Here is a 71860-nt window from a genome sequence, read left to right on the forward strand (position 1 = left end):
CTCAAAGGTAACAGAATTAAAGCTGGAAAGAGCTATTGGGTCTTGCAAGTGAGCAACAAGATGACAGACTAAAAATTTTCTCCAATCTCCACAACCTCTCAAACCTCAGCTTTTTCCATGGTCTATGACATCATGAATTCAAAAGAAGGTAAAGAAAAAAACCCTAATCCCCAGGAACTGATGCTCACTGACCCTGAGGCCATTCTTTCCTGCCTCCTATGCTACCAGTAGCAAAATCATCCTAGCAAAGCTAAGGATATGACACAGACTTGCAACAAAATCCACCATTACAGTTCATTCTCCCCACCCCCTTTCCAGTGCCATAGAGTCCTCAGTTCCAGACTATGGAAGGTTGCTCAGACCTTTACAGCCAAATTTACCTTCAGATGCAAAAAAGTCTGCTCTAGCTGGTGCTGGCTAGAGAATGAAGGCACAGAAGGAATGGGACAGGTCATTAGGACAGGACACCATGCAAGTGCAGGGCTATGCAGCTCCCCACCAAGCCCAAGGGAAAGAGTACAGCATCCAGCTGGGGCCAGTTGTGACCACCCAAAAGTTTTTTGGGGCAAAGACCTGAGCTGGTGAACTATGAAGCATCCAGTGTGGGAGAAAGGTTGAGATGCTTTGAGATGCAGCTCCCAAGGAAACCATAATCAGGGAGGAGGGAGTACAGAAAATGAGTGATAAGGAAGATTGGGGTTAGGGGTGCGGGAAAGACTGAAAACTCCAAAGATTTCAAGAAGAAGAAAACTCAGACCTTGAACATAAACAGATGAATCAATAGGAAAAATGGTGACAGCAGAAGGAAATATGGCCTTCAGATCTGGTAAATGAGTTCAGACATTTATAAATATATATTGCAAATTAAAGGAAAATGATCTAACACTTAACGAGACAGAGGACCCTGTCTATTCCTCAGTGGTTTAAAAGAGAAATAAGAATTATGAGAGAATTTATATTCTTCACAGCAAAAATAATGAACAGAATAGAAAAATTTGAATCTGCAGTGACAAGCCTCATCAAAGAAACAAAAGAGAGAACATAGATTGGGACTGCAAATACATAAAAGTGAAGGGCAACTATGAAGAAAAGAAACAAAAAACAGTAACAGTAAAAGAAAACATGCTCACTGTGCAAGCAAAACATAGTGAACTCAAAGGCAGGCCACACAGACACAACCTAAGGATTATAGGTCTGCCATAAGAACATCTTGGAAATAATAGAAAAGAACCACGCAACTTCTAAACACAGAAAATGAAATTCCAATTGAAAGAATTCACAGACGGCTTCCAGAAAAACAAACAAAAAACTCAAGGTTGCAAACTCTAAGACAACATAGTGGTTAAATTTAACAATTCAACTCAGAAACAACAGAATCTGCAAATCATCAGGAGAAAGTCCTTCAAATACAAAGGAAAGGAAATTAGAATAATGCAACACTTGTTCTGTATTCACTAGAAAAAGGAGGAGGGAATGGATGTGTTCTGAAGAGCCACGGAGCTCCGAATGTGCCCTGAGTGACCTATACTGCAAATCTGAACATAACCATAGAGGTCAAAAGACCTGGGCATTTGATAATAAAGAAGAATTAGAAATATTTTTAGAAAGAAAATCAGAACTGAAGAGATTTGCCTCTCAAACACTCCAAACAACAGAAATGCAGGAATGAATGAATGTTCTACCAAATGTACACAAGGAGACAGGGGTGAAGGCAGAAATTTGATAGAGGTAACAGTGAAGAGGCACTGGGGGTATTATGGATAGACCTTAGCAACACTCTGTGTACAGGTGAATGCTTCTTTTATGAAACTACATTACAACATGGGAAGGTACATGAAAAGGTAGGAGAGGAGCAGGAAGACAGAGAGAAGTAAGTGATGCACTAGGGTCAAATAAAGGACTAGCAATGAGGGGAAATGTGACCTCTGGGGTCTCAGAAAGAGAAGAGCCTACAGGGGAGTGGGTGAGAAGGAGGGGGGAAAGGTTGAAGGGGGGGGGGAAGGAAGGAGGCCTTACTTTGGAAATGAAAAGGGTTTTCACTGATGAATGCTTCTATGGGTTAAGAGAGATGGTTGGGGAAGAGAGATGACCTTACACTGGATGCTATTTGGGGGATTTGGTACTTAAAAGTCTACTTGTCTCGGCAGGGAGGAAGGTAGAACGCCTGGGGAAAAGTGGCACTTGGAGGAAGTGGTCAAATTAGAAAAAAATCTTTGTATCAAATTTCTCTGATAAGAATTTGGTATCCTAAATATGTAAATAATTAATAAATATATGTAAGACTAGAGGATTATGAACATTTCCCAAAAAGAACTTCAAAGTATTCACAACCACATGAAAGAATGCTCTAAATTACTAATAATTTCAAAAAATGCAAACCAAAACAACCCTGAAGTTTCATGTCACATTTTGCAAACTGGCAAAAATGACAAAAAAACAGCAACTGTCAAAGTTGGAGGGGTTGTTGGCTGATTGGCATATTGTTGGTGGAACTGTGAAACAGTACAATCATTTCAGAAAGCAACTGAGAATTTTACAAACAAAGTGACCAAAAAGTTCATACCTTTTAAGCTAGAGACTCCATAACTGAATTTATACCTCAAGGAAGCCACTGATAGGAAAAAAGTCTCCATATACTCCATAATCCTTATAGCACCACTTTTTGTGATATCTAAGAATTGGAAACAAAGTAGATGCCCATCAACTGGGAAATGGCTAAACAATTTGTAATGGAATATCATTATGCTATAAGAAATGATGTATGTGATGAAAAGGAGAAGCATGGAAAGATCTGTATGAACTGATATAGAGTGAACTAAGCAGAGGCAAGAAAACAACATACACAGTAACTACAGCAATGTAAATGGAAAGTATAATGACCAAAAAAGTAAATGCAACGAAATCATAAAGATTAAGGACTCAAATGAAGAGATGACAACCCAAACCTATCCTTTCATGGAGGTGGGAAGTCCACAGGCGTTACACATTGCACATGGTTTCAGACCTTTTGAATGTATTTATCAGTTCTATCACCTTTTTTTTCCTATCTAAAAAAATATTATTTGTCATATGGGATGGCTCTCCAGGAGCAGGAGAAGTCAGGGGAGGAATACATGGGAAATTGTGGTGATATAAGAAATAGAAAATGTCAATAAAAATTTATTTAAAAAGAAGAATTAAAGCTGGAAGGGACTTTTGGAAACCATCTACACTAACCTCTTCATTTTATAGATGAGTAAACTAAGACCTTTTGCCCCTTGTTACAAATTTAGTTAATTGTAGTGTCAGATTTCAAACCCAAATCCTCTGACTCCAAATCTAGTTCTGCTTCTGATACACTAAGCTGCTAAATAAATGTTTTCATTTTATTTCTTATCACATCTCTTGGAAGTATGAGGACCAGACTCTAGGTCTCCTAGTTTGGTGCTACCCCATATAAGATAAAAATATGTGAGGGAAGGAATAAGGCAGAATCTGAGTTTAGCCTGAACTAAGCTAAAGATTCTAAGAAGTGGAAATAAGGAAAAAGTTCATTTCAGGCCAGGGGGAATGGCTTGTGTCAGTGAAGAAAGGCAAGAAATAGATACTGAGTTCTTTCAAAAAAAGGAATTCTAAGCAATGCATCTTAATGTTGGCTTGTTTTTGCCTTTATAATCTCAGTGCTTAGCACTGGTACATAATAGGTGCTTAATTATGCTTGTTGATTTGATGTTGGCTGAAATTCTGAATAGAAAATGCATTTACAGTCACTGACTTACATGACTGCTAAAAATCCTACAGGGTATTTTAGTGGGATCAGTATACCACAGGGTGGCAGTGCTTCTCTAGGGATGAAAGAAAAAAAAAACCTCCACAACTTAGCTTTGCAAGGTTTCTGAGCAGAAAATCATAAAGTTTGCTGTTGTCATAAAAGCATAAAAGCACTGAGGTTGTCTGCAGCTTCCACACTTCAAAGAGCCTTGGCAAAGTAGGGGCAGCTTCTACGTTTCATATTAACCCTGAATAAAATCAAAGGATTTAGAACTGGAAGGTCATCTAGTCCAACCCTCACCTTTTAATTAATCATTTTAAAAAATATTTCATTAGTGAATTTTATCTTTACATTACAGTCATCTCTGGAAAAACAATAACCATGAAACCCTCCCCTGCTCCAGATCGTACTCTCTGACAAAAATTAACGATTAAAAATGTCTAAAACAATGATTGCACTTCATAAGAATTACAATACTATGCCCTTATAGATTTCCTCTCCCTTTCCCTATCTCAGTTATGCTGAGGAAGAAACTAAGTCCAAGAGAGGAGACTTTCCTAAGGTCACACAGGAAACAAAGTAGCAGAGCTGGGATCTAAACCCTGCTTCTCTGATTCTAAATCTAAAAAGTAAGAGGCTTTCACATTTTTCCCATGTGATAAGTAAGGTGGGCCACACTTACCACATAAAAGGCATAGCTTTGGGCAATAGTATTGTGGATGCAAGATAAAAAGAGGTGATTTGACCAGATCCTTTCCATCTTTTGGGGCAACTAGAATGTGGGACTTGGAGTCAGGAAGACTCACCTTTCTGAATTCATATCTGGCTTGAGACACTGGACAAGTCGCTTTACCCTGTTTGCCTCAGCTTCCTCAACTGTAAAGTGAGCTGGAGAAGGAAATGCAAACCACTCCAGTATCTTTGGCAAGAAAACTCCAAATGGGGTCACAAAGAGTCAGACATCACTGAAAAAACGACAACTTCTGTCCTCTGAAGACCAAAAGTTAAAAGACTTATGGGTCCAACAGCTATACAGGGGCCCTGGATCCAGGGAGATCAGCAAGAACTGGCTTCTAGATGGAAGAAGTCTTCACAAATCAGGATTAGACTCAGAGGGCTTCCAGAGAGAGCCCTACGCTGTAGGAAGAGCCTTACACCCAGGAAAACTGACAGTCCCCAAGCAGAGGGCCTTTTACCTAGGGAGCCTTCTCACAGAGAGGACCCTATACTCAGAAAGACTCCACAGAGAACTGTGACTGAGACTCCACAAAGCAGGCCTCACACAGACCCAGGAAAACCCATAAAATGAGTCTTAAACCTGGGGATCCAGAGATTCCCAGGATTTGGGCCCTAGACTCAGGAAGCCCCCGCAGAGAGGGGCCCTAGACCCAGGGAGCCCCAGAAAGTTGGCCCCAACCTAAGGAGCTCCAGAAGGTCGGCCCTAGACCCATGGAGCCCCAGAATGTCGGCCCTAACCCAGGGAGCCCCAGAAAGTCGGCCCTAACCCAGGAAGCCCCAGAAGGTGGGCCCCAACCTAAGGAGTTCCAGAAGGTCAGCCCTAGACCCAGGGAGCCCCAGAAGGTCGGCCCTAGACCCATGGAACCCCAGAATGTCAGCCCTAACCCAGGGAGCCCCAGAAAGTCAGCCCTAGAGCAATGGAGCCCCAGAAAGTCAGTCCTAGACCCATGGAACCCCAGAATGTCAGCCCTAACCCAGGAAGCCCCAGAAGGTAGGCCCTAACCCAGGGAGCCCCAGAAGGTCGGCCCTAACCCAGGGAGCCCCAGAAAGTCAGCCCTAGACCCATGGAGCCCTAGAAAGTCGGCCCTAACCCAGGGAGCCCCCGAAGGTCGGCCCTGACCCAGGGAGCCCCAGAAGAACCCTCACAGACAGGCCCTTGTACCCTGGAGAGGCCTCAGGGAAGCCCGGGGCAGGGCAGAAACTACCCCAGTGCCCGTGGCTGGGCGGGAGGTGCCGGTAGTACCACACCCACCGCCTCATGGACTCTAGCCACCCAGTCGAATTTAGGCACGCGCAGTCTCAAGCCTGGGAAAAGTCAAAGGTCACCACGTCTGACAACAGGCACCCGGAGACCAGAGGACCCTAGGGCTGCTTGGGGAGAGCGCCCCCCAGCTACTCCCCTGCATAAGGCGTGGAGACCAGTGCGCGCCAAGCGCCTACCGCTAAACGCGAGTAAGCCCTCGGCCGCGCCAAGTGGGCGGGGGGATCTCCGTGACGTCATCACAAGGACTGCGGGGATTGGTCGGAAGCGGTAGAGGTGGGGCCTCAGCCCTGACTGAGCGCGAAAGCTCGAACGGCGGTGGCGGGAGCTGAGGCTGCAGAGGCTGAGGAGGTAGGGGCCGGTGTGTGGCCCAGGCTCTGAGGGAACGGCGCTAGCGGCGGCGGCGGCAGCGCTTCTAGTTCTTCCAGAGAGAAGCTCTCGTGTGTCGAAGGCCATGGCAGGCGACGTGGCGGCTGAGGTGAGTGGGGGCACTGGGATACCTCTCTCAGTCGGGGGAGGGGATGGTCGTAATGGCAGAAGATGGGGAACTACAAATCCCAGCATACCCCGCGGCTTCGGAGGACTACGGCTCCTGGCAGGAATTGATGGATGCCGGTGGCGGGTGACAGGGGTTAGTTTCCACCTTGGTCCCTTAGGAAAACAGGGATTAAGAGGTGCTGCGGCTTTGGGGTGCGGGAGGAGGTAAAAGGGGTTAAGTAGATCGTGGATTCGGAGTCAGAGAACGTAGGTTGGAAATCCAGTTTTGACACTTCTTAGTTGTGTGTGACCTTTGTGCAAGACTAAGGTGTCCTTTGCAAAAAGAGAGGAGATGCTCTCTAAAATCCATTCGAATTATCAATCTTATGATAACATTTTGTTTTGTTGAAAGTAGCAAGGCTATATAGGAACACATGGTTCATAGATTTAAAGCTGGATGGACTCTTAGAGGTCATCTAGTCCAACCCTCTCGTGAGAAAATGAGGCCTAAAGAGATTAAGTGATTAGTTCACTTTGCCACTGTGTGGCAAGAAGTGGAATATCGGAGCTGGAAGGACTTGCAGATAGACAATATCTAGGTCAAACCTTACCTGAACTAGAATCCTCTCTATAACCTACCTGAAAAGTGGCCCTCCAGCTTCTATTTGAGCAGCCCAAGGGAGTCCATTCTAGTTTTGGACAGCTTTAATTAAGAAGTTTGGGATTTTTTCCCCCTTTTACAGAGATTGAATCTGCCTCTTTCCAAATTCTACTCATTTCTTCTAGTTCTGTATGCCCACTAAGCAAGACAAACCTAATCCTTCTTCTGTATGACAGCCTTCAAATATCCCTGTTGAATTATCTTTTCTCTGAGCCAAAGCTTGTTAAAAATATTATTTCAGTTGATTCTCACAGCTGGAAGATAAGATGCTATTATTATCCATGTTTTACAGTTGAGGAAACTGAGGCAGACAGGTTAAAGTGACTTGCCCAGGGTCACATAGCTCTTAAGTGTCTGAGCCTGGATTTGGACTTAGATCTTCCTGTGGACCTAGCCCTCTATCCATTTGGCCAGCTAGCTATCTCAGTAGCAGTTTTTCATTTTATTCTGTCTGCCTTCTTTTCAGTTCTTTGCTATCACAAAAAAGTATGGCTATGTCAAAGATTCTGTAGGGTTGAGAAATTAGGCATGTAGTTTAGTAGTTGCTAGTGTCTTCTTGGTTAGTTCTTTTGAATCATTATACCATCTACAATCCTTTCCAGTTTTTTTAAAAGAATCTTTTATTTGAGATATCCTGAATATCTTCTGCAGATTATCTTCAAAATTGTGTAGCTTTCATTATTTATTTTATCATGCAGGTACAACTTTTTTTTAAGAGCTTCATTTTCCTGAATGTCATTTACATCTCAGTACCAGCACATCTGGTACTGGGTTAGAGTTTATATATGGTAGTTACATTGTAATAGATTATGAGACTATATTTCTGAAAAAATGCTGGCAGATATGTTCCATTCTATTTATATTTGTTTCCCTTCCAGTTTCGTAAAATGCTTTTGGAATGATCTTTTTTATTTGAGTCTCACATCAAGATTTCTGTAGGCTCCTTTTCTCTAAGGCTTTCACAGTGTTTTCTGACCTAATCTTCAGTTCTTCCTAAGAATTTTCAAATGCTCTTGTATTACTTGACTGCCATGTCTCTGCTTGGCAAGGAGATTGAGTATTTCCTGGCTTTGTTTGTAAGCTTTCTGGCTTTGCTGTTTTGTTGATTGTTTTATATCAATTAAATTTCTCTAAGAATGGTGATAATCAGTTGATGTCTTTATTTTTATCTACAATAAAAGTACTTCTACGGTTTGCAAACCACTTTACATATTAACACATTTGATCCTCCCAAGAACCCTGTGAGGTAGGTGCTATCACTGCCCCCACTTTACAGATGTGGGAACTTCAGGCACAAAGTGATTTTCCCAGGATCACACAGCTAATAAGTGTCTAAGGCAGGTATTGAACATGGGTTTTCATAACTCTATGTGCAACAATTTATCTACCACCAACTCTGTTTTCATTTTTTTCTTTCAGAGCTAACAGCTTATTTAAATGTTAGGTTGGAAATGTTGTAAATCCATGTAGTATTTACTCATCTTTATCCTTTTTCTAATTACTTTGACCTTTGCTGTAATTATTCCAGGATCTGACTGAATTCATACAGCTGATTCAGTTTTGTTAAGGGCCTACTATGTGACAGCACTGTGCTAGGTGCTACAGAAGCAACGACAAAGAGAAAATAGCTCCTGGCTTTAGAGACATTACATTCTGTTGGGGAAAACATGTACATAAGCATATGCAAAATATATTAAAATATAAATACAAAATTATGCTTAGAAACTAGTTGCTTCCAGAAAGTAGGGGGTGAGCTGTGTCTAACCAGCATTCTGAAAGGATTATATGTTGGTTACCAAATAGGCTCAGAATATCAGACTTCCAAGATCACCTACCAGGAGCAGGGAAATCTGTGGCCTCAGCGTCACATACTGCCCTCTAGGTCCTCAAGTGTAGCCCTTGAAGTTTGGATTCAGTCAAAGGGCCACACTTGAGGACCTAGAGGGCCACATGTGGCTTGGAGGCTGCAGGTTCTCCACCCCTGAGTCTAGTCTAATGTTTTTCCTTTTTAGAAAAATGCCTATTGTCAATCTTTGATCTTTATGTTAGTCACTTTGCCCCACCTTGTAAAAGGTAAAAATATGCAAAAACATCTGATAAAGTGATACCTTCTGGGAACATTTACAATATTCTGTCTTAGTCGTTCCTTACCCTTCTGCCACGAGCTGAAGGGATATTTTAGTAGTAGCTCTGTCAGACTGTCTTTGATTTTTCAGTGACTTTTTGTGATCTTTTAGTTTACATTGTTGTAAATGTATGTATATTATGTGTGTATTTTTCTTTTCATAAAGATTTTTCCATGCTTCTAATTTAACTGTTTTGTCTTGAACAATAATATGTCGTTACTTTCATATATCTTAGGTTTCTCAACCATTTCTAATAGATAGGTACCTATTTTGTTTCTAATTCCTTGCTACAACAAAGTGCTGCTGTGAATACTCAGTTCTTTCTTTCCTTTGGGGTATGTGCCAAGTAGTTGGATATAGCTGGTTCAAAGGGAGAGACATTTCAGTCCCTTTTCTCATACAACTCCAAATAGGCAGCCAGGTGGCACAGTGGATGCAGTGCATGGCTTGAGAATCAGGAAAAAATTAGTTCAGATCTGGCCTCAGACACTAAAGTGACCCTGGGTAAGTCACTTCACTTCTGCTCTGCCTACCCCAGTTTTCTCAGTTGGAAAATTGGAATAATAATAGTACCTACCTCCCAGGGTTGTTGGGAGGATCCAATGAGACGATGTTTGCAAAACATTTAGCACTGTGCCTGGCACATGGTAAGCATTATATGAATGCTAGCAATAATGAGGAGGAGGAGGAAGATTATGATGGTATCCAGAGTGGTTGGACCATTTCCCAGGTCTCCATCAATGTGCCTGTCTTCACACAGCCCCTCTTTTCTCATCTTTGCCATTTTTGCCTTGTAAGAGCTAAAACCTCAGGGTTGTTTTAATTGTATTTTTTCTTTATTAGTGAGAGGCTGTTTTCATGTGGTCAAAGTCTGAGATTTGTCATTTGAAAATTGTTCATATTGTTTGATCTATTAGGAAGTTTGATGATAATCAGATGTTTGTGTCATTTACTTCTATATATTGGATTTCAGACCTTTTTTTAAGTGACATTTGTTGCAAATACTTTCCCCACCTATAGTTTCTTTTCTCATTCTATCTTCATTGATTTTATTTGTGCAGAAAACTTTTAAGTAGTGAAAGTTGTCCATTTTGTCTTTCATGATCTCCTTTATCCCTTATTTAGTTGAGTTCTTCCTCTAGTCATAGTATGAAGGGTACCTGATTTCATTTTTTAATTTTATTTTCTATGGTGTGACCTTTCACATTTAGATTGAATATTCATTTTGGGCTTTTGCAGTATTTGGTCCAAGACACTAGTCTAAACCTAATTTTTGTCAAACTATTTTCCCCGAGAATTCTTTTAAGAAAGGGAATTCTTTTCATAGAAATTAATTTTCTTGGGTTTATCAAAGACCGAGCTACTGTTTTCAGTTGCTGCTGTTACTTGATTGTCTAGTATGTTCTATTGAGGTACTTTTCCGAGTGTTGTTTTTTTTTTAACCAGTACCAAATAGTTTTAATGGCTACTGGTTTATAATATAGTCTGGAATCTGGTAATTGCCCTCTTTATTCATACTTTTTCTCATGATTTCCATTTTTATGCCAGACTTTTTGGTATTTCAAATGGATTGTATTATTATTTTGCCTAGTTCTATAAGCTATTCCCTTAGAGAAAAAAAAATTCTTCATTTTTTTAAATTTAATACTTGTTCTTGATCATAGGCAAGACTCTTCCCCACACCCCCATGCTTTTTTAGAGTTTTTAACATAAAAGAATACTGTATTTTGTCAAAGACATTTTCTTCAACTATTAAAATAATCATGGTTTTTATTTGTTTATATGATCGATTATGCTAAATATTTTCCTAATGCTGAATTATCCTTGCTACGCTGATACAAGTCCAGTTGGTCATAGTGAATTATTTTCTGCATACGTTGCCACTGGCATCTTGTGAAAATTTCATTTGCAATCTGCATCCATATCCATTACTGAGATTGCTATTTAGTTCACTTTCTTTGCTTTTTTTCTGCCTGCTTGGGGTGGCAGGACCATATTTGTCTCATAAAAGGAATTTGGTACAGTTTCTTCTGTCTATTTTGAGAATATTTTCTGTAGCATAGGTACTAATTGCTTTTTAAATGTTTGATAGAGTTCGTTTGTAAATCCATCTGGACTCAGGTTTTTTTCTTTAGCAGTTCGTTTATGGCTTGATTTCTTTTTTCTAAGATTGGATGATTTAATATTTCTATTTTTTGTTTTGTGTGGGTATTTCATATTTTTGGACACATGATTTCCTTTGACTTCTTAGTTTTTCTGGCACATAATTACATAGAACAATTTCTGATGATTTTTTTTATTATCTCTCTGTTGTAAATTCACCTTGTTTGCTTTTTATTTTCAGTAAGTTGATTTACTCTTTCTTGGTCAGGTTTGCTAATTATTTATCAATTTTATTAGCCTTTTCAAAAAATCAACTCTTAAACAAAACTCTCAGTACTTCAATTTTTTTATTCTCCGCTTTCTCTATTCTCTAATTTTCCAAAACTGCTTCTTTTGTACTTGTTTTAGCTTTCCCAGTTTTTTATTTTCTAATCTCTTTAACTGTATGGTCAATTCGTTAATTCCATGTTAATGTGAATTATCATAGACACAAAATTTCTTCTGAAAGACACCTTACTTGTGTTTAGTACCCTTATTTAATAGAAGAGAAAATTGATATTGATTGGTAAAGTCAGGTAGATTGAGTTATAAGCTTATTTGTGGCAGATAAGGGCCCTGAAATTCTGACTCTTAGTCCAGTAACCTTTTAGGTCTTAGTCAACAGCCTCCCTAAATAGTAAAAGTTGTGGATACTATCATCAGTTTAGGTAGTGTCCACTGAATGCCAGTCAGACAGAATGCTTTGCACACTACTTCATACATAGTAGGCACTCAATAAATGTTTGCTGGTTTAAGTAACAATATCTAACACTTATATAGCACTTTAAACTTTGCAAAGAGCTGTAAATATGGTCTCTCATTTGATCCTCCCAACATCCCTGGGATGGTACATCAGGTTGTTATTCCAATCTTACAGATGAGGAAATGGAGGCCAGAAAGGATGTGATTTGTCCCAGGTCACATATTAGTTAAGTGTCTGAGGTAGGATTTGAACTCAGGTTTTCCTGATTCCAAGTCCAGACCTCTTATTCATTGCATCACTTAGCTGCCTAAATTAAATTTGTGGCATTCTTATCATTCAAATTAAATTGCTTTCTCCAAAGTTGCCAATGAGGGGTGGAGTCAAGATAGTAAAGTGAGAGGAAGCATTAGAGTCTAGCTCCTCCATCACATCTCCTTGACAAAGATCTAGAAAATGTGCCATACCAAATCCTTATCCAAAAGCCGAGAAAAGTCACAGTGAGTGACTTTTTTCTAGCCTAGGGCAAATTAGAGAGATCTACAGACACTGGAGATGGGGCTGGTCAAGAGTATGTGTCAGAGGGCTGAAGCAGAGCAATATGTTAGGAAACATCCCTCAACAAGCTGTGTATACAGGAATGAGTGCCATCTGGCAGTGCTGTAGTCCAATACCCAGTTCCGGGTATTAGATCTGTAATGTAGAGGAGCAGCCTTGAACATTGGCCCTAGCTGCCTAGTGAGTAAGGAACAAGTTCTGGGAAGCACATGGGAATTGCATGGTTTTGATTCCAGGAGCAGAGTGCAGCATCCCAGACCTAAGGAAAACACACGGTTCAGTTGCTCTGAACCTGCAAAACTCAATGGGCTAATAGTGATTGAATTCAGCAGCAGTCTACTGAAACTCCCAACCATGCTCAACCCAACAGACCCAAACCTGGGTCAGGAAATTACAAAACTCAGGCCAGGAGGCCAGTGATCAGGAACCTCATCCTTTATCTCTGTGATCACACTACATTCAGAGCACTGAGAGTTTACAGGCTCCCAGCACCAGAAGGATGCAAGAGGACAGAAGCTCAGGCCAGAAATATTCAGAGACTAGTGCTAACTTAAAGTCTTAAGTTAACTAGACTGAAAGACTGAGCAAACGACAACAAGAGAACCCTGACCATAAAGAGCTATTATGGAGAGACCAATCTCAAGACACAAACACAGAAAAAGAGATTGACTTAAAAAAATAAACCTGCAAGTAAAGCCACACACACAAAAAAATGCAGCTTGGACACAAGTTCAACTAGAATTCTTGGAAGAGTATTTTCCAAAAAGTTATAAAATGATTTTAGACTCTACATGATAGGGCAGCTAGATGGCACAATGTACAGAGCACTGGCCCTGGAGTCAGGAGGACCTGAGTTTAAATCTGAACTCAGACATTTACTAGCTGTATGACCCTGGGCAAGTCACTTAACCCTGATTGTCCCCCTCCCCCAAAAAAGGAATCCACATGAGAGTAATAAAGAAAAAATTGGAAAAAGAAGCAAAAACAAGGAAACAAAGATGAAAAGAGAATTAATAGCTTTGGAAAAAGGGTACACAATCTTACTGAAGAAAATAATTCCTTGAAAATTAGATTTGGCCAAATGGAAGCTAATGACTCTGTGAGATATCAAGAAAACAGAGTCAAAAAACTGGAAAAAAAGAAGAAAACGTGAAATATCTCATAGGAAAACAACTGATCTGGGATCTGAAAAACAGATTGAGGAGAGATAACTTAAGAATTATTGGACTACCTGAAAGCCATGAACAACAACAGCAATAAGAGCCTAGACATCTTATTTCATGGATTCCTAAAAAAAAAAAACCCAAACAAACAAAACAGAACAAAACAAAAAAACCTGCCCAGATATCTTAGAACCAGAGGACAAAGTAGAAATTAAATTAATCCACCAGTCACCCACTGAAAGAAACATCCAAATGAAAATTCCCAGGAATATTATAACCAAGATCCAGAGCTCCTAAGTCAAAGGAAAAAAAATACTGGAAGTATCCAGAAAGAATTTAAGTACCAGGGAGCAACAGTTAGGATCATACAGGAAGAAATAGACATTAAAACTCTAATAGTAGGGAGACCTCAATTTACCCCCTTTCTTATAACCAAAAAATAAATAAATAAGAAAAAAGTTAAGCACCTGAAGAGAATTTTAGAAAAGTTAGATATGACAGATCTCTGAAGAATATTAAATAGGAACAGAAAAAAGTATACCTACTTCTCAGCTGTGCATGGTACCTTTAAAAAAGTTGAACATGTATTGGGGCAGAAACACCTCACAAACAAATGCAGAAAAACTGAAATACTCAATGCACATTTTGCCAACCATAATGCAATAGAAATTAGATTCAATGAACAGCTTTTGAATTAAAAGTCAAAAATTTAAAGGAGTACAGAGCTTAGAATGATATTCTGAAAAGTAAAGGAAATGGGCTTGTAACCAATAGTCATTTAGTCAATAAACATTAAATGCCTACTATATTCCAGGCATTGTGCTAAGCATTTGTAGACACAAATATAAAAAAGATAGTCCTTGTCCTCAAAGAGCTTACAACCTAATGGGAGGAGACAACACACAAAAGAAAGCTGAAAAAATGGAGGAAGAGGGAAGATACCCAGCACCAGGGCCTGGTGGAGAGGCTGAAGAATTCTGAAATGAGTGCAGTCAGGTGGGAGATTTCTGAGATGTCTCTCCTGTCCCCTCTCCTTAAAGGAAGGAATTTGTGGCTCCACCCTCTATTTAGAGGTCCAGAGGATACTGATGAAGTGTGAGTAATGAGGCTTTAGATTAGATAAGATATTGACTTTTCCCTGTGATGATTTTACTGGGGGCACATTGGAGAAGCCAAAGAAGTCCAAAATGAGTGCATTGCCCCTAACCAAAATGAGGTGGAAAATTGAAATAATTTACCCAGTAAAATTGACTATAGCCATACAGGGGGAAGCTGTATCTTTAATGAAATGGAGGACTTCCAAGCATTTCTGATGAAAAGACTAGAGCTAAGTAGAAAATTTGGCATGCAAACACAGGAGTCAAGAGAAGCATAAAAAAAAGTAAAGGTGAGTATATGGGGAGATGGTAGCCCCTCAGAGCTTTATCATCACCAGGGATGATAGGAAGATATCTTAATTAGATGGAGGGCCTGGGTGTGATTCAGTTCTGTTTGGATGATCTCAAAAGAGGAATGGAAAGAGTGAGGGCACTGGGAGAGGAAGGAAGGGAGAGGAAGAAGGGGGGAAATTATTTCATGTAAGTGGGTTGTGCAAAGGGAAGTTTATACAACAAAGAGAAAGCATTAGGAGTGAACAGATGAGACTCCAATCTCGTTTTCATCTGAACTTGTTAAAGGAAGAAAGAAAACAGGAGCACACACAGTTGAGTACAGAAACTCACCTTATCTAAGAGGAAAAGAAGTTAAAAGAAAAGAGAGGATTACTAGGAAGGGTAGATCAGGGGAGGCATTAGTCAGAAGCAGTACATACTCTTAAAGAGGCAACAGGGAAAAAAAGAGAAGGAAAAGTATAAAAGAATAAAATAGATAATTATAATAATAATAAATAATAATATTTAATAAATAGTAATAATAATAAAAACCCAGGGAGGTTAAGTGATATTTTGAAATTAACACATGTAATAGAGCTGAGATTCAAACACAATTTCTAACTACAAAACCAGCACTGTACTAGATAATTTATATTACATGTGTACATATCTTATTTCCCATACTGGATAATAAACTCCATGAGGACAGAGATAGTGTCATATGTATATTTGCCTACATACATATATATAGACACACACACACATGTATACGTATACATATTTATATACACACATACATACATATTTGTATCTCCTTCCAAGGTCCATTCATTAATCTGCTCTTTCTTTTTTCTCTTGTAGCATTGGCTACATCCCACAAATTTTGGTATGTTTTCTCACTGTTGTCATTATCTAATGAAAATCTTGCTTGTTTCTATGATTTGTTCTTTGACCTACCCATTCTTTCGGCTTGTTATTTAGTTTCCAATTAATTTTTAACTTTTGATTCAAAGGCTGTTCATTGAATCTAATTTTTACTGCATTATAATTGGCAAAATGTGCATTGAGTATTTCAGTTTTTCTGCATTTGTTTGTGAGGTTTTTCTGCCTCAGTACACGGTCAACTTTTTTAAAGGTACCATGCACAGCTGAGAAGTAGGTATACTCTTTCTTGTTCCTATTTAATATTCTTCAGAGATCTGTTATATCTAACTTTTCTAAAATTCTCTTCAGGTACTTAACTTTTTTCTTATTTATTTTTTGGTTATAAGAGAGGGGGTAAATTGAGGTCTCCCTACTATTAGAGTTTTAATGCCTATTTCTTCCTGTAACTCGTTTAACTTATCTTTTCAGAATATACCTGTTATGCCATTTGGTGCATATAAGTTCAATATTGATAATAATTCATTGTCATGGTACCTTTTAGCAAAATGCAGTTTTCCTGCCTATCTCTTTTAATTAGGTCTATTTTTGCTTTTGTTTTGTCTGAGATCTGACAAATAACAGATTCTGCTCCAGCCCCTTAAATTAACTCAGTGTGTATCTTTGTTTCAAGTGTGTTTCTTGTAAATAACATATTGTTGGAATCTGGTTTCTAATTCATCCTGATATCTTCCATTTTATGGCTGATTACATTTCTTTCCCATGAATAGGTATGATTGCTAAATGACTTGCCCAGGGGCAGTCCCTTGAGTAAGATTTAAACTTGGGTCTTCCTAGTTTTTTTTTTTTTAAGTACTGTGCACTAGTCTCTGTGCTGCCTTATCGCCCTGGTCAAAGATAGAAAGATCCAACATATACCAAAATATTCATAGCAGCCTTTTTGTGGTAGCAAAAAACCGGAGACAAAATAATTGCTGTTGCTTGGAGAACAGTTAAACTGTGTTACATGATTGTTGTAGAATATCACCGTGCTTTGAGAAATGAGTATGAAGAATAGAGAGAAGCTTGGGAAGACCTAAACTGAAGGAAGAGTGTAGAGTGCATCCACACAGTAGTGAACCAAGAAGTCAGTACATGGACCTTTGCAATCACTTTGATAGATTCATAGGGAATCATAAGGATTTGTGATCATTCACAGACAGACCCCAAGGCTCATCTTATACTGATGCTGGTGAAAGAATATACGTAGCAGGGTTTTGAGAAATATGGAATTCACATCTAGTCCAGTGGCCAGGACTTGGCCAATCATACACAACAAAAAAATGAACACAGGTGAACAAAACTGATGAGCTGTGTACCAGGCAGCTAGTTCAGACAGATAACTGGTAATTGTGTCTAATCAACAGTGCCTGTGGACAAAAGCAAAACTGAGTGGGGATTGGTTTTTATGCTGCCTTAGGGAAATGTTTTGTGTTTCTAACCATACATTTTGGACTCTATTACTTGATGTCCTTTTTATTCTACCATGTTGTGACTTTAATTGTTGCTATCTTAATGCGATATGATGCTCCTAAACTTTTTTTCCCCTCAAACAATTTACTAACAGTTAACTGTAAATTCAACATTACAACAATACCCAAGTAGGTATTTGTTATCTATAATATTGTCAGGAGATCTGCTTGGTTAACAAGTTAATTAAAAATTTATTCCAATTTTCTAGCTTCACCTAGATGTTGAAGATCCCAAACTGAACACAAAGGAAGAAGCTGATTCAGACAGTGGGCGGAGCAGCTGTGAAACAGGATCTCTAGGCCATTCCAACACAAGAAGTACACCCCTGGTTGAAAGAGGTTTGTGTTATTATCTGATCCCTTGTTTTCATAGGTAAAACCTCCAGAGTTCACTTAGTTCATGAATAGGGTTCTTTTTTTTTCTTTTTTTGCTGAGGACACCACCATCTTCCCAGTTACCCAGCTTCCTGGATTTATAGTCCTCACTGATTCTTCCCTCTCACTCCCCTCTTCCCCTCCTGTTAGTTGCCCATCTTTTCTTGAATGTGTCTTTTTAGTCATATTGCAAGTACCCTAGTTCCATTTCTCTTTCACCTGGACCATTGTAGTCTCCTAACTGGTCCCTCTGTTTCTAATCTCTCCTATATAGCTGCTAGATAATTTTAATCAAGGCATAGAGTTTGACCCAAACCTTTACTGAGTTTCCTATTGCCTCTAGGATAAAATGCTGATTGCCCAAGCTAACATTCAAGGTTCTCCACAACTTGGCTTGAGCTCATCTTTCTAATGTTGTTTCACATCTTTCTTCTAGCTAAATTGGACTGCTGGACATACGTTGAGCTCTTTGCCCCCCTGTGCCTGTAATTCCTTCCTTCCTCCTCTCAGCCCATCGGAGTCCTTGTCTTTTTTAGGATTCAGCTCAGGGGACCTCCTCCTTTGCGGTGTCATTCCTGTTCCTCCTAGTTGTTAGTGCTTTCCATCCTCAAATTGTACCAAAATCTGTCGGTGCAGGCTGTGTCCCTCCAGTAGAACATAAGCTCATAGAGGGCAGGAGCTGTTTCATTTTTGTATTTACATCCCTAGTAATGCTCACAGTAGCATGAACTTAATAAGGGTTTGTTTAATTGAATTGAGTTGATTTGAGATTAGATGTGTAATTCAATTTGGAGAATGCCCTTATACATTTTGCTTGGTTGAACAGGTAAGAATAGGTTGCTGGGAATCTGGAGATTAGATTGTATTGCTGGGCATCAGGAGGCCTAAATTCTAGTCCCAGCCTGCCCACTGACTCATGTAATTTTAGGCAAATCCCTCCCCTTCTCTAGGCTGCTGTTTCCTCTTCTCTATAAATAAGGGAGTTGCACTAGATGATCTCCAGAGCTCCTTCTAGCTCTAAAATTCTATGGTTTACAAACATATTTGGATGAACTCATTCCAGCAGCAGTGTCAGAATTGTAAAATTTCATACAGATTAGAAATGTTTTCTACACTGAGCTGTTAAAGTGTGGATAATTACATTTCTCAATATGTGAAAGCTATGTTAGGTTCAGGAAAATGTTTTCATAATGTGGATAAGGCTCGATTTGCTGTGCTAAAATAAACCTTTAGTGGTAGTTGCAAGATTTCACAAGCTGAAATAAATCTCTGACGCATCATAACCATCCACTTCTGCAGATGAATATTTTGGGGGAGACAGGGACAAGTCCAAGTGACCGAGTAACAGTTTTTCATCTTTCATTTATTCCAGACTCAGATGAAGAGATCTTTGTGAGTAAGCAATTGAAACGTAACAAGTTCCTCTTGCAGGACAGTGACAGTGAAGAAGATGACAGAGATGTCCTTCCTAAGAAGGCTGACTATGACAATACAGAGGTGGAAAGTGGGGAGAATAAAGAAAACATATATGCAGGGAAAAAAAGGAAAAGCCAGAAAGATTTACCAGGCTCTGAGGGACAGTGATGAGAGTGACGTTGGAGAACCACCGTACCAGAAGAACCTTGACAGTCGGATGATGGCTCCTTTGGCTGAAAGTACCTTGGATCTGGGTTCCCAATCCCCGAAGTCTATACCCTCACCAGCAGGTGCCAGGAAAAGGTTCAAACAACGTACTCAGGATAAAGAAGATGCTGGAGGGAAAAGAAAAGGGAGATCACAGAGGAGGCTTGAGAAGGAAGCCAAAAAGATGGAAGTGATTAGTCGGCTGAAAAAAAAGGAAAATAAAAAAGAGGTATTTTTTTAAAGGCCATTTAGATATTTCTAGGATGTGTTTAACATTAGATTTGTATATTAATGACCTATCTCCATATTTTATTTTTCATTCCTTAAAGACAGGGACTGTGTGTTCTGTATGTCTTTCCCCTTCACAACCTAGCACAATGTGAAGGGACGGATGGGATGGTGAAAAAGGCATTGGACTTGGAATCACAGGACCTGGGTTCTAGGCCTGATTCTTGTTGTAATTGTCGTTCAGTTGTTTTTCAGTTATGTCTTGACTCTTCATGACCCCTTTGGGGTTTTCTTGGCAAAGATACCCGAGTGGTTTGGCATTTCCTTCTCTAGCTCCTTTTATAGATGAGGAAACTGAGGCAAACAGGGTGAAGTGACTTCTCTAGGGTCACGCAGATAATAAGTGTCTGAGGCTGGATTTGACTCAGGAAGAGGAGTCTTCATGATTCCAGGCCCAATACTTTATCTGTTGCACCACCTAGCTGCCCTAGTCCTGGCTCTACCACTGGGTAAATCATATCACCTTTCAGGACCTCAGTTTCCCTATTTGCAAAATGGGGATAATAATTCTTATATCACATGATATTCTAAGGAAAGGGCTTTGTAAACTCTCAAGTGCTATGTAAATATAAACAATTAACATAATAGACAGTTAGTCTTTGAATTGAAGAATGCAAGTTAAGTTTGAAACGAAACTGGATTTTTATACTTCTCATGTGAATTAGCATGCTTCCAGCAATTAGAATTCTTGTTTGTTAAGTCAAAATTCAGCCCTAATTAGTTTTGAAAGTAAGCACCCAATATAGATGATTCCATTTTCAAAAAGCCTTCACTAATTTCTAAGTACATTTTAGGCAATTGTTTGCAGACAGAACTTTCCATGTCAGGGACAGATGTGTGTTGTGAACTAATTAAAATAAGTCTTCACTCTGGCAGAGTCAGAGTTGTTATCTGTTTCAGAATATTAATGTGATCACCTCAAAATCCTTTTCAGAGGTAGGTGGGGTATAAATCTTAAGTGAATAAACAATAGATAATATTAAATTGAAGAATGAGCGGAATATAGATTTTGTTTTTGCTTTTGTTTCATTTGGTTTTTTTTGTAATGTCACACAGGAAGGTGAAACCAAGCAACTATTCAACGACAGTGGCTGTCTTCTTGGGGACAATGATCTTTTTGAGACTGGATTGGAGGAAGAAAATGATCCCCCACTGGAAGATGAAGTATCGTTAGAATCAATACGAGCTTCTGTGAAAGGGAAAGTCAAAAAGCACAAGGTGAGTAAAGGGTTAATGGAACTAGGCCTTCCCATCATTCCCAGCCTTTGTTTTCCCTCCTTAGCTTAGAGTTGGATGTTGATAGAGACTTTTTTTTTAACTTAAGAAAATCATGTGCTGATTGATTTAGGTTTTTCAGCGGTTGTTAATTTTGGAAACTGTCGTACAGGTGACAGACATGCTAACCCGTCGGGAAACTGGGGCTGAGGTAGTATTGCCATATTAGGACTGACTGATAGCAAGTGTTGCTTCAGAATCTGTAAAAATGTTAAAATTCTCCCATGGGAATGGGATGGTCATTAGGATGTTTTCTCCAATTTGGTTTGTAAATCACACATACCCTGGTAGGAGGCAGTCAAAAGGTGGTGTTGAATTCCAGCTGGGGTGTGAAGCTCACAGGCCTGGATGAAACAGATTTTTTTTTACCTTATAAAAACATAGACTACAGATGGGGGACCAGAGTACCAGGCACACAGGTAGGGTCAAAAGGGGACAACTCTCAGAACCGGGGGAGATGGCAATAAGGATAGCTCTTCCCTGAGCCCCCTGAAGCAGATGCGCTAGTGATGATTGCTGACACATATATAGTGCTTTGAGAAGCAACATGACGTGGTGGATGAGAATCAGTCTTGGAGTTGAGGAGACTCAGATTCCCCCTTGTGACACATACTAGTCTTGCAACCTTGGGCAAGTCACTTAGCTTCTCATATATGGGCCTTATAGTTTGTGAAGCCCTCATCTGGGCCTCACAACAACTCTGTGAAGTAGGTGGTGAGTACTACCGATAATATTATTATCTCCATCTTTTAGATGAGGAAACAGACTTGCCCTTGGTTACAGAGCTAATAAAATCAGAAGATGGATTTGAATCCGAATCTTCTGATTCCAAGTCTCTATACATTTCACCATGTTGCCTGCTACAGAGGTTTTTCTGATCTCCTTGAAAGCATAAGAAGCATTTGGAGGAGAGGGATGCTTTAGAGAACGGCTGTTGAATGCTTATTATATTGTAAGCTTTGTTCAGGGCATCAAATTTATTTTCTGGGCATTCTTATGAATGTGTGGGATCCAAGCAACTTAATATTCTTTGGGGATTTTATACCTATTAAATAATTAGTTCAATCTGAAGAGAGTGTCCAAAATGCCTGGGTTCACAAAACAAGTCTGGGCTCAGAACATTCTGGTAAGAAACATATCTTCTCAGTCCACTTAGACATTTGATCCCTTTAGTTACAGAAGACAACTATAGCATGTCGGACTTGGAAGGGCTCTTAGAGACCATCTAATAGCTAACGATAATAGCTAACATTAATGTAGAACCTCCTGTGTGCCTGTCACTGTGCTAAATGCTTTACAATCATTGTCTCATTTGATCTTCACCACAACTCTGAGAGGTAGGTGCCATTTTACAGATCAGGAAATTGAGGCAAACTGAGGTGAAGTGCCTTGCCAAGGGTCTTACAGCTAGTGAGTATCTGGTGGATTTGAACTCAGGTCTTCCCAACTTGAGGCCTGGTGCTCTAATTACTGTACTCCCTAACTTCTTTCACTTACCTGATCTGACCGCCTCATTTTAGAGAGGAGGCAACCAGAGGGGGATCCCGACATGCCAAAGGTTGGATGACGAGTCTGTTTGAGCTGGGACTGGAAGCGAGGCCTCTTGACACCTCAGCCAGGGCACTTCTCCCTGTGCCGTGTCAGCTCTCCTCTTTGAGATGATTACTTTGCTGTCTTGTCTTTTAGAAAAAGGAGCTGTCTTTGGAAAGTGGGGGCTGTTCATTTGAAGATGAAAAGGAGCTGTCAAAAGGAATGATAAGAAAGGTGAAGTAATGCTCAGAAGCCCTATTATGTTCCCTTTGATTTCTTCCCATTGAGTCGTTCATTTCTCCCTCCTCATGTTTATTCTGTACTGAGTCCTATAATAGTCCTGCGTGCAACCCGCCCCCCCCCCAATTCCTTTTCCTCCTTGTTTCATTAGAAAGAAAAGCCTCTTTCAGGATGAAACATCCTTCTTTATGCAAAGTACCAACATAGGGTTTCTTTTCTCTTTAAGGAGAGGAAGGCAGCCAAGCTAAGTAAGGAAGCTATGAAAAGACTACATAGTGAGACCCAACGCCTTATTCGAGGTAATGTTCTTGCTGCATTGCACATTGTGGAAAACAGAAGTGATGTCTTTGTAAGGAAATCCGTTTTGGCTAAAGGGATGTTTCTGATGTTCTTATGTCTAAACTTAGTTTATACCCCTGTTCTGTTCATTATTTTTATTTTTATCAATAACTTGGTGGCACATCTATTAAGTTTGTGGATGGCATAAAGCTGGGAGGAAGAGGGCAGTAATTCATATAATTTATGTAATTCATATAAACCTTAAGGTTTGCCAAGCACATTGCTCACTCAAAACAACCTTGTGAGGTAGAGAGTACAAGTAATATTTACAAGGATGCCCCTCCCCAACCCACTGGCAAATATGACTTATTACATTGCCTTTTACAGATGAGAAAACTGAGGCAGAGAAAATTTAAGTGATTTGCCTAAGATTGCATAGGCAGTAAGAGCTAGAATTCAAATCCAAATCTCTTTCTCCTAAATCTCAATCTGGTGTTCTTTCTCCTATCCATCACTGCTTCACAAAGCATACTGACTTGCCCATGGTCACACAAGAAGCATAAAGGCCTGGATGTGGAACTCAGGTTGCCTGAATCTCAGACCTAATCCTCACATCACTGTACCTTGTTGCCTCTGTGTAAAGGAAGGGACACTGGACTGGGAGTTAGGAAATCAGTGCTGGTCTTAACGTTGCTACTGCTGTGTGACCTGAAGAAGTCATCTGAGCTCTTTGAGCATCAGTTTCCTCATCTATAAAATAAAAGAGTGGCATACTGTGATCTCCTAGCTTTAACTTTACATGATTCTATAACTCATTGGGATCAGTGGTTCTTGAAGGGCGTGCCAGGACGTGGTCCTAAACGTGCTGCAGACTGAATGGAGCATAGCCTTACAATCCAATGTGCCTTCTCTCACAGGTTGTTTTAATTTCACACTTGCATTTTCGAACTTTACACTTGCATTCTTATATGCATGTGCAAGTTTCACATGCATGCGCAATTCCTTGCAGCAAAGAATAATATTGTACTATGAGCAAAAAAAAAAAAATCTGTGAACTACTGTTAGATGATAGAATTGGTCTTCCTAAGGATTTTAAAAGGCTGAAACAGTGACCAAATCTCATAATATTAAATATAATAGGGATAAAAGTACTTAGTATTCAAAAATCTAGCTGCACAAGCCTGGGATAGAGGAGACATAGCTTAATAGCAGGTCAGATGAAAAAGGCTTGGGTCTTTTTACGAGTTCAATGTGATTTGGCCAAAAATGCTAGTGTAGTCTTAGGCTGTATTCAGAGCCAGGGAGGGGGTGGTTCCTCAGTACCCAGCCCTAGTTGGTCCACATCTTGGGTTCAGTTCTGAATACTACCTTTTGGGAGAAAAGTTGACAAGCTAGAGAATGCCCAGAGGCATGTGACCAGGATACTTGTCCCGTGAGGAACAGTTATAGAAAATGTGGATTTTTAACCTGGATAAGGGGGAGACTTAAAGGGGACATATAATTATCATCTTTCAGTATCTGAAGGTTTGTCTAATAGAAGAGGGATCAGGCGGGCTGGCTACAAAGGCCACTGTGTTAGAATTACAGGAGGCAGATTTTAATCTCAGTATAGGAAAGAATTTCCTAATAATCAGAAAAAGACTAGAATGGGCTACCTTGTCTAAAAGTTTAATGGGCTGTTTTGGGAGGTAGTGAGTTCCTCATCACTGGAGGTACTTAAGCTGAAGCTGGATGGCTGCTTGTTGGGTAGACATACTGTAGTGGGATTTTTTGCCTCACATAGAGTTAGACGAGAAGGCTTTTGAGATCTTCAAACTTGTGATTCCATGGTCTTCAAGCCTTGGGGATTGTGCTGAGAAGAGTTGCCATTGGGAAACTCCTGGCCCTTTAGCATCAACTGAACATGTTTCTAGATCTACAGTAATCTTAGCTTCTCTGGAAGGAAGATCCTTTGTCTCCAGACCTTCCCTTTGTTGGAATGATCATGTCCTTTCTAGCCCTCTCACTGTCGGCTAGTGGAGTTTCATGCAGTTACTTCCTGTGCATTTGCTTCACTCTTTGACTGACTTTTTTGCTTTTGTTCCCTTCGGCAGAGTCTGCGCTCTCTCTTCCCTATCATATGCCTGAAAACAAAACCATTCATGACTTCTTCAAATGCAAGCCGCGACCTTCTGGCCAGGGAAGTGCCATGGCACTGCTGAAGTAAGAGCCCTTCTCTTTATGTGACTGGATTTTTCTTAGACACACTAGTTTGAGGAGCCAGTTTTTAGAGTAAACAGTTTCTTCTCACTCCCAGTCCTTGTCCCAAATAAAAAATTCTCAAAATTGCTGGAAGCCTGCATAGTCTAATGAAAAGTGCCTTGGACTTAGTGGTACCATCCTTCGTTTTTGAGTCCTGATTTGGCCTTGTATTAGTTGTCACCCTCGTTGGGTGAGTCATTTCATCTTCATCCATAAAATGGGGATGATATTTCCTGCCCTGCTTTCTTTACAGAGTTGTGGATCATGTGAAACAATGACCACAAAGCATTTTATTAAGGGTTGAGAATGTAGCCACATAGAGAATGGGATTTACCTCAGGCTGTTTCCTTCCTGACAGGTCATCTAAGTATCAGGCAAACCTCAGCAAAGAAATCAGCACCACTACTAACCCAAGTGATAGTAGCAGTGCCAGCCACACCAAAGGCTCTAACCAGAAGATGGGCCTTGAACCGGAAAGTGAGAACAGCCCACTCCCTTTAGCTCCTGACGCTCCACAGACCCTTGCTGACTCTGCTGACCAGCCTGCTTGTGAAGATATGACAAAAGATGAGCCAGGATGTTACAGGGATTGGGGACAGAAGGAAGACTTGGAGGCCACTGTGAGCCCTTCATTCAAGGATGCTTCAGAGCATCAGCAGGAATCCGGTGTCTTCAGTAAGGGGCTGGAACAGATGGAGGCTAGGGCCCCTATAGCATTCGAACTCCGTGTTCTGGAGGAAGAGAAAGAGCCACAGGATCCTAATGAAACAAAGGCAAAGGTAGATGAGGTCAGGCAGCAAGCTACAGTAACAGCCCCAGTTCCATCAGAAAAAGGAAGGAAGGTCACACTGGATAAACTTCAGCGACTGGGAGTAGATCTCTCCATTAAGCCAAGGTTGGGGGCTGATGAAGATTCTTTTGTGACTCTCGATGAGCCTGAAACCAATAGAGGTAATTCTTTGAGTCGAGCTTTGCCCTCTTCTGAATAGCAGTGGGTTTTCTTCCGCTTTGGATATAGTTAATGCAAACAGCTCTCAAATATCTATGATGATTTTAGATGGGGAAGTAGGAATCACTGAAATCGAGAGATGATTTCCAAACCTGTTAGCAAGTACAGGTAGAAATTCACTTTAGGAAGCTATAGCCCTCTTGTTAGCCAATCTTTGATGTTATTGTGGCCCTGCACTGGGAGGTTTGGGAATATCACATCCATCCTTCCAAACCCTTAGTTATAGTGGAAAACTATTCATATATAGAGGGGAAAAGAGTGTACTTTTTTTAATAATATAAAACCACCATTGGGTACACATTGTATCTGTAAACAATATAAATTGAACTGAAGTGTGGGAGGGAAGAGGATGAGTTTTGAGTTACTGTTATGCATGTATCCTAAAGATAGTCTTGATATTATGGTACTAAAAATCAGCATGCTAAATGTACTTCTTAGTGCAAAATAATGGGAAATGTCTTTAGTAGGCTCTCAAGAGATCTACAGGAAATTGTACTTAGAAGGTTGTGGTAATGGAGAAAGTAATTTTAGGTGCTTCCTAGGTGTATTTGTAGTTTGTCCTGGGACCCCTCTCTTAGTACAGAGCTGGCCTCAGAAATGGTTCCCTCCAGCTCCTTACCTCCACAGTGCTGCTTCAGTTCAATTCAGTAAACATTTATTAAGTGACTGCTATGTGCCAGGCACTGCTAAGCACTGGAGATACAAAGAAGAAAAGTAAAGATAGTCCCTGCCCTCAAGGACCTTACAATCTAGTGGGAAGACAATCCACAAAAGGAAACTGGAAAGGAGAAGTGGGGAAGGACACCAAGGGATGTCTGGCTGGGGGCATCTCATTCCATGGAGTCAGCTGATTCTCACAGTTGCTGTGGCCCTGGCCTGGGGGACTTTGGTGTAGGACTTAGTTGAGGCTGGGGTACCTCCTGGGCACCTGTTCTACCAGTGCAGTAATAACAGTAATAATAATAATAATGTGGTGACCTAATAGAGGTAATAAAAAATGGGTCTTCTGGCTGAACCGGGAAGTTTAATCCACATGATTTAGATTTGTGTCCTTTATTCCATAGTACTTAGAATTTGGCCATTTACCAGTGTTTTCTTCAGTAGATTGGCTGCTAACTAAATTTGTGAGCACATCTGTTATGCAGGGTTTCTTGTTCAACAAAATTTGTTCAGTCCACGTTAGTGAGGTAGTGCTGGTGGGAGCTGTTGGAGTAGTGTAGCATATTTTGAAGGCAGAGCAGGGAAGTAACCTCGTAGAACTGGAGGATACAACAGAAGTCAGTAAGGTAAAATCATACATACATGCATGTTTATTTTTTAACCAAGTGCCCTACGAAAACATTTACCAGTGTGGCTACAGAGTAGTAGCATTAACAAGACTAACTAGCTGACTGACTATTTTGTTCTTTACTGGTAAAGATGCCCTTGGGGCTTCAAACTAAACAGTGATTTGGGGGTTTCGGTTTAGAATTGGAAGCTTTGAAGGAGCGTTTCTGGAAGCATGCGTGTCCCACAGCCAAGGCCCAAACTGTGTCCGAACGAAAGATGAACCTGAACATTATAGTAAAGGAAACAGCTGCTGATGGCAAGGAAGAGCTGAAGGCTGATGTGGTCCCCCTGACTTTGGCAACAGAGAAATTAGACGGAGTGAGCTATGCAAAGCCAGGTATTTATGGAGTTCTTATGTTTTTGGGCATTTTTTTAGTCCTCTAAAGAAAGTGCCATCTGTTAACAGATCTTTGACGCTATTGTGACCCTGCCCTGGGGAGTTTGGGAATATCACAGTTAAAGGATGCTAAGAATTCAAGATCATCTTGGTTAAGCTCTTCACTTTACAGATGAGGAAGCTGAAGCTTCAGGTAATGTAGGGGAGATGATTTGCCCGAGTAAAAATAAGCTTAGTGGAAGAGCCAGGATGCAAACCCAGGTCTCTTGGCTCCCAGTCTAGTCCTTTTTCCACTGTAATCTCATCTGTTCTGCTAATCTTATTAAGGGAATAAAGTATTCCTGGGTACAACATCCTATCAATCTGCTTTTATTTGAATTCTGTTTCCATTGATTCTAGCGTGACTGATTTTGTTTCTTCTCTTCTACCTACTCCCAGGACCTTGAGTTCTTCCCCAAATAGTACTATGGCATTTGATAGTGTCTAGGATGTGGTCCTGGCCCATGACAGCAGCTAGCACTCGACCAGCCCCATATTCTAAACCTCTTTCCCCAGAAATATACTCGGAAATATCTCTGTCCTGCTTTGCCCCGAGGTGTGGTAATGGATTTGGTGATCTTTTGAGGGTTCTCCCCTTGACCAATCCAATTCAGTAATACTTCATAAGTGCCTATGTGCCAGGCACTGTGCTAAGGGCTGGGGATACAATGTATAAAAGAAAGCTTGTTCTTACCCTCAAAGAGCTCACAGTTTAATGGTGGGAAACAAAATGCACTGGTCAGGGATACTGTAGAGAGGATTTCTGTGTCAGACAGGGCTTGTACTAGATAAATGCAGCCTCCCTCCAACCCGTACAGTTCTGTTACTCTTTGGATCCTCTGATTCACTAATTTTGTGCTTTGTGTTTAGCCTCTAGAGATGAAGCATCAATTTAGTAAGCCTCACCTTTACAAAAAGAAGAAAGACCCAAGGCACCAGAGTCTCTAATTTTCTCTTTAGAAGTAGTGTTGCCATACGAATCTAGTTACCTGAAATTGCATGTTTAGAAAGATCTGTTGTAACATGGCTAATGTATTTATATTATTCTTTCTTGCTAAGGTGAGAAGCTACAGGTGCTGAAAGCAAAACTCCAGGAAGCAATGAAACTCCGAAGACTTGAGGAGCGCCAAAAGAGGCAGGCGCTGTTCAAGCTGGATAATGAGGATGGGTTTGAGGAAGAGGAAGAAGAGGAGGAGGAGGAGGAGGAGGAGGAAGAGATGACAGATGAATCAGAGAAGGAAGAGGAGGAGGAGGAGGAGGAGGAAGGCAATCAGGAGGTCTCTGGCAATTGTGTAATTTTGTCACCTTTTTAATGCTTGCTGACTAAGTCATGATTAATGAAGGAAAGAAAATCAGACTGGCGGAAGATATTATTTCTAGCATTGTTGCCAGAGAAAGATAATAAGCATGTTCAGTTACTTAAGAGATTTAAGCTGCCCAGATTGAGGTGACGGCATAGCGTGTTCCATGATCCTCAGAGCTGTTTTCCAGGGTTTTCAATTGTCAGCACCATTTATTGAACACCTACAATGTTCAGAACCTCGACTGTGACTCTAATTTGTTGGTATCTATTTTTGAATGTAAAAGTGATATTGAGACCCCTTTGTATAAATAGGCTCTTGCTCTCCTTTAGTGATTTAGTTAATTCTTTCTGTGCTTAGAATAAAAGAGAAAAGCAACCTAGGCCATTGTTAATTGCTGACTTTCCTAGGTGTGGGAATGAAATCTCAAGGCAGAGAGGCTTTCCTGGGCCAGTGATAGTCTAGATTAAGGGAGACCTCTCCCCTCCACCCCCACCCCCACCCCCAGCTTGGAACTTTGTAGCCTTTGTAAGGAGCAAGAAGAAGAATAATGTATATGTATACACATTATCTCATTAGGTTGGAAGTTTCTCTTGTAACTGGGTTGGTATAATGTCTAGAAGAGGAGACTTAAGTGAATAGAAAATTCAGGAAGGCACATTTAGGCCTAACATAAGGAAGAGCTTTCTAAGACCTGGAGCTGACTGACAGGAGGGCTTGCCTTATGAGTTCCTTGTTACCTAGAAGTGTTCAAGCACAGCTTTGATGACCAAATACCTGTTAGGAGTATGTGGTAGAACATGGAGCTAGATGGCCTCTGAAGTCTCTTTCAACCCTTAAAGTTCTGAGCGTCTAACCTTGAGCAAATCACTTAATTTCTTAGTGTCTCAGTCCCCTTTCTCTGAGCTGGAGATATCACCTCCCAGTGCCATAAAGAATCAGATGAGATAATGTGTGTAAAAAGTGTCATGGAAATACGAGGATTAAATTATTATGGCCTTAGCTCAGGGCAGAATCAAGTCAGGTTGCATTCCTAGATGGTAAGAAGAAAAAACAACCATCATTCAAGCTAATGGTTTGTTTGTGTTTGCTTGCTCTCTCTCTCTCTCTCTCTCTCTCTCTCTCTCCCCACCTGTTTTTTCTATCTCCTTCTCTGTCTTTTGGTGCTATTGGTAAAGACAGGAGAATTTCTTCTTGATGATGAAGAGGTAGAAGACAAGGATATGAAAGAAGAAGATAAAGAAATGGATAAGGAGAACATGGCTGATAGCACAGAAACTTTCAAGGTCATTGATTGTAGCTCTATTCCTAAGCCTCCCACTCTGGAATCCACTTTGCTCCTATTCAAAGACAGCTCCTCCAAAATGGGGTAAGTGATTCTGCTTAGGGAATAGAATTTCTGGTCAGGAATTGTCGTCTCTGTTAAATGCGTTTTCATCTTTTCTTGATGACTCAGAATCATGCTTTTGAACACCATATACTGTACAATATGCAAGGACACTGTTGCTCTCAGAGGCTATTGAAATGTTAAGGCTATTTGCTTTTAAACTGGATGGCCTCAGACTTGGGCAGATAAGGTCATTATCGGCTCTATGTTCTTGTTTTGTAGATACTTTCCAGCTGAAGAAAAATCTGAGACTAATGAAAGCACAGGCAAAAGACCTAGTAAACTAGGTAAGGACTTGTTCCCTTCTTTTTAGAGCTTTGCCAGGCCTGGGCTTCCCAGAGAATGGTAACAACTCCTGACCAGATTCAACTGAGCCAAGCACAATTGTGTGGATGCTAGTCTTTCAAATGGCTAAGACAGATACTTCTGTATCAGGATATGTTAACATGTAGGTTTTTAGAAATCAGCTGCACAAATCCAAGACAGAGAAGGCATGAAGGACAAGGTTTGGGGCAGCTAGGCAATGCAGCAGATAGAGCACTGGCCTTGGAATCAGGAGGACCTGACTTCAAATCTGGCCTCAGATACTTATAAGTTGTGTGACCCTGGACAAGTCACTTAATGGACCCTGGACAAGTCACTTAACCCCAGTTGCCTCCAAAAACAAAACAAAAACATGAAGGACGGGGTTTTAAAAGGGAATTCAATATGAATTAGTAGAATGCCACATCAGCCAAAAAAGCTAATGCAATATTGAGCTTCATTAAGAGAAGCATGGTGGCCTGAGGGAGGAAGTTCCCCTGTCCTTTGTCAGATCATATTGGGAGAATTGCTTTCAATTCTGGGCCATATGGAAAGATTTTGATAAGTTGGAGCATATCTGGAGGAGAGTGGCCAGAATGTTAGCTCAAGCATTGTTTGAAGGAACTGGAGATATTTAGCCTGAAGAAATTAAGGGTTAGGAGGACATTACAACAGTATTCTGGCATTTGAAGGGTCGTTATGTGGAAAAGGGATTAAATTTATTTTCCTTGGCCCTAGAGATTTTTGGCTCAACATAAGGAAAGACTTCTTAACCTTTAGAGCTATCCAGAAATGGACTGCGTTGGGGAATTGTGGGTTGCCCATCACTAGACGGGGATATTGTAGATAGAGGAGATTCCTGTTCAGGTACTGGTTGTGTTAGATGGTCTATGGGATCCCTTCCAACTCTGATTCTCTGTTTCTGTCAGAATTCCAGAAACCTGCAGTGAGTCATGTATTGTGTAATTGTGGGCACATAGTAGGTACCATGGAGGTACTGGTTGATTTATATGAATACTAGTGAGGTATTTGCATCACATGGAGGTCACAGCAAGGCATGTGAGTGGGGGAGAATAGTCATGGAAGTAACATGTCCAGACTGGGCAGGGTGAAGGGAAACTCTTTGATCAACTTCATGGGAGAGGTGAGGGCTCTCAATAGTCCTTTGGTTTAAAGTTACAATCTGGAATTGTAGACCTTTTTTTTTAGGGCTTCAATATTTTACCCAAGAATTTACCTTCCCTTAATGTATTGGAGCATGTAATTTGTGGGGATTGTCAGGAATTCTACCTGACAGTTTAATTCACAACTCAACTTGGCTCCAAACAGACCCACCCCTATCCTATTTGTAGGATAATGCACTTATAGGCTGTTTCTCTTTATTTAGAAGAAGATGATTCATGCTCTTTGCTAACAAAGGAGAGCAGCCACAACAGCAGCTTTGAGATGATCGGCTCCATGATTGCTCCCTATCAGCCTTGCAACAAGCAGTCGGGCCGTGGCACCAGCTTCTTCCATGGGCTGGGGGGATTCCGATCCCCCTCCCCTGGGTTGTTTCGACCAAGTTTGATCAGCTCTACTTCCAAGGTAAGGTGGTGATCGTTTTCCCACTCTGTTCCCTATCTCAGTTCCCTGGACTTCATGGCAATGCCAACTGAATTCCACTACTTTTTTCTCAGTTTGGGTGCACTTAGAGAAGTTCTCTGCCTCCATCCCTTTGCAGTGGCTGTCCCTCAGGTGTCTCAGTTCTTTCTTACCTCCACCTCGGAATCCCTGGCCTCCTTCAAAGCACCGCTTAGGTGTGACCTACTACTGTATGAGGCCTTTCCAGGTTAACACCAGTTATTATATCAGTCCCTCCTTCTTGAAATTACTTTGTATGTATACTTGGTACTTATTTATGTACTCTTGGATTTCCCTAGTAGAACGTAAGTTCCTGGAGGGCAGGAACTATTTTGTTTTGGTCTTTGTCTTCCCAGCACTTAGCATAGTACCTCAAACATAGTAGGTGCTTAATAAATGCTTGTGGAATAGACTTTGGGAACCTAAGATGTCTCCTTTTCCTTTCTGCCTCCTCGCCGCCCCCAACATACACATCAGAAATGAGCCCCAGCCAGCCTTCCTTCATTTTGGAGGCGTCTTCCTTTCTTCTTTTCATTGGTGTACGTTGTCCTCTTCAACTGTAATTTCCTGGGAGTGGAATAAACGTTTCATATAGTAGCTTCTGTTGTTGTCATGCTGGTGAGTGACATTTGTAAAACGTTTTGTTTTTGTTTGGTTTTGTTTTGCTGCCAGAGTTCAGGGAAGCTGTCTGAGCCTTCCCTTCCCATAGAGGATTCCCAGGAGCTGTATAACGCCTCCCCGGAGCCGAAAACTCTCTTCCTGGGAGCAGGAGACTTCCAGTTCTGTTTAGAAGATGGCACTCAGAGCCAACTGTTAGATGCAGATGGGTAGGTAGTCTTATGTTCCTGTGGGTGGGAATGCTGGTTGGGTGCCGCTTGATTTTGTTAAAAATAAAGTGAATTTCTGTCACTCCATCTGTGCTGAGTGCTGACTTCTGAGAAAGAGAAGGTGTGTGGACCACTAGGATTGTGCTCTGAAAGTTTGAACAAAGTCTTCTACAGATAGATGACAACACATAAATAGACTTTGCTAGGATGGTTTCTTTGATGGCTGGCTTCTTTGAATCGCACAAATGGCATCCTGTAAATAAATAAAATATCCCTGCATCCTTCCTACTATTTGGTATGGTCACTATTTCATTAGAGTAAGGATTGACAGGGTTCTGTCACGTTAAGTGGACGTACCATCTGGCCCCCACAGGCCTCTAAGAATGAATGTATGCTTTGAAACCCAGCCTAATCCTTTTCCTTTAGAATAGCTGTAGTTTTTTCACCAAAATATTTTCTTCGCTCCATTGGATTAGTAAGAGGTTGAAGTTTGGGTTTTTTAAATCCTTTTGTTTGGAACTGAAATCCGGTTTTTTGTGCTGTATATGGAGAAAGAGTCAAGTTAAAAGTTTGTCATGGCTGCTTTAAGTCATTCCTTCAACAGATATTCAATTAAGCACCTGCTTGGAAATGAAACACTGTACTAGGCACTGAGGGGAGATGGAAAGTTTAGTTTTGCCCTCAGAGAGTTTATATCCTATTAGTGGGGATGAGATAACTACAATGTACCATGTTCTCTGAGAAGTATTTTATAAAGGGGCAGACAAAGTGCTCTGTGAGATCTCAGGGGGAAGGTGCTGGATTATTGGATCTCCCCTGGTAATTAACACAGGGTCTGCTATTTGTAGGTTCTTAAACGTGGGGAATCACCGAAATAAATACCAGGCTTTGAAACCACGGGTGCCATTGGCCAGTATGGATGAGAATGCCATGGATGCCAACATGGACGAGTTGTTGGATTTATGTACAGGAAAGTTCAAATCTCAGGATGAAAAACCTTTGCCTGAGAAGGATGACAGAAAGGAGGACATGGAGGAACTTCTGGGTCTTTGTTCAGGGAAATTCACTTCTCAGGGTAAGCACTGAAGTACTGTAGCTAGAGTTCTAAGTCTAACCATAGCCTAGTCTCTGCTTCAGAAGAGAATCTTGCTTTTCTTTGGGGTGATGAGGTCCCCACATACAATAGTGCTTCTTTCCAGAACCGATGGTATATTTCACTCTCATCTGAAGTTTTGGTTTCCTTGGTGTGATAAAGCAGCAGCTGTAAAATTTTTAAAGAATAGGCTATGATTTGTGATATTTTGCTTGTTTACTACCTATGATAATTGGTTGGGGAGGAGGTGAGGGAGGCTGGCTCTTTGGTTTGCTAACTTTGAGATTTGCTGAGCTAGCAATTTTTTGCTTATAGGTGAGGAAATATTCCTTGGTAACAGATCTTCCTTTTGCTCTTTGTGATAACAGGTTCTTCAACTCCTGCTCCTTCAGAGTCTTCCAAGCAGGAGAAGGAGATGAACATTGATGATCCGATGGCTGAAGCCCTGGCTCTTTGTTCAGGCTCCTTCCCAACAGACAGGTGAGGTCTCTTGATTATTGGGAGCTTGGGAATACCCTGGTTGTCCTTGGACTTAGATCCCACCTTACTGAATCCCAGGACTATTCCTAAGGCCTAGTGGGCTCTCATTATCCTATGGACTCTCTCCCTGGGGAACAGGAGTTAGCTTTTCAACACGTCAGTATCACACTTTTGCATAAGGAGGTATTGGTGGCAGGAGGGTGTTTTAGTAGTTTCATTTGTGTTAGAGGAGAAGAGAGTTAGCAGAAGCAGGGAGCCTCATTAGCTGTCTCCTGAAATAACCGTAGTAATAGGAGCAGGCTTGAAACCAGGAATTTAAATTTCTGGTTTGGTTGATTGCCTTTAAGAGCTTATTTATTGATTTGCATTTCAGGGAACAGGAAGGTGAAGAAGAAGAGGAGGAGTTTGGTGATTTTCAGCTTGTCACTGATAGCAATGTGTTTGATAGTGAAGAAGTGAGTATCAAGACCCTACAGAAATGATTGGACTTCTTAGCATGGATACACACTGAAGTTTTCCTCTTGCCCAAACATTTGAGGGTCTCAAGTTTGGCACTATGTCAGAAGCAGTTCCATAGATCGAAATGTTTGACTTATGGGCAAAAAATTGCAAAGCTGCTTTCTATTAAAAGCACATTTTAGTGTGTTTAGCCTCAGGTGTGACTCTCTTTTTACATGGCAGGGGGAGCATTCTGAATCTGACAGTGAAGCTTCTGGAGCACAGGAAGATGATAATGAAGATTCTGAAGCCCAGGAGGATGATGATGAAGCTTCTGAACTGGAAGCCCATGAGGAAGAAGATGATGATGAGGAAGAACTCTTGAAGCAGTCTGAAAGACAAAAAAGGCAAATGTAAGGGGTCTTGCTCACTTCTGTCACCACGTAGGGCCACTCATAGAATTTCCCCTGTGAATCTCATAGCTTCACTGGGTTAGGTCCATATTTGTGAGTCTGAAGTTTCCTACTGGGGAAATGGGATTTATCTAAAAGTAAGGCCTCAATTTCTCTTGAGTAACATTTAACTTTTTCTTTAAGCCCTCATAGACTCCTAAGATTTTGAAAGGGTCTTAAAGATTATATAGTCCAATCTCCCACAAACTGAAGGATTTTTTTCTATGACATGCCTTCTAGATGGTCGTCCAGCTTAAATACTTCCAAAGATGAGTAACTCTGTGGTAAAGTGGAAAGAGTACTGAACTTGGAGTCAGGAGAACCTGGCTTTGAGTCCCAGATCTGACACTTTCAACCCCTGTTATTTTTGGCATGTCACTTAACCTCCTCTCCATGAGCTTCAGTTTTCCTCATCTATAAAACAGGAATAATGATAATACTTGCCTGTGCTTACAATCATACATGCCTCACAGGTTAGGGGAAGGAAAAGATAAATCTTAAGCATTACATAAAGGTGAATAGCTATTATTGTATTTCTGGATAGCTCTACTTGATAAAAAAAAATTCTTCTTTTCCACTGACCCAGAAATCTGCCATCTTCTAACTTCTATGCATGAGTCCTATTTTTGCCCTCTACAGCTACACGAAATCATTCACAGCTGTCATCTTCATGTCATTCCTCCACCTATCAAGTCATCTCTTCACTCAGCTAAAGCATCTCTAATTCTCTCAACTCTTCCTCATAGTACATGGTCTCACTTCCCTCTTCTCCCCCACCCTCCATGTACTCTGGTTTGTTATGCTTCCTACGATTGTCCATAACTAAACACAGTATTTCACCAGTGCACAGAATAGTGAGCTGTTGTCTCCCTTGATCAGAATACTATGTCTTTTTTTATGTAGTATGCTAATTACATTAGGGTATTGATTTTTTAAGTGGCTTGGTCATATTGTTGACATGTGTAATGCTTCAGTCCACTAAAAATGCCAGGAGTTTTTTCACCTGAACTGCTCTTTGTTTAGTCATTTCAGTAGTGCCTGACTCTTTGTGACTCAATTTGTGGCGAAGGTACTGGAATGGTTTGCTTCCTTCTCCAGCTCATTTTACAGATGAGGAAACTGAGGCAAACAGGGTGAAGTGACTTGCCCAGGGTCACACAACATTAGATCAAGTCTTGTACTGGGGCTGGGGATAATACCAGTCATGAGGTTAGACTGAGCACCTTGCATTATAGATGTTGGAAGTTTCCAAGATTGAGTGATGGTAGGAAAGCTACGGCTGAGGATTTCTCCCAAAGTTCTGTAACAGCACTGATAACACCAGGAATGGGCAGCTGAGTGAAAGGGCCAGCGGCAGAAGGCAGGCTGGAGTAGGTGCAGAGTCCGGACCCAAATCAAAAACAGTGTCTGGGGGCAAAGGCAGAGACGCCTAGGATCAAGCTGTGCAAGTTTAGTACTGACATACCCCACAGAAGGAGGCATTTGACCAAGACTTGATTCAATGTGCTGTATGAAGCAATGAACTTTCTTTGGGTACAGGTAGATTTTTATGAGCCCTACTATTTTGCTTTTTCTAAATTTGCCAGCACCATATAGCTTGTGCCCCTTATTTTGCTCGTTATCACAGTGCCAATTATCACATCTTCCTAATCTTGTATTATATGTATAAAGTTGATTTTGATGACCCAAATGGAGGATTTTACAGGTGTTTATCAGGGTAAACCCTGATACTTTTTTTGTACTTCTATTTTTTTTTTTTTTAGTTATAACCTAGACCAGGGGTTGGCAAATGAGTAGCAGGCCATACAAAAACAGGCAGCAGGCTGGATTTGCCATATTTTGCCAACCTCTGTTCTATACTGTCACTGTATTTTGGAACCTTAATTCTGTCATCTGCTATCTTGGCTATCCCTGTTATCTGATTAGCTAAGCTACACACTTAGTAAGTTTGCTTTTCATTCGGGTTGTTGATAAAAGCCTTGAGCTGGGCAAGGCCAAGTACAGAGCCAGCCACTCTGTACAAATAAAGGAGGAGACTTTGGCTCCAAGGTCAGTGGCCAACTGGTAGGGACATCTAGCAGATCTGCTGCCAGTGAGAGCCAAAGACAGGGCTGCTGTGAGAAACACTGGGCTTGGAGTCTGAAGGCTGGGTGTAAGTCACCTCTGTGACCCTGAACACACAGGGTCCCTTCTCTGGGCCTCAGTTTGTTCTTTTATAAAATGATCTCAGGGATTGGACTAAAGAATCTCTGAGGTCTCTTCTTAGTCTGAAATCTTAGGCTGTTTGAGCTCACTCTTTGGGAAGGCTGGGGTATAGATTAGAGGGAAGATGAACAGGAGCATCCAAGGAGCTGTGAAAGGAAAGCCTTTGTACCACCTGCCTGTATTCTCTGTTTCCATTCAGTCCCTCTCACACCCATTAAGCCTCCCTTGATGTACTATAATTGAAAGCAAAGTATAGTTGGTTTGATTGTCCGGCAGGTACTCTGATTACAAAGCAGCCCGTTGGGGATGGGAAAGGAGTCTGCATTTTTCCCCAGTGGTTTCTTAGGGGTGTGTGTGTGTGTGTGTGTGTGTGTGTGTGTGTGTGTGTGTTTGTTTTAACAACCTTCAAATTTGCTCTCTAGGAGGCTGAAGAAGTACCTGGAGGATGAGGCAGAGGTGTCAGGGAGTGAAGTGGGAAGTGAGGATGAGTACGATGGGGAAGAGATCAATGAATACGAAGAAGATGTAATTGATGAAGAGCTTCCTTCAGATGAAGAACTGCAGGATCAGGTCAACAAAATACACATGTGAGTATCCCGGCAAGCTCATCTGAGGGGCAGGAGTGAGGATCTTAAGAGTTTTTTGCCTTTAGTCCAGTTGTTGATTCTGATTTTGACCTTCTGATTTCTGTAGGAAAGCCATGTTGGATGATGACAAACGACAGCTGCGCTTATACCAGGAGAGGTACCTTGCTGACGGAGACCTGCACAGTGACGGCCCTGGACGAATGAGGAAATTCCGTTGGAAAAACATAGGTGAGATTTGGGGGCGAAGAAGGTGTGCTTTATTGATTTCTGTCCCGTTTAAGAGGAAAGTGGGAAGCCAGATGTCATGCTAGAGAAAATGCCTAGCACTTAGTGGCCATCAAGCTTTTCTCTCAGTGGTTTGGATAAGTTTTGTATACAAATGAATTCATGTTTTCTACAAGGCAGTTTTTGTCTCTTAAGATTAGAGAAAACTGACCCCCAGAACTCTCTTGATTTAGACGATGCTTCGCAGATGGACATGTTTCACAGAGACTCTGATGAGGATCAGAATGACGAACAATTTGATGAAACAGAAGCCAAATGGAGGAAAGAGCGGATTGAGCGAGAACAGTGGCTTCGGGACCAGGTACCAATTCTATGGGAAATTTACCAAGTCTTTTATCATACCATCCAAGTGAAAAAGCATTAGTCTCAGATTCACAGATTACTAGCAAGTTTCTTAACCTCTGTGGGCCTCAGAATCCTCCTCTGTTGGGTTAGACTAGATAGGCTCTATGGTCCTTCCCTCTGTTAAAGTTCTGTGACTGGCAGGGACCACCCAGTGGGCCAATGTCTCCATCAGTGCACTTCAGTAGCTTAGGGCAGTGTCTCCTTAGGAAGCTCTGTTCGTGGCATGAGCTTCTTTGGTTTATAACAGATCTCAGCCCCTGAAGTCTTTGTTCAGGAAATAGCCATCTCCAGCTACTCCCATGCAGCTGCCTGTGCAGCCAAGGTTGCTTCGTCCAGCTCAGGCAGCCAGAAGAAATACAGAAACACATCTCTGTGTCAACCTGTTGCTTAAAACATTGCAAAATAGAAGACTGACCGTTCAGTACCTCTGGCCTCATAACCCCTACTTTGACAGGGCAGCCCTTTGGGGAACTCTGGGAGAATTGTGTGATTTTTCTGCTAATGGCATATGAATTTTATTTTCAGGCTCAGCAGGGGAAAATTACAACTGACGAGGAAGATCAGATTGGAGAAGAGAGTCAGTTTATGATGCTGGCTAAGAAAGCCACTGCCAAGGCACTTCAGAAGAAAGGTAAGCTGGTTGCCCACCCTTTGGGGCCAGTCTGCTTGGATTGTTCAGAGAAGGAGACCAATCCAGGCTGAAGGAGCTGTGGCATCTTAGTCTTCAGGATCTTGGGGGACACGAGAGACTTGTGGTTTTCATTTTTCTGGCTTATTTGCATAATATTCTGCAAACGTATTACATCAAATAAAAATGAGGCCATATACAACCCTAGCACAATTCCAACATGGTATGAAAGTTATCTGGACACTTTTCTAGCCTTCGAAGGAAAGGAGCTCTGGAAAAATCAGGGGCACCATCCATCTTTCACGAGAACCTAAGTGCTGCTTTGTCACCCAGGCTTAGGCCTGTGGCAGCTTTTAGTCACGTCATGTTTTCTTGGGGCTCCATCGCCTCCTGATAGTTCTGCATTCCAGAAAGCCCACCCACAGTGTAATGGGGAGGGTTCTTGTGACTAGAGTGTTATAGGGAGGGAGGCTCCTTTACTTTATCCTTTAAACAATAATAAATCTCATGTTTCTATATTGCTGTGAGGTTTGCCAAGCCCTTCCCTCCCAACAAACCTAATGCTATGGATTTCTTGTGTTCACCTACTGTAGTCTTAGCCACTATTATAAAATTATCACAGTACCTGCTTCCAGGTTCATAGGATCACACATTTAGAGCTGAAAAGGATTTCCTGCCATCTGCCATCCAGCTCTTGGTTTATTTGCTTGGCTGGCTAGACAGTTAAGAATTAAAAGCTCACTTACGCAGCTTTGCCCAGAACAGGTTTCTTCTGTGCCATCGCCAGGTAAGATACGTGTTTATTTTTCTCTGTTTCTAGCCAACCGTGTCACTGTTGCTCAGGAAGCAAAAACCTTGCCCAGGAGCCCCTTTGAAGCCATCAGGCCTGGAAGTGCCCCCCAGGTTGGTTGACGCCCATTCTCACAGCTGCCCTACCTCTCCACACTCTCACTGCAGTCTGCCTTCCAGCCTCTCCAGAGGTACCAGTGACCTCTCAATTGCCAGATCCAATGGCCTTTTCTCAGCCCTCATCCTTCCTGACCTGTCTGCAGCCTCTCACTTTGTTGCTTCCCTTCTTGACACTGCACTTTTTTGTGTCTCCTTCTACCTCTCTGACCAATCCTTCTCTGTCTCCTTTGCTGGCTCTTCATCCAGTCATGCCTGCTAGACATGGGTGTCCCTCGTGTTTCTGTCTTTTGCCTTTCTTTGTATCCCCAGTGCTTAGCACGTTGCCTGGTGCATAGTAGGTGTTTAAGAAATGTTTATTGACTGACTGAATGATAGGTGTCCTGTCACACTCTGGGTCTTCCTGTACTTGAGTTGCTGGTGGGAGGAGGGAGACTAGACTTTGCTTTGTTAGAGGTAGGTGGAAACTAAAGCAGAATCTGTACTACTTCTGCAGTGAAGCAGGGTGGGCCTTGGAAAGGGGACCTTTAAAAAAACCCAAAAGAAATGGAGTATTCCTCTCCATTCACCCTATGCCCACAATTTGGGGCATTTGATCCCTACCCAGGTTCTTTTGTCTCTCTCCTCAGCTAAGGACAGGCTCACTGCTGAATCAGCCCAAAACTCTGCTCCAGAAGCTGTCAACCCTCTCTGACCTCAACCCTAGTGCTCCCCGAAACTCCAGGAATTTTGTCTTCCACACACTCTCCCCAGTCAAGAATGAGGAGGCAAAGGAGCCTTCTAAGCCTCAGGTAGGGAAAGGAGTAAGCTGGTGTGGGAAAGGGCCTTGGCAGAAGGAGTCCTAGAGGAGCCACTCATATCATACGGGGACTTCTGAATTATGTTTCCTGATTTTGTGACCTAGGCTGCAGTGACAAGGGCTGATCTTTTAGGCTCAGAATTCCCATATCCTCAAACACTTCCCCAGAGCCCTGCTGCACTCAGCATGATCAACATGTTGACCTGCCCAGAAAATGTTGTTTTGTTTCATTGTTAACCTGTTTCCATTTAAGGGGCCTTCTAGTTAAGAGTTAAGTCCCAAGGTGTTTGCTTGTTTTCCTTTTACTGATTCCTTCTCTGTCTTGTAGGTGAAGAGAAAGGGCCTGTCTTTGTCCTCCCCATCTCCCAAGCACCTCAAAGCAGACAGCACTTTAGGATCAAGCCGGAGCATCTTTAAGTACTTGGAAAGCTAACTTTGTCGGGATTTGGTGCCAACAGCCAGCTTGAGCCTGAAGAGTCAGAATCAGAAGCCGTCTTGGGACATTCCTGGCACCAAGGGTTGGGATGGATTTCTTCTCCAACCTTCTCTCCTCTTTTCCCAGTCAGCACATTAGGAAGAAACTTTGAGGGCTGAACCCAGAACTTTCTGCATGCACATCTTGCCTTTGCTGCCGTATCAGGCTCCAGATTGGCCGCAGGTCTGCTGCTGCAGTGAATGTTGGCTCTGAGACAAGCTGCTCAAGCTGTCCTCCCTCTGTTCGGTGCCCAATAGACCATGTCCAGACAGAGGCCTACACTGACAGGAGGGGGAAGGTAGAGAGGGAGATTATAATTTAAAGAAGTGTGGTATTGAGGAAGAAATCAGTATTAATAACAGTGGCAGTGGTAGTCACCATGGTAGAATTCTGTTTCTTTCCAAAAAGATCCAGGGGAATAGACCTTCAGAGACTAGTCTTATAGATGACATTGAACCCCTCTGTTCCTCTACACACATACACACCCTTATTCCTCTCCTTAAATCAGCTCGAAATTTCTAGAAATTTACCTTTGCTGTTTTTATGGTACAATCTTGAAAAAGATTCTTCTCCTGACACTCAGGCCCTCACCTGGTGGGGGTGAGATTGATAGGGAGGGGTAATAGGGCAAAGGCAGGGTAATATTTCAAGTTTAGTGGCAAGCAGCAAGGAGAACCTTGCTCCTTTTTCCGTTAAATTCCCATCAAGATAGGAAATCTTTTCACCTGGGCCAAAAATCACCCTTCCTTGGTCAGAAGAGGTTTGTCCAGGCTTCCTCCTCATTCCCCAGAGGAGAATCTTCCCGTTTACTTGATTGTATTTTTCCAGGACTGAATGTGTGGCCCTCCACTGACCAGGGTAGTGGCATTTTTATCTTTAATTAATCTGAGAGATAGTCACTATGCCCTTCCTGCCATAGATAAGTTTTCTCTTGCCAAACTGTAGGAGCTTTGTGGTTGAAGAGGACTGTCCTTCTCCTCTCTTAGCCACCCAAGGTTCCCAGAGCTTTTCCCTGATTTGAGGAGCTGGGCTTACCCCTAAGAGAAAACCTCCGAGTGCTTGGGAAGGTGGCTCAGACTGAGCTATTCCATCCAGGGAAGAGATCCCTCCTACACGTTAGTTCAGCTGGCATCGTTAGGTCTGGGGGTTTCTTTCAGCACTTTCCAGCACTGATGATGCTGAAGTCATGTGGCAAAGAAAGCTATTTGTATATTTGTAATTTTATGGGAGGGGGGGAGATGTATAGAAATGTCTTAATGCAGATATAGTTTGTAATAAATGTCAATGTGTATGACCCATAGAACAATTTTTAAAATTCTCAGGTGAGGTACAAGTCTCTTTTCAGAACACATCTGCCCCATTTAAAAAACTAGAAAGAATATCTCATCAAGGAGCTAAGTCCTTAGCATGCTGGTCCAAAGAGCTGCTGCAATTTTCCCTTTGTTGGCATCTTGGAATCACTGAAAGATTTACTGATTGGACGTCAGGCTTGTAGCCAGCCTTTCTTTCTTGGATTTTGTGTCTTTCAAGCCTGTTCTTCGTATTCCCAGCATCTTGTCTCTGGCTTCTTGGCCTCCATCCCCTGCTGTGGCTCAAATTTTTTTTCTTCCACAGAGAATACCAAGGCCAAGCATCTTCAGCTTCCTAGGTTGGGAAAGAATGGAGGACTGAGGCCTGGTAAACGGTCGATTCCTTCCCCAGAGTAAGGGGTACCATGTGGAAAAGCCTGATCCCAGCTGGGTTTTTAGTCCCTTTTCCTTGGATAGGGAAGCCCCTTCCTCTCTAGCCAGCTCTCTGATGACCGCCTCTCCACCCTGACAGGTCGCATTCTTTTTTTTTTATGTGGCTGAACAGAATCAGTGTTTTCTGCCCCTTGTGGGAGAGGGAGGATTCAGACTGAGTCACTAACATGAAGGTTAGTAAGCATATATTAAGTACCTGTTGTGTACCAGTCATTGTGCTAAGGGCTGGGGACACACATACAAAACAATGAAAGACAGCCCCTGCCTTCAAGGAGCTTACAGTCGATTGGAGGAAAGACACCCAAAAGGAGCTGAAAAGAGGGGGAAAGAGAAAGAGAAGGTATCCAACATGGAGGCATGGTGGGAAAGTCAGAGGAGTCCCAGCATTGTGCCATCAGGTAAGAAGTAAGCAGTTCTGAGCTGTGCTTCCTGCTTAAATGGCGGCTGGGGGCTCATGGCTCCACCCTCCAATCACTGGGACAAAGGGTGAGATAAGGTAGAGTCTCCAGGCTGATGGGATCTTGCAAGATGATGAGTTTTTTCTAGTCATGAGCTTCCTGGGGCAGAGGAGTCCCAAAGTGGTGCAGTGCATTGAGAGGCCACACCGACCTGTGAAGTTGTTTGTGCTGGCTACTCCTGGTGCCTGGAGTGGACAGGCCTGGGGTGGAGAGAGAAAATGGGAGTTCTACCTGTGATTCCATAAGGTGTGGCATTTCTATGCTAATCTTAGGCCTTCAACTTTAATTACTTTAGGTTCTGCAGATCCTTCTTTTGAATTTGGTTGGAGAGTTATGGGAAAAACAACTACTCTGCCACCTTGCCCCTCCTGTAACCTTCACTCTGATGACAAGTGAAAGTGAACTGACCACCAGCTGTAGATTAGAAGCCAGTGTGCATTGCCTGTAACCTCCTCTTACTAGACTGAACTCCTTGAGAGCAAGGACCATCTTTGCCTTTCTATCACCCCAGTGCTTTATACCCCTTGTTGAAGAGGGATCTGGCAGCTAGATGGCATAATGGATACAGCACTGGACATGGAGTCAGGAAGACCTGAATTCAAATTTGACCTCAGACACCTACTAGCTAGTTGCTAGTAGGGTTAGTAGGTTAAGCAAGTTGCTTAACCCTGTTTGCCTCAGTTTCCTCACCTATTAAATGAGCTGGAGAAAGAAATGCGAACCATTCCGGCATGTTTGCCAAGAAGACCCCAAAAGGGGTCATGAGGAGTTGAACACAACTGAAAAGGGCCAGAGAAATGGTGCTTTATCACTACTACTATTATCTTCACTCACTTTTTAAAAACATTTTATGGTGACAAAGTGCTTTGCATATAAATATTTTGTTACAACAAGTGTTTTGAAACCTAACAACCTAGGCAGCTAGGTGTCATGGTGGGTAGAACACCAGCTTTGAAATCAGGAAGACCAGAGTTCAAATCCAGCCTCGAATATGCAATAGCTGTGTGACTCTGGGCAAGTCACTTAACCCTGTTTGCCTCCAAAAAGAAAGAAAGAACCCTAACAACCCCATGAACTTAGTAGCATCCTAATATCCCTGTTTTACAGATGAAACCAAAGCTAAAAAATGTAGAGGGATTTGTCAAAGGTCACACATCACAAGTCAGCGGTAAAGCTGCCAGGACTCAAACTCAGGGCCATGGTCCAGTGCTTTTCCTCTATAAGTGCTATCTCTTAGGAAGGCCTGGTGTGTTTACTTTGTCACAGTACCAGGCTGATGCTTCCACCTTGTCATTCTCTGTAGACGTAGGCATGGGAGTGTGTTCGGCTCCCTGTGGCCTTTGTCTGAGTATTAGCCCCGGCAGGGCTGCCGTCACAGGGAGATGGGGAGAAGAGGCAGGAGCCCACAGGGACAGGGAAGGAGGAAAGCACTCGGCATTTTCCTCCTGGCCATGCTTTGCTCCCTACTTTCAGCATGTTGGCAAATGAGAAATTGGGAGAGGTCATGACCTTTAAAGGACAGAATTGATGACCAGTGCCAAAGAAACCTGTGCAGTCGATGGTTTTTCCTCCCAATTGCTTTCTTTAAACCCTTAGTAGCCAACACAAGGAGAATTAAGTCTGTGGCCTTGCTGGCGGGGAGTGGAAGGGTTAATGCTGGTTGTCCCTTACATTGCCTTAACTGCTAAACAGCTAACACCGATGAAGGATCATCTTGGCTTAATAGGTACTAAGTGATGAGTCCAGAAGAAATAACTAGGGATGGGATGGGAGGAGGGGGGTGGCGGGGGTGGGGGTGGGGGGAGAGAGAGAGAGAGAGAGAGAGAGAGAGAGAGAGAGAGAGAGAGAGAGGTCTGTTTCTCTTCAGCAGGGGTCTAACTTCGCTCATCTACCCTCTGTACCCAGCTGAGGTCTGGGCTGCACACCTTAGCTCCTGTTCAGGATTCAGCTCTGGCTTTAGTCTGCTACTGAGAGGCAGTCTGGGGTAGAGGGAAAACTAACAGACTTAATGTCAGAAGATTCATGAGCTGTGTGTGACCATAAGAGAGTCAGACTCAGTTTCCCCATCTATCAAATATGAATAGGAATTTGGCGGTACCTCCTTCCTCGAGCTGCCACGAAGGTCAGCTGGGATCTTGTCTAAGTGCTGCTGTATAAATAAATCCTCTGGGGTGACTTTGCTCTTCTCCTACATCAGTGGCTGCTCCCTGTGTGTAGGGATGGCCAAGAGGTGGTCTGTGGGAATGTGTTAATGAGGAAAGATGAGGAGAGGAATGAATGTAGCCAGTGGTCTGAGACATAAAACCCCTGCTTGAGAGTTGGGGGTTGGAGGCCAGAGATGACAGTAAATCCAGTTTTAATGAGTTCTCCATTCCCTTGCCACCTCATTACTTTAACACAGATTAACACAAGCCCTTTAGGGGAGCCCTTTAGGGGCCTCTTTATGTATAGCCATCAGGTTACTGCTCAGTTGCTGAGGTCCTGTGGTGACAAGGTGCCCTCAGTCCCTTGTGGAGGGCTGGGGAGCGAGGGAGGATTGCAAGCATCTCCTCAGCCCCTCCTTTGCCTGCTTTGAGGATTGAATTTAAGTAGCTCACACTGGAGATTTTGCAGATGGGCAGAGGGGGATTTGGGTTGATGCCACCTAGAGTAGCCTCCACTGATTCCTGGGGCCTTGTGGCCCAGGGCCAGAATCCCCTGAGGGCTCTGGGCCTTGTTCCTAGGGAGCAGCATTATAATAGCGTGACTGTACTGAGAACTCCTTGAGGGCAAGGGCCTATCTTTTTTAACTATTCCCTCCTCCATACCACCAAGCATGTCTATACTTCTAGAACAAATCATCTCATTCCAGGGCTTAGCACAGTGCCAGGCACCTAGTTAGTGCTTAACCAAATTCTGATTGACTACATCTTACCACCATAGTGCTGTGAAAACTTGCCCTATTTAATCCATGCAATAAACTTTGTGAGGTAGGTAAGGGTACAATTCTCATCTTGCAGATGGTAAAACTGAGGCTTGGAGAGCAAAACTGACATATGCTAGTTGGTAATATGACAGAGCGTTTCTTATTTGAGTGTTTTTTCCCACTATGCTAAGTTGAGGGGCTTGACATGGGGCCTAGAAGTCCAGTCCCTGAACCCAGCTAGAGGAAAGCCATTTCTATTTCTTCCCTTGGGCCCCTGAGAGATACTCAATTTTAGAGCCAACAGGAACATTTTACAGTTGGGGAAACCAAGACCCAGGGAGAAGTCTTGCCCAAGGTTATATGATGATATCATTTGTACCAACCCTCAGGACTATTAGGAGGCTTTGTAAACCTTAAAAGTGTTATAAAAACGTCATCTACTGCCATAGCCAGTGGTAGGGCTGGCCTGGGAACCTGGCTTAGAGCCTGATCAGCCTTACCCTCAGCCTCCACAACATCTCCTTCCCACCCTCCCTCTGCCGCCTGGGCTGTGGCATCTGACAGAGGGTTTGCTCCATGCTCCCTCCCAGATTCTGCAATATTTTGGGAATGTGAGCAAAATCTCTTTGATTCGCTGGTGTCTCTGGAGGGTTTGCCTTGTTCCCCAGCAACCTGAGTCTCAGTCACTGAGTCTGCTTTAATGGCTGCATCCTGACTGCCAGGCCAATGTTACTCTGACCCTTCCTTTCCCTCTTCCCTCTCTCCCTCCCTCTTTCTGCTCTCACCTCAAAGGCTTTTCATTTCCAGGTTATTGATCTGCTTCTCCCCTGTGGTGGAAGGCTTTGCAGGGAGGGGCTTCTGCTTCAGTGAGAGATATGCCCACGATTGCTGCTTGGGGGCATTATAAGAAGTAGTGGGGCAGGCAGGAAACCTGGCTTCCATCCCCCATGGTCCAGAATGAGAAATAGTCTGAGGAGCTTTAGGATGAAGGTTCTAGGCTCCCCACCTGCCCAGTGCCCTTTTTGTATACAGGAGATGAAAGGGGTGCCCAACTATCCAGGACTAGAGGAGGGTGCCCTGGGGCAAAGACTGAGGTTTGAGAAGTAAGGGGCCTACACTGAAGTCTAGGAAGGTTTGAGGCCAGTTGTGGGCTGACCCATATGCTGTTCCCCACCCCCACCCTCTTCTTCCTAGGGAGGAAAGCCAGTCTCTGCCTACCCCAACTCTTTGTCTTGTCTAATTTAACTTACGTTATTTATCAAACAGACAGGTTATTTGGCAAACCAGATGGACCCAGGCAAAAATCATCTGGGTTTTCCAAATGTGAAAAATTAGATCCCAGTGGCCAGGAGGGAAGTTTGAGCCTTTGGGGAGTGGGGGTGGTGATAAGGGAAGTCTCATGTGACCATTGGTCAGACCAAAATGATAATGGGGGAGGGGGTGAGGAGGAATAGTTAACCATATTAACCCCCCTACCCTTGTCTACACTGTTGGTGTCATCCTTTCATTTCTAAAGCTCATCTTGAGCTGTGACCCTGTCATGGCCAGTGCCCCGTGCAAAGGTATGTGAACTGTCTGGGACAACAGGGGAGGAGGGACCATTGCTCCAACCATGGACCTTTTGCCCCCTTTGCTTTGAATTCTTTAGGATCTGAAATCAAACAAGAAAATTCAAGATCCGTCTCAGGGAAAAGGAAGCAAACTTGGTGTTTGGTCAGCGAGACTGGGAGACTAGATGTGTGTCTGTTATTCTTCCCCCATTCCATCTGGGCAGCTGAGGTACACTACTGCCCCTGTACCTGGGGAATTAAATCCTCCCTGGTCCCTTCCCCTGCCCCTCTGATATTTGCATATGGTCAAATAAGTTTTAATCATGGCAGGTAGAACCCGAGTTAAATACCAGGAAGAAATCCCCACAGCTGCCTGTTTGTTTCCTGGCCAGCTTGGGTGGGTGTGAGGTTGGGAAGTTGTGAGTGGGGTAGGGCTTTCTCTACTACTGTATTCCTTTAAAATCTCAAGAGACGGCACCGTTGGCCTTCTTGAACCGTTCGTCGGCTCATACTTTCTCTGGGTTTCCTCATCTGTAAAATGGGCTAGGTGGGCTAGATGACCTATTGGGTCCTTCCAGGTCTACAAAGTACTGGCCTATTTGCTGTGCCCCGGATGGTCCTCGAGCGTAGAATGTTTTCCTCCACCTCTTGGAATTCCTGATTTCCTTCAGGAATCAGTTCAAGGACTTCCTTCTGCAGGAGGCCTTTCCTGCTCCCTCTTCTTCCTCCCTCCACCCCACCTGCAGCCACGATTGCCTTTCTAGATAGGTCACTTTATATTTATCTTGTATATCTGAATTTATATCTATCTGTATGCATACAGGGGCAGCTAGGTGGCGCCATAGTGCACAGAGCTCCAGGACTGGAGTCAGGAAGACCTGAGTTTAAATGTTAACCGCAGACACTTGGTAGCTGTGTGACCCTAGGCAAGTCACTTAACCCTGTTTGCCTCAGTTTCCTCATCTGTAAGATGAGCTGGAAAAGGAAATGGCAAACCACTCCAGTGTCTCTGCCAAGATAACCCCAAAATGGGTCAAGAAGGCTGCAACAAACAAATAACAACATATATACACACATTTTGTCTCCTCTTTTAGAACATGAACTTGAGCAAGGGAAAGTTTTGCTTTATCTGTGCTCAGTACAGTGCCTGGCATATAGTAGGCATTTAATAAATGTTTGGCTGATTGAACCAATTCAACAAGCATCTATTTAGAGTCTGTTGTGTTCCCAGCCTTAAAGGACCTGATTTCCTTGATGTTTGGGCATTCCCTTCACCAATCCAGATCTCAGCCTCTCCAAGCATTGGTAGAGGGCCTTCACTATGGCCAAAAATTTCCCCTTACTGATGATGAGCCCCTAGAGTCTTGACTAGGCTTTTCCTCAGAGGATAGACATAAAACTTAAAGTACTATTGAAGAATTGCCTGTTTTCATCAGGCTTAAAGCCTTTGCAAATTGGTAGACTCTATGGGCATCTAGGTGGCATGAGTGCCAGGCCTGAAGTCAGAAAGACCTGATCTCAAATCCGGCCCCAGATACTTAGTAGTTGTGTGACCCTGGGCAAGTCACTTAACCCTGTTTGCCTCTGTTTCCTTATCTGTAAAATGAGTTGGAGAAAGAAATGGCAAACCTCTTCAGTATCTTTTCTAAGAAAACCCCAAATGAAGAGTCATGAACAACAACAGCCAATGGTTATACTACTGTAATAGGCTTTGAGAACCCAGAGTCACCTCTATGATGAGACAGTAGAAGAGTGCTAGATGAGACAATAGAGTGTTCTCACCTGGTGGTGAGGCCAAGGTTCAACAAAGCCTGGTGCAGCCCTCAGAGCTTCCTATCTTAGGAGAGATGACGTGCATAGAACTATAGTGCTGGTAAGTTTAAGTACATTAGAAAGGCCTATGTACAGTGTTACAGGAGGGCAGAAATGGAACTGGAAGGCCATGTAGGAATCAATCAATCCAATTCTTTCACTCTACAGTTGGAGAAGCAGATCCAGGGGTGAAGTGACACGTAAGCAGGGAGTAAAGGAGTCGAGATACTATTACAGGTCCTCTGACTCCAGATCTAGGGTTCTTTCCTCTCTCCTACAGGCTTAGCTTATCCTACAGGAGAGTGTCACTGATAGAGAAAGCAGGGTGGGCATCACGGAGGAGGTAAAGAGGAGAGAAGGGGATCAACCTCAGTTCCAAGGCTTCAAATGTGGGAGACAGGAGTGCCAGGTGGAGACTTTCTATGTGCAATTTAACAGAGGTAAAGCTTTTAACTCTTGTTTCTGATTCTGTCGATACTGTTCATCACCAATAGCATGGTTTGGATGAGACCACTCAGGAGCGCTGTGGGTAGGGTTGGCCTAAAATGGGTATTAATAAAAGTAACTGGCATTTATATAGTACATTGTAAATGCTTCACAGCTACTGGAGGTATTATTACTTCACAGTTAAGATACGAGCCAGGGCTCCTCCGACTCTATGTCCGAAACTATTCATCATTCCACTGTTTCTCTCTGTATGTGAGTCAGAAAGCGTCTGAGGATAGACTCAAAAGAAAGATCCAACATTCACTGGGTGATGGAGGAAAGAACAGGCCCTCTGGAGAATAGGAATCTCAGCTCAGGAGGAGGGAAGGGTTGTATGGCATAAAGGTCCCTTTTTGCCTGAGGAATCTGGCCTTAGCACAACTCAATGGGTAAAGAGTGTGGGCCAGGTATGTGCTCATGGGAAGGGGAGGGGCCCCATCCTCGGGTAAGCCCATGTCCTATACATACACATGCACGTTGGTTGAAGGTTCTTCTGATACTTCTCATTCCTTTCCATAATGAGGGGAGATTCTTGCGCCTGTCCAAGAGCCAGGGGTAGAGGAGAGTAGAGATGAGGAAAAGACAGGGAAGGATCTTTTCCAGTGGAAGGGGGTAAGGAACAAACAGGTGATTAGTGCTTCCCCACCCCCTTCCCCTGGGAAACATCACCTTCCATCTCCAGCCTTCCCCTGGGGAGCTGGTGGTTGCTTTGCTGCTCTCTGGCCACCAGAGGGCAGCAATGTCTCAGCCACCCAGCCCTGCCAGAGGTTCCTATGGGCTGGTTGACAGCCTGGCGGAGCTGAGACTCCCATCTAGTCGGCTTGTACTAGCCCTCACCTGGGAGCACCCGCTCACACCTTCCTGAAGCTAAAGGCTTACTTGCACATCAGCTAGGCCAGATTGAAACTGTTTCTCGGGTACTTTGGCATCATTTGCAGTTTTCTATTCCTTTCCCATTCCAATTTCCAAGAATGTGGACCAGAGCCTCCAACTCAGTGCCCAGGTGGCTCCATCCACTGGCATCCCATCCCACCCCTGCACCCCTCCTCCATCTCTGTGCTTGTTCCAGGGTCAGGTTAGCTAAGGAGAAGCAGGTCTCTCCCCTTGACCTTTTGAACATTTCACTTCATCTCTGAGAGCCCTGGGGGTGGGTGGGGGGGATATAGGAGGTGGTGGGAGTCATTCCCCCTTAGCTCCAGCATTAACCTCCTGTCACTCACTCAGCTCAGCCAAGTTCTACTTAGCCCCCTGGCCCTCCCTATCCCACCCCAATGTCTCCCACCTCTCTCCCCTGCCAACCAAGACAGATTGGTTTTCTCCAAGACAAAGTAATTACTTGGGCCTGAGGGCCCTGGCTAGCCTGGGTCCTGGCACTGTAGCCCAGCTCTCCTGGTCCCACTCCTGATATTGATTTTTATTTTTATTTATTACGATGGTGTGTGTGTGTGTGTGTGTGTGTGTGTGTGTGTGTGTGAGAGAGAGAGAGAGAGAGAGAGAGAGAGAGAGAGAGAGAGAGAGAGATATTTAGCCAGCATGGTGCATGGTCTTGGGAAGAGGGGAGGGGTGGATAAACAAATTTCTTCACATTACAATTCAGTTTCTCATACTCAACCCAAGTCAGCCTTCTGACAACTACCCCTCTCTTCTCCCTTCCTGTCCTCATTCCTCCTCCCAGATTTTCAGGATTCTCCTTTTATCCTTATCCCCAGTCCCTAGCACTATGCCTTCAATTTAATAAATGCTTGTTGGATTAAACTGGATCTTTTTCCCTTCTCCAAGCTCCCCCCAAGAATCTCTTTCTATCTTCAATCTTCTCTCCTTTCCCCAAAACTTCTACAAGTAATCTCCTTCCAACTCGAAAAAGGGAAATGAGTCTAATCTGTCAGGGCTGGATTAGGGATAGTGCTTCACAAAGAGAGGGGTAATAGACAAAATGACCCCTGACCTCTCCCTCTCCCCTCTCCCCCAGGCTGAGGAGGAGTGCTGGCTGAATAAAGAGCAGTGACATTTGTTGTCATTTCCCCAGCTTGAGGCCACGAGGCTGGGTCCAAGCATCTTCCCTGTGTTATCCCTTCTCCTGCCAAGTCTGGGACCTGGGGTTAGGATGTGGGTGTCAGGGGGACAGTCTTTAGAAATTTGTAGTTACCTCTCTTTCTCAGCTTCCTGGGGAGGGCAATCCCTCTTCATTCAGACCCAGGGGCAGTCTTGGTACTAGTTCAATTTAATTCAGCATTTTTGAAGCACTTTCTCTATGCTGGATACTGTGCCAGGTGCTAATGATACAGACAAAAACCAAACCAGACCCTGCCCTCAAGGAGATTACACTCTATTAGAGAAAAACAACATGAACACAGGTAGGCGTGTACCAAATATGTAGAGAATAAATGCACAGTGATTTTGTTGTGCTTTGAAGGGCGGGATTCTAAGAGACAGAGATAGAGGAGAGCATTCCTGCCTGTGCTGTGATTCATCTGCTGCCTCAGTTGATCCATCTGTGAAATGGAACTAAATGGAGATTTTTTTTTTTCAAACAAAGTCTGGTTGACCATTTATAATACCATAGAGGAAATAATTGATCAGGTGTGAATTAGACTAGAGAAGGCATTCTTAATCTTTTTGTGTGTCATGGATCCCTTGGGCAGCCTATCGAAGCCATTATTTTTTCCAGAATAATAGTTTTAAATGCATAAAATAAAATATGTGAGATTTCAAAGGAAACTAATTATACTGACGTAGAGATATAATTCTTTTCCCAGCTAAGTTCAAAGACCCCCTGAAATCTATCCACAAACCCTTTGAGGTTCTGTGGATCCCAGGTTAATAAACCTTGGACTAGAGGGTATCTGAGGTCTCTTATAACTCTTGAATTATGGGAAATTGAAGAATAGGGACAGTTTGCTCAGAGATACCTGCCCTGAGCTCTGGGTATCTGAGTGGTATTTGAGTATAAAGTAGTATGTGTTATCCTGAGGGAAACATGTTTTAGAATAAAGATAGCATATAAAAGGATGTGTTGGAGGCAGGGGGATGGATAAGGAAGCACCCCCAGGGGCAAGGGGATGAGAAATTATGTTCCCCTCACTGCTATCTTAACAGATCCCTTAGAGCCAAGGAGCTTTCTGCAGGAATAACTTAGTTCAATGGTCCCTGCTCCCCCTGCCCATCTCTAGGCCCCTCTCAGGTCCATAGGGATGAATAAATCATTGCTTAATAAAAACCAAGAGGCAGCTGCCTGGTTAGTGACACCCCATCCTGGTCCCTACAGCCCGCCTCCTCCCCGCCCCAGGCACATGCCCTGACTATAGAGGGCTGGTGAAGCAAAGCAATTGATACACCCAGCTCCCGAGACCCATTGAGACCAGGCCCCTTCGCACGAGCCGCTGCTCTAGGCCCATTCATTTGGCCCTTTGTGCTGGGGGTTAAGTGGCTACACGTGGGGGGCCCGAAAGGGCCCATCAGCCTTTGAAAAGACTCTTGACACTGAGCCCTTCTCTTCCTCCTCCTCCTGCTGCCGGTTCATGAGGAGGAGGCAGGAGAGGTGGGCGGCCCTCGGGAGGGCCCACGGATTAGGGAGTCTGACTAGGCAGCTGCTGGGGAGGGGGATGTGTACAGGATCCCCTCCTGCCCTGTTCACTCATTCTGACAGTGTTAGCATCACGGAGCTGGAGAGGGACCCCAGAGATCGACTCCTCCAGCTCCGCCTGGCTGTTAATTGTTGGTCTGTGTCCATATCCCACCACCAGGCACATACACACATGCTTCGAGGTACTGATAGTGTTTTTACCATCTTCTGTCTCTTGACACAGGGAGCAGGGGTTAAAAAGGAGTCTATCGATAGAAGGTGTTGGATTAGATCACTGTTTTCTAAGTCAAACTAGGCAGTATGGAGTAGTGGGCATGACAAAATATCCAGCTTAAATTCTCTACTGATGGAGGGATTGCTCTCTCATTCTTAATGCTCTGGGAGTGGGAGGGAGGAAATAAGCATTAATTAATAAGCATTAATTAATTAAGTGCCTACCATATATAGGCACATAGTGGATGCTTTACAGATATTATCTCATCTGATCCTCACAACTCTGTGAAGAAGGTGCCAAGAATCATAAGACCCTCATTTCAGAGTTGAGGAAACTGAGGCAGATGGGTTAAGTAACTTGCCCAAGATCACACAGCTAGTGACTGAGGCAGGATTCAAGCTCAGATTTCCCTGGTTCCAGGCCCCCTGCTCTACCTGATGCACCACCTAGCTGCCTTTAAGCAGCAACACTCTCTGAGTCTCAGCATGGCAGCCCTCCATGGCTCAGAGAATGATGATCTATGAATGAATGAGACGTGCCCCGAACTATGAATGCTTTATGGATTGTGAAAACTGGCCGTGGACTGGTGCTGGAAACCACTGCATCTCCTTTTGAACTCAGATGGTCTAGGATTCATGACTGAAGTTGGTGAAGAAGAGATGAGTCATTTCCTCTTAATGAATTTCCAAGGCCTTCTTCCCTAAGAGCCGTAGAACCATAGAGCTAGAGATTAGAGCTTGAAGGAGCCTCAGCGTCATAGAATTTAAAGAGACCTCAATGGCCCTTACCTCCGGTCCATACCTGGAAAGGACTTCCTTCTACAATGTATCCAGCAAGTTGTCATCCAGCCTCTGCCTGAAAAACTCCAGGGATGGAGAACCCTGCTTCCTTTGGAGGCAGTCCATCCCATTTGGGGACAGCTCTAAAGGTTACAAAAGTTTTCCTGACATTTAATCTAATTTTGTCTCTGCAACTTCCACTCCATCAATCCTCATTCTGTTTTCTGGGGCTAAACAAGTCTAATGCAAATACTTCATATGCAAATACCTTTTTAAAAAAATTATTTATTTATTTTCAGTTTACAACATTCAGTTCCACAAGCTTTTGAGTTCCAAATTTTCTCTCCCTCCCCTCGATGGCAAAATTCAAATACTTTAAAATAGCTCTCATGCTCCCCAAGTCTACTACTGTTCTCCATGCTAAATAACCCCAGCTAAGCCTCATATGCCACAATCTTGGGCTCCTTCACCGGTCTAAACTGTATCATGTAGTTATGTGGACAACCCATAGAGCTGGTTCATCAGTACATGTATTTTGGACAGACACTATAATCAATTAAGTATTGATTATACTTAATATATATTGAATATTTAATATACTTAAATCAAGTATTTATTAAGCACCTACTATATGTCAGGCCCTATTCTAAGTACTGGGAATAGAAAGAAAAGATTGTTCATCCTTCCTTTTCGAAGAAGATCAATGACATCACAGGTGATGTCTTAACTTGTGCATAAATTGGATTTAAGTGAGTCAGAGTTGTGAAAATTGTCAGCCTCAGTCTCTCTTCCTGAGTCATCAAAGTCCAGTGGCAGGACAAAAGTCAAGATGACCGTCAATAGCCCAGGATGCAGCGGATGACTGGTGTCTTTGATATCTGACCAGGTGATGTGCTCCACAGCATCTGCTTCACGGATGATGGAACAAATTGTACTCATCCTATTCCATTGGGGAAGTCTTCACATGCTTGGGGTAGACATTCCCATAACTCACCAACAGATTTGAGGCCTGTTGGTTATCCTCAACCTGGTTTAGCATCTGCTGAGATGGTTTTACCAGGGGGTGGCTGCTGTGCCTTCTATAGCTTCTGTGTGGGACTAGCACCTCTTGCTGGAGGGCTCACTGAGCCCTTTTCCCAGGCTGCTCATCCATCTTTGGTGTCCACCTGTCACCCAACCCTCACCTGTTGCTCCAGGAACTTGGAGGAGATTACAATCCAGGGGAAAGCAGAGGAGGGGTGAGACAGTATATGCTCTCCACCTCCTAACAGGCACTCTATCTTCCACCCTGGAGCCCTGAGCTCCTGATTAATAAGAATTTACGACACGTAGTCAGCCCCAGACTCATCACTCTATATTACCGCCATTTTCTTGCTGTGCTGCCCCCCGTGTCCCCCTTCCTTTCATCTCTGGGAACAACAGTCAAATCTTCAGCACCATTCCTGGAAAAGACGTTTCAATCCATTATCCTAAGAGTCTACTCACCATTCTTGTGACTTCTCCTAACTAAAACAACCCTCCCTGGCCACTAATCCCCTGTACTGTGCTATGTTTCCATACTGGAATGTTAGCTCCTCGAAGGCAGAGACTATCCTATGTTTTATTTTTCTATCCCTACTGCTTAGCACAGTGCTTTAAACATTAATAAATGTTTTCTTATTCATTAATTCCTATATGAAACAGTTATAAAATAGATAATAAGGTCATTTGGGGGAGCAGACACTAGAAACTTGAGGGATCAAGAAAAGCTTCATGTAGAAGGTGGCAATGGAACTGAACTTTGAGGGACTTTGGGTCCAGTGCCAGTGCTGTCTTCTACATGAAGCCTTTCTTGATCCCCCAAGTGTCTAGCGCTTGGTCTGCCAGTATCCAGTTTCTATGGAGATTTTGGATGTCTAACCAAACTTGGTTTCCTACTTGCAAGAGCTCTCCCAGGATTCTGTAATTGTCTGCTTTTTATAGGTGCCTTCTTAGCTTCTTTTACCATTAACAACAATGGTAATAACATGTTCTGGTAGCACTATAAGGTTTCCTCCACAAAAATCCCTCCTTAGTGGACGCCTCTGTAGAGGGAGATCGGATCTGTAATGTGCTGAGCACAGGACCTAGCACTTAGTTGGTGCTTAATAAAAGTATGTGACCTTAAGAAATCACTTAACCTCTGTCTTCCTTAGTTTGCTCCTGAGTAAGATGGAGATGACAGCAGCACCTTCCTTCCAGGGTTGTTGGGAGGATCAGATGAGACAATATTTGTAAAATGCTTTGCAAACTTTAAAGTACTATAAAATGATACCTACCTACTGCTGCTGCTGCTGTACTATTTACTATCCCTGCTACTACTACTATCATTATCACTACTACTACTATTACTACTGCTACTCTCACTACTACTTCTACTCCAACGATTATATATTCCCTAAGTCTTCTGTCTTCCAGGCTAAACACCTCCAGCTCCTTCAAATGATCTGCCTGTGTCATGGTCTTGAGGCTCTTTGCTACTTAGATCACCTTCCTCTGACTGCTCTTTAGGTTTACTGAATCTTAGTCCAGATCTCTTTCTGCTGTACCATAGAAGTGACAACTTCCTCATAAAGCATCCACACTGTACTTACTATTTTCTGGTTCTAAGCAGCCCCTAGCAGATCACTTGACCTGAAAGTTTACCCTATCCATTTCCCTCTACCCGAGCTATCTGGATGATGCACTATCCCAGAACCAATGGGTAGATCTGGCAAGGTGTTCAATGGTAAAAAGGAATGAGGAGACAGAGAGAAGAATACTCACAGAAGGGTTGCCTTATCCTGACAAAAAGATCTGAGATTCATCTCCATCAGAGACCTTTGTTTATTGCCCACAGGGTCCTGATTAGGGGCAACTTATGGGTAATAAGTAAAATGAACCAGAGATCCTAACTCAAGGAGGCAAATTAAACCACAGGATTCACTGGGATAGTATGCCTAGAATATGGCTCTGGAAATGTATATTTTAATTTTAAAAGAACAGAATAGATAAAGGGAACAAAGTAGGATTTAAGAAGATATGTTAATGTGGGGGAATCCAGGAACGAGAGGAGGTAAACTTGATGAAGGTCAATAGTGAGAGAAATAGAAGCCAAATTATCATGGGAGTACACTAGAGACCACCTGGACAGAAGTGAAATATTGATAAAAGATGCACGAAACAAATCATAAAAAGATCGCTTGTCATGGAGGCATAATATATTAATGGATTCTAATTATCTTGACCTCTCCATTGACACTCTTTCTTTACCAAAAGGACTGAGAAGCCATTGGCTTGTTCTTCAAGAACCGCTGCTCTGGACCTGGTGCCGACCAAAAGTTTCTGAAATATACCACTCCACTTTGCAATTTATAGTTCAGAAGAGGAGGGTGGAAAGGGCATAGTTTGACATGTACCTGAATCTTGGGGATTATGAATTTAAAGGGGTTCAGAGAATGGATAGGTGAGATTCTCATCGCCTCAAATTCTACATAGGAAATCATCCCAAGGAGAATGAGAAACTACAAAGAATAAAAAACACTCCTAAAGAGGAAAGTAATGAGGGAGATGGCTAAAGAGTGATGGGGTGCTCAATGAGATTACAAAAACATAACAAACATTAAAAAAAGATGGAAGTAGTTGGGGGTGGGGAATAATGGAGGATGAATACGATAGAATAGCCTGGAAATTATTTTGTGAATAGTGTCAGGAACACTAAAGCTCAGAATAAATGATGTATCAGTTAGTGAAGAATGCTAAGGACATCAGCAAAAAGGGAATCTTTTAGCTATAATGGGAAAAACGAGCAGGCTGATTGATTTGTTTTGGGGTTTTTTTTTGCTCCAGGTCACACAGCCAGTAAGGGTCTGAGCTCAGGTCCCCCTGTCTCATTGCTCTATCCACTGCACTGCCTAGCTGCCCCAGGCTGATTCATTTGTTCAACAAATATTAATTAAGCATGGATGCTCAAGGCACTGTTCCAAATTTTGGGGATATAAAGATAGTCCTTTTCTTCAAGGGGTCTACATTCTGTGGGGGATAGGGAATGTTGTAGGGTGAGACATGTATGGGTAAAATGGAGAGCCCCACAACATTTACATAGAGAAGAAAGTGTAAGATAGTTTTAGGAGAGAGAGAGAGAGAGAGAGAGAGAGAGAGAGAGAGAGAGAGAGAGAGAGAGAGAGAGAGAGAGAGAGAGAGAATATGAACAAGTAAAGTAATCAAGAAAGGCTTCCCTAATAGGTGAACTGATCCTTGAAGAAAGCTAAAGATTCCAAGAGATGATGGTGAGGGGAAATTCATTCTCAGCACGAGGAGGCAGTCTATGCAAATTCGCTGAGTTGAGAGATGGACCTCTGAATTCAGGAAAGCAGGCCAGTTTGCCTGAATTGCAGTTTATGGATGGGAGTAATGTGCAATAAACCTTGAAAGGTTGTTTGGTGCCAAATTGTGAAAGGCTTTAAATGCTAAGCTGAGAAGTTTGTATTTTAGACCAGAGGCCATAAAGGGCCACCAATCAGACTCAGGAATTAGGAAGATCATTTTGGCAACTGTGTGGAAGATGGATTGTGAAGGAGAGAGAGTGGAAGCAGAGACCATTTAAAGTATTATTGCCATAATCCAGGCAAGAGGCCATAAAGCTCACCTTCTCTGACCACTTCATCACTGGATTGGCACCCATCACCACAGTCGTACCTGTGGGCATCCCATAAGACTTTCTCCTGGGTCCTTTTCTTTTCTCTATACTTTCTTGTTTGGTAATCTCATCACCTGAGAGGATCCTGGTCAACTATTCATCTCTTTCTCTCTCTCTCTCTCTCTCTCTCTCTGCAATCAGGGTTAAATGACTTGCCCAGGGTCACACAGCTGGTTAGAGTCAAGTGGTTGAAGCTGGATTTGAACTGAATTCCTCCTGACTCCAGGGCCAATGCTCTATCCATTGCACTATCTAGCTGCCCCTTCAAGTATTCATCTCTAAATAGATGACACCCAGTTCTCTATGTTCAGCCCTCGTCTTTCTCCTGAATTTCTGTTCTTTCCTAGGCAATCTCTTGTAGGCATCTCAAACTCAACATGTCCAAAATGGAATTAATTCTCTTTGCCCTGAAAACCATCCCATTTCTAAACATCCCTATGTCTATTGCGAGTACTACAATCCTTACAACTACCCAATTTAGGAGTAATCCTTGACTCATTCTTCTTATCCTCACTCTCCGTGGCAAGACAGCACGGTACCAGTGGCAAAACACTGCCTCTGGAGTCAGAGGTTGTTGTTCAGTCGAGTCAGACCCTTCATGATCACCTTTGGGGTTTTCTTGGCAAAGATAATGGAGTGGTTTGCCATTTCCTTCTCCAGCTTGTTTTAAGTTGGTTGTTGTCCATGCTCAAAGAAGACCAAAATGACATCACTATGTCAGGGTCAAAGTACTGTGTGTCCAACTATGGTCAATCAGATCAATAGAAGCTTGGAAGGCTCTACCCCAGGTTGGGCACAAATAGTCCATATGAACATTTGGGTCTTGAAATATGTACATCTCATGTTTCTTTTGACCTACTGCGATTGTTTCGCTCACAGAGCAGAAGGCCTTCTTTGATGAGGGCACGATGAAGATAAATGGCAGCTCTGCTGGGCGGTCCTGTGCCAGTGTCTACTGTGTCTCACAATCGATTCCACAGTTCTTCAGAAAGACTTTGGAAGTGTCCTTGTATTGCATCTTCTGACCTCTGTGTGAGCACTTGCCTTGTGTGAGTTCTCCATAAAATAGTCTTTTAGGCATCCAAGTTTGGCATTTGGATGACATGGCCAGCTCATCAGAGTTGTACTCTCCATGACAGAATTTGAATGCTTGGCAGTTCAGCTCAAGCAAGAACCTCATTGTCTGATACTTTACCTTGTCAGGTGATCTTCAGAATCTTCCTAAGGCAATTCAAATTGAAGTAATTCAGTTTTCTTGAATGGTGCTATTAGACTGTCCAGGTTTCACAGGCATACAACGATGAGGTCAGCATAACAGCTCTGTAGACCTTCAGATGCATGCATTGCCAGAGCTAGCTCAGTATTTGGGAGGCTCTGAAGCTCATTTTACAGATGAGGAAACCGAGGCAAACAGAGTTAAGTGACTTGCACTGGGTCACATAGCTGGTAAGTGTCTGAGGCCAGCTTTGAACTCAGGAAGATAAGTCTTCCTGACTCCAGGACTGGTACTCCATCTACAACATCACTTAGCTGCCCAGAGTCAGAGGACCTGAGTTCAAATCCCATCTCTGACATTTACTACCTGTGTGACCTTGGGCAAGACACTTAAACTTATTGAGTTTCTATCTCCTCATAAGTAAAATGAAGGGATTGGAATAAATGGTTTCTCCAGTTCTTTCTAGCTCTATAAATCCTATGATATCTATATACACATATATATATGTATATCTAAAATGTTATGATATCTTAACAAGATCGCCTACTTCTGTCCCTTTCTACTTACATGGCCCCCACTCTAGTCCTGGCTCTTCTCATAATCTCTCACCTGAATTATCACAAAAAGCCTCTTAATTAGATTCCCAGCTTCCCATCTCTTCCCTTTCCAAACTAATTGGATCTAACCCAATTCACAGAGCTGCCAATAATATTCCCAAAGCACATCTGACCATATCACTCCTCTGCTATAGAAATATCAGTGGTTCCTTATTTCCTTTAGATAGAACTCAAACTCCCGAGTATGGCATTTAAGACTTGCACGATTTGGGACCAATCTGCTTCTCTGGGCCTATTCCATATTACCCCTCTTAATGTTTCAGGCAAACTGGCCAACTGGCTTTTCCCCAAAGTGGACACTCCAGCTTCAGGTCCTGTGCCTTTGAATAGACTTCCCTAGACCTGCCATTCTCTCCTGGCCTCTGTCTCAAAGCATCCCAACTTCCTTTATAGCTCAGGGCCACCTCCTACAGGAAGCCCTTCCAGATCAATCAAAAAAAAAAAAACAAACCTCCCTTAGTTCTTTATGTTCTCTTCCTCCTCCTCAAATTATCATGTCTGTATTTATCTTTTATACGTGTGCACTTTTAACTCCCTAGTAGAATGTAACCTCCTTGAAGACAAGGACAACTGGGTTTTTGTTTTTAGCTTTGTTTTTGCTATTCCAGAGCCTAGCACAGTGCCCAGGATATTTATTAATATAATACCTGCTTGTGGGAGCTTAGCTGGAATTCTGAGTTAAGAAAATGCACCTCCTTTCTTTCTTTGCAGAAGTGGGGGGTTATGGGTGTGAAACAGTGCCACTGATTTGCCCTCCTTGCCTGTGACATCAGTATTCCTAATATGATCTTAGGATGTATTAAAAGAAACATAGTGCCTGGATGGATAAGGTTAGTCCCACTGTGCACTGCCCCAATCTGACCACATCTGGAACATTTTGTTCAGCTCTTTGTGCCACATTTTAGGAAGGATATTGACAAGTCTTATCAACTCATCAATGACTTAGGGGAGTCCTAGGTAGATGCTGCAGATCCCTGGAAGTTTTGAGTAGCTTAAGATCACTCAGGTGATGAGTCTCAGAGTCAGGATTGGAACCCAGGATTTCTTGAAACTAAGTCCAGCCATCTAGGTCATGCTGCTTCTGGTGTCAGAGTCCAGGCTGATGTCCAGAGAGGGGTGATCAGGATGATGAGAGACTGTGCCACATTAGGACAGGTTGAAGGAACTTGGTTTATTTAACCTAGAGTGGAGAAGAGCGGGTGGGGGTCAGGAAATCTCAGATCTGCCACCTTTATTGCCCTTATGACCTTGGGCAAGTCACTTCCTATAAATTCAAGGGATTGGACTAGATGACCTCTAAGTTTCCTTCTAGCTCTAAATTCTAGGCTCTTATGCTCCCTGAGTCAGGGATTGGGAGGGAAGAAGGAGGAAGAAGAAAGAAGGAAAGGGGAAGGCAAATGAGAAGGAAGAAGAAATAAAGGGACCAGGAAGAGCAGGTATTCCTGGTGTGGGTTCCCTGGTGCTCAAGTTTGGGTTCTGAGGTTAATGAAAATGAGGTGAACCCAGAGTGGAAGGCCAGTCTCTGTCATCCATTGCTTCTTCATTTGAATTCACCAGCACTAGAGCAGTTGGGTCCCAGGTTCTCCAGTCCCCAAGGAAAGTGATTTCTGTCCCTCACTACCTCAGGGAAGAAAGACTCCATAGTCCTTCCTGCTTCTGCGTTCTATTTCCCTGTCTGTCTCAGTTCCCCTCTCTCCACTCTGTCACTCACATCCCCTCCCACAGAGCCTCCCACTACATCCAGGAAGCCCCATTTGATGACCATCACTTCCCTCAGCTTAGCTCTACAGAGAATCTTCCCATGTTTTCAGTATTCCCAATGCACCAAGCCAGTGCGACCTTATTCAACTTGCATGTGAACTACCCAACATCCTCTGGGGAATCCCACTCTTTGAGAAGGGAGGGCACTCCCAGTGGCCATAATGGAAGGAGTCTGTGAGCCTGGTCTAGCATTGATTTCTCTATCTTCTCTTCTAGGGGTTTTTGGGGTCCCCATCTCCTACTCTGGGGACCTCCCCTGGGATTCCCAACCTTTACTGACTAGAAACTCTAGAATCCCTCTGGGGATCTCTAGAATGCATGAGGGAGGACAGCTTCCATGGAAGGCATCTGCCCAGATTGTACTTGTTTAGCAGTCTTCACATTTCAAGAAAAGGTCATTTCATCAGTGTGGTAGCTCTGTTCCATGAATACAGAGTATCTCATTCCCTATTGGCTTTAGGATATGGTTTTATAGAGTGGTTATGGTGGGAAAATTCATCTTTCTTTGGGCCACCTGGAGGAGCAAGTAAGGCTGGTGACTTTGAACAGCCCTTCCTCACTTAAATCCAATTCATTTGCATGTCACAGCATCACCTCCCTAGTGTCATGGTCTTCTTCGAGAATGAAGGACAGACAACAATGAGCCTTTTCACACTTCTTTACTCTAGTCCTCAGAGCAAAGCCACACTGTCTATCACACGCAGGTAACGAAAGCCGATCAAACCTGGTAGGACCTGCCAGAGCTTGGGCCCTGATGGCATGGCTTTTGGGAACCCAGAATTAACTCCATGCCACAATCAGCTAGGACTCCAGGGGGAGGGAGTTTGGCACAGCGGCAAGAGCATGAACTCTGCCATCAGAAGACCTTGGTTAAAATCTTACCTCTGAGGCATAAGACCTGTGTGATTTTGGACAAGTCACTGGGACTGTTTCTTCATCTGTAAAATGAGGCGGTTGGCCTCTATATCCTCTGAGGTCCCTTCCTATCTCTAAGTCTATCCCTGTTGTTGTTTTCAATGTTCCTTATGTGTGTTCCAGCTCTATGCCTCCCTTTATACCAGGGGCTTCATCATATAGACAGGACTACCTTTCCCCATTAGACTGTGTGGTCCTTGAGGGCAGAGGCTCAGTCAGAGTCTCCTTTCTCTTTCTGCCCAACCCAGTTTGATTGGTTGGTTAGGTTGCTGCTAAAATTGGAGATCAGAAGGAGGAGAAATTTCTTGGAAAACAGCCCCGAAGACTTAAGGGAAATTTATGCAAGTAGAAAAGAGACTGGGGGAGGGTGACTGATTGCCTGAGGTTAGACTCGGAGCTGAAGGTATAAGAAACGCCTCAGTCTCCAACCACTTTCCCTTCTCTGCCCCTTCTAGCTAGGACAGCTAGTAGCTTCTACAATCTCAGACCCAAACTTAAATGCTGTATGAGCCCTCAGAGAGAGTCTCCCTGTCCAATCTCCCCACCTTACAGATGGGGACACTGAGGCTCCCAAACAACTTCAATCATCATTGCAACCCCATCTGGATATTCAGATGTGCTTATTCATAGGGTCGTAGAATCTGAGCTGGAAGGGACCTCAGAGCAGGTCTAGTGAGATCGCTGGATATGGAATCAGAATATGGGAGTTCAGTCCCCACTGCTGTCACTATTTGTGTGACCATGGGCAAGTCACATGATCTCTTTGGTCCTCAGTTTTTTCGTCTGTAAGATGATGGGGTTGAACCAGATGACTATCCAGTTCTGAAAGGGCGGCTAGGTGACATGGTGGAGAGAGTGCCACGCCTGGAGTCGAAGACTTAAGTTCAAATTCAGTCTCAGGCGCTTACTAGCCATGTGACCCTGGGCAAGTCAGTTAACCCTGTTTACCTCGCTTTCCTCCTCCATCAAATGAGCTGGAGAAGAAAATAGCAAACACTCCAGAATCTTTGCCAAGAAAACTCCCAATGGGGTCACGAAGAGTCAGACACGATTGAAAAGCAATTGAACAAAAATCCAGCTCTAAATGTATTATTCTATCGTGAAACCCATAACTGTACAGGAATATTCTCTATCACATCCCTGAGAAGTAGTCATCTAGCTTCTACTTGAATGCCTCCTGGATGTTCGGTCAGTTTAGTTGTGTCCGTGACCCCAAAGATACCCGAGTGGTTTGCCATTTCCTCCTCCAGCTCATTTTACAGATGAGAAAGCTGAGGTAAACAGAGTAAAGTGACTTGCCCAGGGTCACACAGCTACTAAGTTTCTGAGGGTGGAGTTGAAATGAGGAAGATGAGTCTTCCTGACTCCAGGCCAGATGCTCTATCCACTGCTCCACCTAGCTGTGCTTGAATGCCTCCAGTGACCAGCAATTCACTTCCTTCCCGGTTCCCAATAACTGATCAGGGTCTCAAGTTCTCCAGAGGCCTAAGGGACTGTCTCCTCCCAGGGATCCTCCTTAGAAGAATCATCCATCCATCCATCCATCCATCCATCCATCCATCCATCCATCCATTCACTCATTCATCAGTCTGGCATTCTTCCTTGCAAGACTGGGCTTTAGCATCCCTATCACTTGGCAGGCTGCTTTAGAGAAATATCAAATAAATTCAAGGTCCAAAGGACCCAGAGACAGAAAGCTTTTCCCCAAAATTTCAAACATCTCGTTCGTTATATTCTAAATTATAAATGAACATTCCTTTTTATTGAGATAAGTCATAAATAAATATTACTGATAACCTTTTTCTCAGGTGGCTTTGGGGTCAGAACTCAGGTAAAGAATCTGGTTGAGGAGGTGGAGTTCTAAGTCAAGTCCAGGAACTGGGAGACCTGGTTTCCAATCTCAATTCTCCTACCAAGTGTCTAATGAGACTCTGAACAGGCTCCTTCCACTTTCTAGCAGGAGCCTTCCTATCTGCCCACTGAGGAATCTGAATTAGAATGTATCTAGGGGCCTTCCCAGTTCTGACCATCTATCCTTCTAGGTAGGGCGACCACAGCTGATTCTTCTCTTTACTGTGGAGGTGCTGGAAGAGACAATCTAGATTACTCAAGTCCTGAATAATTTGAAAATATGGGCCACCACCTCCCATAAACCTCCCAGCAGGGAAGCACAGGGTGTCTGGGGAGGGCTGTGGTGGTGCTGGGAGCAGTTGGAGAACCAAAGGGAGAAGGAGGAGAAACAAGGCCTGGAGAACCCCCAAAGGGGATCATCAGCCCTTGGGTAGCTGAGCATAGGCTGGCCCCAGGGTGAGGCTGAATTTAGAAAGCCATGGGCCACAAAGTGGGGAGGAGGTGGGGAGGGGGCATGGGAGGGGATCATCATTCAGCCTCTGTCTTGAGGTCGTGGTGGCAGCCCTTGCTGGAGGCCTCGGATGAGCTCCTTCCGGTTGTCCAGGATTGTGTCAAAGCTCTCTTGCAACCGGGCCTGTTGACTAGCCAGCCGACGCTGGAGGCCTCGGATCCACTGCAGCAAAGCCAGACGGCGGTACATGACCAGGTGAATGTGGTGTTTTTCCTTCTCTTGCTCCTTGTAGCGCTCCCGAGCCAGCAATTGCTGCACTGCCTGGGTAACGGTGGGTAGGAAGGTATTGGGGGCTGGACCAGGCTCTGGGGGGCCAGGGCAGGGGCTGGGGGTGTCCCAGGAGGGACCCGGGCTGCTCTCAGGACTTTCCACACTCAGGGAGCTGCTGGCATAGCCGATGTCTTCTAAGGGGGAGCCAGCAGCAGCTGTAGCCCCCGCCCCATCGCCTTTCTCTGGCTCGGGCCCTGTAGCTATGGGGAGTTCAGCCCCCTCTGGTGGGCTGCGCATCTCCCCTACTGTAGGGAGGAAGAAGCCATCAGACTGGGGGCCTGGGAGCCCATGGGCAGAGGGCTGCCTCTTTCCCAGGAGAACCTGGTTGTCAGAAGGGACTGAAGGCAGGTTCTGCATGAAGGTCCCCTCCCTGCCACCCAGGCCAGGACCCCTGGCTCCTCCAAGTCCCTGGCTCCAGTTCTCATTGGCATCATAGGCGCTGGCCACAAAGTTGGAGTTACTGTCGGGTTCATAGTCATGTTGAGACCCAGAAGCAGGTGGCCCCCCCAGGAATGGGGGTTCAGGAGGCCCGGGCTGCACTGCAAACATCCTGACTGCTGGAGGGGAAAAGGAAAAACATTTTATCTTTTGTATTTATAGTGCTGAACATAGGGCCTCATTAATAGTAGGTGATTACTCAGTGTTTGTTGAATTTAATGGGTCCTAACAAGAGTGAGATAGGCTGGGGGGGGGCACTAAGTTAAGGATGCTATAAAGTCCAGAGGAGGAAAAGACATGAAATTTCCCACTGTGCCACCTCCCACCTCAGAGCCTTTGCATAAGCAGTCTCCCATGCCTCCCATGCCATCTCTCTTTGCCATTTCTCAAAGCTCAGCTGAAACATTACCTGCTGCATATACCTATCCTGTTCCCTGTGGCTACTAATGCCTCCTCCCACCTCTACCTCTTCCATTAGACAATGAGCTCTTTGAGAGAAATGATCTTTTACCTTTCTTTGGATCCCTAAGCTTAGCAGAATGCCTGGCACACAGCAGCTGTTTAATAAATGCTTATTGACTTAAATTGCCTTGTGTACAAATTAGTCAGTAAGCATTTATTAAATACCTCTTATGTGCCAGGCACTGTGCTAAGTGCTGGGGAATCAAATACAAATAAAAACAGACAGTACCTGCCTCAAAGAGCTTACAGATCCAATGAGAGAACACATACAAGAAAGCTGGAAAGAGGTGAGGTATTCCTATGGATCCCCCAGCACTCTATCTACTGCACTACATAGCCCTTCACAAGGGAAAGGAGTCATTAAACTTTAAAGAATAACAAAAACAAAAAATCCTACAGACTTAGCGGTAGAAGGAACTGTAGAGATCATCTTTCCCACCCTCAAGCCAAAATCCTGGATAAAAAGCTCTTTACAATTGTTGCTTCCTCTGGCAATCTGACTTTGGACCTCATAATACAACTGAAACTGCTTTCTCTAAGTTTAGGAATGATCTCAGTTGCTAAGCCCAATGGCCTCTTCTCAGGCCTCATCCTTCTTGATTTGTCTCTAACGTTTGATACCAATCACCCCTCTCCTCTGGGATGTTCTCTCCTGCCTGGATTATTGTTATCCTTATTTAGAGGCAATTGGGGTTAAGTGACTTGCCCAGGGACACATAGCTAGTAAGTGTCTAGGGCAGGATTTGAACTCTGGTCCTCCTGACTCCAGGACCGGTGCTCTATCCACTTTGCCACCTAACTGCCCTCTCGTCAGGATTATTGTGATACTGCTCTCCTCTACTGGCTCTCTTTCTACCTGTTTGGTTGCTCCTCTGCTGGATCATCATCAGTGTCTGGTCTTCCTCCTCATCATTTGTAGGGGTGCCCAAGGGCTTTGTTCTGAGCTCTTTTCTCTCTCTTTAGTTTCTCAAAGTGATACCAACTTCCATGGAGTCATCATCTCTATGTAAATGACTTTCAGATTGAAATCTTCAGCCCTGGTCTCTCTCCTGAGCTCTAATTCTACATTACTAATTGCCCACTGGACATTTCCAAATGGATGTGCTGCAGGCATCTCATTTCAAAAGTAAACAGCTGGTTAAAAAAGCAGTCACTAAGAAGTGGATTTGGATCCCTGGATACAGAGGCAACTCACCAAGCAACTTAGACTTTAAACAGAAATGTACAGAAAATGAAAGCAAGACCAGGTAACAGAGAATGAATATAACAGCACAGCATGGTCCTGTAAAAATAGCATCATAGATGCTGAAGCTCAGAATGAGTGAAGGCTGGTAAGGGGAGCTAAGTACATATACACACAAAAGGCTTCTTTCTTCCTTTCTTCCTTCTTTTCTTTCTTTCTTCCTTTTTTTTAAACCATATTCAGAGAAAAAGGAACATCAGAGAAGGGATAGGACCTTTTCTTGAGGTAGATGGGATGATAATAATGGACAACAAAGATAACACAGGGCTAATCCATTTCCATTTTGCTTCCATTTTCTCCATCAAGGAGAATGATTTTTTTTTTAGTGGAAAGGACAGAACAGAGAGGGTGAGGAGGGAGCTGATAGCCAAGAGAAGTAAAGAGGTGGTAAGTTATTCTTGATGGATTCGAGACACCTGGACCAGATGAACTACAGCCCCCAGTCCTGAAAGAGACAGTAGATGTGATTACGGAGACTGTAGGAAATGAGGATGGTACCTCAGGACTGGAGAAGGGTAAGTGTTGTCCCAATTTTCCCGTAAAGGTCAGTGACCTTAACTTCAGTTCTGGGAATCATTAAGTAGGATCCTTTTAGGATGTGGTGAAGGAACAGACAGAAAAAGAACCAGGGCTCGCAAAGAGGGAACCAGAGGGCTTTCACCGAGAATTGGTCCTCCTAGCTCCATTGTATTTCCTTTTTTGATAGAGCAACTAGTAAGGGATAATAAGATAAGGGAATATGCTGAACTTATAGTGAACCTAGATTCTAGCAAAATATTTTATAAGGTGTAATAGACTAATAATAGCATTTATATAGAATTTTAATATTTGTGAAGTGCTTTAAGAATATTACTTCATTTGATCCTCAGAAAAATCCTGGGAGGTAGGTGCTATTAGTATACCCGTTTTACAGATGAGAAAACTGAGGCATACAGCAGGTAAATGACTTGCTCAGGTTCACGCAGTTCCTAAGTGTACGAGGCTGGATTTGAATTCAAGTCTTCCTGGCTCCAGGCCTAGAGCTCTATCCATTGCACCACATAGCTGCACCTAAAGGCATCTTGTACACATACAGGCTTCAGGGGTGGGGGACCTGTGGCCTCGAGGCCACGTGTGGCCCTCTAGGTCCTCAGGCATGGTCCTTGAAATTTGGATTCCATCAAAGGGCCGCACTCGAAGACCTAGAGGGTCACACGTGGCCTCAAGGCCACAGGTTCCCCTCTCCTGGACTAGATGATAATATAATTAAAGGATTTCAGAACTTATTAATTAATTAATTAGCAGTTTGTGGTTCAATTTCAACATGGCAGGAATTTTCCAGTTTCTAAGAGAACTATTATAATAATAATAGCAATAGTAATAATAATAATAATTATAAAATATAATAATTATAATAATATTTTAATAGCATCTATCATGCCAGGCACTGTACTGAGCATTTTACAAATATTACATCATTTGATCTTCACCAAAATCCTAGAAGGTAGTGTTATTATTATCCCCATTTTGCAGACAAGGAAACCGAGGCAAACAGGATTAAGTGACTTGCCCAGGGTCACACAGCTAGTTAAGATTTGAACTTATATCTTCCTGACTCCATGCCCTGTAGTCTACGCATTACCTGCCCCCCCAGATGCCTCAAACTGTGTCTCTCCCTGTGCTATGTACTATAGAATCATATGTTTAGAGCTGGAGGGGGCCTTACTGTCCATCAAGCCCACTCCCCTCATTTTAAAGAAAAGTAGAATGAGGGTCATAGAGGTTATTTGACTTGCTCAGGGTCACACAGCTAGTAAGCTTCCAAGGCGAGACTCAAAGCCAAGTCTCCCTTACTCCAAGTCTGGCACTCTATATAGGAGGGCATACTGCTTCAGTTATCAGTGATTCGGATAAAACTCTCCTTGGTATGCATACTTATGGAATTTACAGATGGCACAAAGCTGGGATGATAGTCATGCCATCATAATGATAATAATGATCCAGCTAGGCGATGCTGTAGGTAGAGTGCCAGGCCTAGAGTCAAGAAGACTCCTCTTTCTGAATTCGTATCTGGCCTCAGACACTTGATAGCTGTATGACATTGGGCAGACCATTTAACTTTGTTTGCCTCAGTTTCCTCATCTGTAACATGAGCCGGAGAAGGAAATGGCCAAGCACTCTGGTATCTTTGCCAAGAAAATCCCAAATGGGGCCTTGAAGAGCTGATCAGACATGACTGAAATGATTGTACAACAACAAATAACAATAATAACAAAATAGCTAGCATTTATATAGTGCTTTATGGTTTGCAAACTGCTTTACGTATATTATCT

The 71860-nt window shown here is 43.2% G+C and overlaps 2 protein-coding genes across 2 annotated transcripts in view; one reads left to right on the plus strand and one right to left on the minus strand.

Annotated features, from left to right (window-relative positions):
* Positions 1 to 6179: 6179 nt before the first annotated feature.
* CLSPN (claspin) lies at positions 6180 to 43333 on the plus strand. The gene is given in 26 exon segments (XM_036742625.1): positions 6180 to 6228; positions 17550 to 17679; positions 19088 to 19248; positions 19250 to 19567; positions 20683 to 20844; positions 22588 to 22665; positions 22898 to 22970; positions 25044 to 25152; positions 25550 to 26142; positions 27669 to 27866; positions 28965 to 29182; positions 30385 to 30575; positions 30816 to 30880; positions 32284 to 32483; positions 33192 to 33346; positions 34195 to 34421; positions 34808 to 34919; positions 35293 to 35374; positions 35601 to 35770; positions 38437 to 38601; positions 38708 to 38829; positions 39060 to 39187; positions 39757 to 39862; positions 40680 to 40762; positions 41395 to 41556; positions 41893 to 43333. Coding segments are annotated over 26 exon segments (4137 nt in total). The 5' UTR covers positions 6180 to 6204; the 3' UTR covers positions 41998 to 43333.
* Positions 43334 to 67055: 23722 nt separating this feature from the next.
* C2H1orf216 (chromosome 2 C1orf216 homolog) overlaps positions 67056 to 71860 on the minus strand; it is an 8987-nt gene continuing 4182 nt past the window's right edge. The window contains exon 2 of the mRNA XM_036747182.1: positions 67056 to 67962. Coding sequence (XP_036603077.1) covers positions 67157 to 67954 — 798 coding nt within the window. The 5' untranslated portion in view covers positions 67955 to 67962 and the 3' untranslated portion in view covers positions 67056 to 67156. The remainder of the gene's footprint in view (positions 67963 to 71860) is intronic.

The sequence above is a fragment of the Trichosurus vulpecula genome, chromosome 2 (assembly GCF_011100635.1).
Source record: "Trichosurus vulpecula isolate mTriVul1 chromosome 2, mTriVul1.pri, whole genome shotgun sequence".
NCBI classification, from domain to species: Eukaryota; Metazoa; Chordata; class Mammalia; order Diprotodontia; family Phalangeridae; genus Trichosurus; species Trichosurus vulpecula.